The sequence below is a fragment of the Raphanus sativus genome, chromosome 4 (assembly GCF_000801105.2).
Source record: "Raphanus sativus cultivar WK10039 chromosome 4, ASM80110v3, whole genome shotgun sequence".
NCBI lineage: Eukaryota > Viridiplantae > Streptophyta > Magnoliopsida > Brassicales > Brassicaceae > Raphanus > Raphanus sativus.
The window spans coordinates 28624180-28694522 of record NC_079514.1 but is presented as its reverse complement, the minus strand read 5'-3'; the positions used below and the strand labels follow the sequence as shown (position 1 = coordinate 28694522).

Sequence of the window (70343 nt, the reverse complement as noted above, 5' to 3'; positions counted from 1 at the left end):
ACATATCTTTGATCGAACAAATTTTCGGAAAGGGATCAAAACAGTTCCATGAATATTCTTAATTATAAATGCCAGTAATAGTATATAGAAATAAGTTTTCGTGATTTAAATCGGATTTTCCAAATACAAATCCTAACTTATGTTCGAATCTCCGATAATAAAGTGATGATCCCCAACTTTCTCTCCAAGTTTCAACTAAAACCTAAGCACCTCTCTTTAAATCGGATATTCTATAAATACCCATCACCCTATTCTCATTCAAACCCACTCCTTCGAACAAACCAAGAAACAAAAGAATGGCAAATAAAATGCAGATTCAACCATCCAGAGGTCTTAATGAGACGGATGTGGCCACCGTGGAGGACTTGAAACCATGGAAAAACACGTGGTTCGTACATGTGAAAGTTCTACATTCTTGGAAACAAATCATCCAGTCTATGGAGACCATGGAATTTGTCTTTGCTGATGACAGTGTAAGCATTCGTTTTTCTATTAGAATATGGTTTATGTTTTATTTAACATTTTGTTCATGTATTCTAATGTTTCCATTTCATATGTCACGTTTAAGGGACACGAAATGTAGGTATATGGTTTATTTTTTATTTTACATTTTGTTCATGTATACTAATATTTCCATTTCATATTCCATGTTTAAGGTACATAAAATTCACAATATGGTTTATGTTTAATCTAACATTTTGTTCATTTATAATAATATTTCCAATTCATATGCCATGTTTAAGGGACACAAAATTCATGCAACATGTAGAAGGACATTGATTGAAAGTAAGAAGAGGCTTCTTACAGTTGGTTCCTGGCGTTACATCCGGAATTTTCAAATTGCTCCTGCCGGTGGAGCATATCGAACCACCAATCATTCTTGGAAGAAGAGTTTCAATCAGAATACCGCCGTTACTCGATCTAATCACGTTAATGACGAGTTGTACCTGTCTTTGATCGACTTTCAAACCGTATTGTCTGGAACACTCGATGATAATTTCCTAATTGGTAAACCTTTGTAATTTTTTCTGATACGTGTTTGATGCTTCTTATTATTTGTTTCCAAGTGTTGACATAGACGTTTTAATTACTTGCAGATGTACTCGGTCAAGTTATTGATTGTGGTGATGTTGAGACCATGCAGTGTACTGGGGGAAAGCAACGAAAGAAGCTTGAGTTCACTTTAAGTGATCTCAAGTAAGTCATTCTCATTAAGTCTTTTTAGGAACATATTTCATGAAAACAGGAACGTTATATTACTAACCTCTTTTCACGACTGTTTATAGTGATACCCGTTTAACATGCTGCAAAACTCTAATGCGTTTGATGCTTCCGTAATGATGCTAAACCCTCCAATACCTGAAGCCGAAGCATTTAAAGTTTTGTAAGTCCATAAGGCTATACTCGATGGAATTAACTAATGCATCAAACTAAGTATTTCCTTTCTATTCTATGTAGGATCAACGATGATGCGATGACTCTAACATCATTCCAGAGTAATGACGACTCTCAAGATGACAACAACAACCGAGTTGGAATTTTGGGGAAGCGTGGTCAGCGTGATAAGTGGTTACTCTTTCCCACCAAGACCATCTATGAAATGATAACCTCAACTCAAGTAAGCATTTATATGAGTTAGATATATTCTTATATTGTGTTTTTTCCTTTGTTTAATATTTTGTGAAATCTATTATAACAACAGGTTGAAAAATGTTTAGTGAAGTGCGTAGTGTATGCCATTGACATGGATTGATCTTGGTATTATTTTGGTTGCAAATCTTGCAACAAGAGAGTGCTCAAAACCGGAACCACGTTTAAGAAATTGAATGGTAAAGAGATCGTTCAACATAATTGGTGGTGTGAGGAATGCAAAGACAGTGTCATCGATGTTTCACCAAGGTTTTATTTTAAATTTGTCTGACTTCCTCTAATATTTATTTTAAATCGATACAAGATCATTTCTGAAAACTTTTTCTTATTTTTTGTTGTAACAAATTCTGGCTGCACTTGATGGTCAGTGATGATTCAGGCATCTCGAATATAATGATCTTGGATCGTGTTGCTAACAACATTGTGTCCGAAACTCCAGAAAAACTCCTCAATGGAAGCTGGGAAGAGGTAACAAAATGAACAAATATTAACGTTTAGAACTTAGTGTAATTGAATTATACTTTTTGATATGAAATATTTATTCAGCTTCAAGATCCAACATTAGTACCAGACTGTATTAATGATTTGGTTGGCAAAGAGTTCATGTTTGGAGTCTATATTGACAAAGAAAATGTTGCTTATGGAAGTGAATTTTATAAGGTGGGAAAAATCTATAAAGATAGACTCACTTCTGTTCCTGATCCAATCACACCAAGTCTATCGAGCAAGCAGTTGACATTAACCAGTGGTGAAGAGGTACCATTTAATATATTCCATAGTAGTTGACGTATATATAATACATTTGAAATTTCTAAAGTATGATTCACCTTAAAATGGTATATGTAAAACCAATCGATACTCATTCGAGTACATTTTCGAAGATAAAATGGTATATGTATACTGTTCAAGTAAAACCAATCGATACCCATCACCCAGGCTTTCAATTACCCTTTCAGAAAAAAAAATTGCCATTCAAAATGAAGAGGAGACAAATTCTTATTGGTGTGGCTTTTGCTTTTACTATCAACAAAAGTCAGGGACAAACATTGTCTGAAGTTGGTATTTTTCTACCAAGACCTGTGTTTTCACACGGACAACTTTATGTGGCTGTTTCCAGAGTGACTTCAAAGAAAGGCTTGAAGATTCTGATTGTCGACAGCGAAGGCAAGTCTCAACGCCAGACAAAGAATGTTGTCTACAGAGAGGTTTTCGATAATCTTTGATTTATGTTTTCATCTATAATTTTTTTAAAGTTTTGCATATTTTTTGCTTTTATTTTCAGACACGGGTTTTATGTTTTACGTTTAGTAAACGTTAAAGAAAAATAACATAGCTATAAATCGAGCCTATCAGATTTTCATTTAAAGTATACATTTGTCCCTATTAATTGTAACAAGAATTTATATATAATAACACCAATGCAATCCAGAAAATCTCATTTAAATCCTCAGAACCGATAAACTTAAAAAAAATACAAATCTTAAAACACCATTAAAACAATTGAAAAAAAAAAAATATCACAAAGGAACCAAACCCGAGCTTTGAAAGCGCGGATCATAATCTAGTTAATGGTTAAAGTCAAAACTAAACCCACTTAATTCAACCAATCACATGTTCTCTTCTCTCTTTCCTTTCTCTCTCCTCACTCCCCTCTATCTCTCCTCCCTCCCCGACAAATCCCATCCCACCGACGATGACAAAATTTGGCTGTTGTCCACCATCAACGGCAAATTATTTCTTTCATATCGGATTGAAATATTTAACTCAAACCTAGCATGGTACGGTTCTGGAATGGATGTCTCTTTGTGGGTTACTTGAAGGAAGCATGGGTGAATGATAGATAATGATGATGGACTTTTTTAAAGTGCTATGAATTGCACGTAAGCTATTTCTCTATTCTCAAACGCAGGATAGCCCTGGGTAGTGTCTGAGATGGATCACAGAAGATGGAATCTCCCTTAGTGTGATATATAACACGTTCACCTAAGTGAACAAAGGAGACATCAGACAAGTCTCTAACAATATGGTTTTGCACCAAAAGAAGTTTTATAAAAATCTCTATTGAATGTCCATAAACGTGAATATGTGCTTCTAATGCCTAAAATCCCTAATCTAAACCAGATTGGATTAGGACGTCCTATATGAAATCGGTCTGCAACTCCTAATTCTATTAAAACTTGGTTTTCATAACTTTAATTATAAATAATGGAAATAAACAAAAGCTAACTTTTTCTTGTGTTTTCCTTCTTTCTCCTGCTGGCCCACAACTTAAAATGAGTAATGAGAAGCTTCGTGATGGGGTTTGGGTCATGCACAAGTAGTTAGTCCAGCTCTCCATCTAAAGATTTGATTAGCTTTTCTACTCCTGTTTTGACTTGTTTGATCAGCTTCTCTGCTATGGCTGAGCCCATCTTGTTCAAGTTGTTTTAGAGCCGTACCAATAGTTCTTCTCTTGATCAAGAACCTCAAAGATCATTTGGATAAGACTTTAAAACTGCCCATTAAGCTGCACCATGATTAGTGGTATAGTGATATGTTACGTTTTCAGTCTCGTGTGATTGTCAATCTAAGTGTTTAACTTGTTACTTGTATGTTAAGTTAAATGACATAAGCAACTTTAACGAGTTCCCGGTCCTCGGCGCGGTACGTCTCGTGGGAGATCGCTTGCTCCCAAAATCCACTAGATCAATAAAGAGTACAAGAACCAATCACTTATAGAACTGTGATGATTTAGAGATACACCAAGAAGACACAATTAGTCTCAAGGCCTTTAATCTAGAACAAATGAGCTCAACAATGTTCTCTTAGCTTATACTAATGTCTCTGCTCTCTTGTGTAGCTTGACTCTTTCTCTGGCTTGATCTCTGGTGGCTGCTGAAGAAGAACCGTGGTTTGCAGTAGACCTAACGCACATGTTATGTATGTCTTTAACCTAATGGGCTTCGTCGACTAAGCCCACAGATTATCTGCGCGTAACTTGTGCAAGCCGGCCCAACGTTGAACAAGTCGGATGGGCTTTGACCCAAACCTCACAAAACTCCACCTGTTTGGTTCAAGCCCATAACTCTTGCTTCTTTGACGACACTTCCTGGTCTATGTATCTTCTTCCTGTGAAGAACCTGAGAAAATCACACCTTCTTTCTTGTCTTCCTTTTTCCTCATCTCTGATGAGTCACCGCATTGCCTCCGGTGAATGTAACTGTCGAACACCATCCATGTTCACTCTTCTGAACCCTTAGGTAACTCTGACCTTCTTCCTTGACTTCTTTCTCTTGAATTCATTTTGGCTCTGTAGAGGTAACTGATCAATTTGTCCACTGATCTTGATGCATGTTCTCCTGGCGAGCTCCCCTTTACTGATCTGGAGCTCCACCTCAACCAATGATGGTTGCTGGTGCTAAACTTTCGGTCTTTCTGTTATGTGCTTGAGGTGACCCTGTCCACCCAAGTTAACTCGGACCTTTACCTTGATGACGGTGGTCGCGAGACCAAGCCGACGTCCATGTCTCCTTCTGAGCCTGTTCAACTGAAACCTCCGACTCAGACACTTCACGACGATTCCTCTAAGGTATAACTCACACAAGCTTCTCCTAGCTGTGGTAGCGACTTTATGCTTCTTGACCAAGTGTTGATGACTATTGTCTCATATCCTTTAGCCTCAGGATTACAATCAGTCGTAACAACTTGTTCAACTAGATTCTGCTTGCACATTTTACTCTGCGCCTTTGACAAGAATCTCCAAGCTAAGTCTAACCTTGAATCGCCTTTTCCCTTTGAATAAGCCTTCTTAACAATGACTAACTTGTCTTTCTGTTTGCTTCTTTGGTGAAAGATGCTCCACCTTGAACACGTGAGTGTTACCACGAGTTCACCCATTCCGCCAGGTAGTCCTTTTTCAAACACTCTGAGTAACTCATCCTCTGCCTTGACACATGGTAACCCTCTGTCCTGTGACGTGTCTTGTGAGGTATTCTTGTATACTCTGGAGTTACCTGGCATTGCCGTTCCTGTCTCAGTGAAGGTTCACAAGCTCACAGCATAGCTGGAACTTCTGACCAGGTACGGTCTTAGTCAGAAAATCTGCTGGATTAACTGACGTGTGGATCTTATTTAGGACTGTAGTTCCATCTGCTATCAGGTCCCTGATGAAGTGGAACTTATTATCAATGTGCTTTGTCCTTTCGTGATGAACTGGGTTCCTTGCTAGAGATATAGCACTCTGTGAATCACAATGCAAGTGAAAACTGCCTTGCTTGAACCCCAACTCTGCACATAGACCCTTTAGCCACAAACCTTCCTTCGCTGCCTCATGTATCACCATGTACTCTGCTTCTGTGGTAGAGAGAGCAACCACAGACTGCAGACAAGATTTCCATGAAACCGTGTTTCCTCCAACCTTGAAGATATACCCTGTAACTGATCTTCTCCTGTCCTTGTCAGTAGAGTAGTCTGAATCTGAGTAACCTTCAATAATAAACCTTGTATGCTTCTTGAATGTTAGGTTGACCTTAGATGCTCCCTTTAGGTACTTTAACACCCACTTAACTGCCTCCTAATGTTCTCTACTGGGTTTACTTATGAACCTGCTGATAAACCCCACTGCGAAGCCTAGGTCTGGCCTTGAGCCGACCATAGCATACATTAAGCTCCCTACAGCACTCGCATATGGAACGTTTTCCATGTATGGTGCTTCAAGTTTCCATTCTTTCTCAGTCAAACTTCTCAGGTTGAAGTGTGCAGCTGTCGGCGTCAACACTGAACGAGTTTCCAGCATCCCAAACGTTCTCAATACCTTCTCAATGTAGGTAACCTGCGACAGCTCCAGTGTACCTTTTTCTCTGTCCCTTCGAATATCCATGCCTAGGATTCTCGAAGCTGGTCCCATGTCCTTCATTTCGAATTCCCCATTCAGCCTATCTTTGAGTTCCCTGATCACCTTCTTGTTCCCTGATGCAATAAGCATATCATCAACATAAAGCAATAAGTAGATAGCTTTATCAGTTTGTGCATCCCTGACATATACGCATGGATCCTTGGTGCTCCTGTCAAACAACTGATCTTTCATGAAGCTATCAAACCGCTGATTCCACCTTCTTGGAGATTGCTTTAATCCATAAAGTGATTTTCTCAATAGACACACCTTGTTTTCATCTCCTGGCTGTATAAACCCCTCTGGCTGATCCATTAAGATCCTTTCCTCGAGACTTCCATGTAGGAAAGCAGTCTTAACATCCATCTGTTCCAATTCGAAATCCAAGTTAACAACCACTGATAGCATAAACCTGATGGAGACGTGTTTCACCACTGGAGAGAAGATCTCATTGTAGTCAACTCCCTCAGTCTGTGAATACCCTTTTGCTACCACTCTTCCCTTGTACCTCTCATCCTCAACCCCTGGTATACCTGGTTTGATCTTGAAGATCCACTTGCACCCGACCACTTTCTGCTTGTCTGGTCGTTCAATCAAATCCCAGGTCCTGTTCTTCCTATGAGAATCCATCTCATCCTGTGCAGCATGTTTCCATCACTTTCTGTTTCTGCTCCTCATTGCCTCCGCATATGATCTTGGTTCATCAACTTCCAAGTCCTCAACAGTATTCAAAGCGTAGGCCACAAAATTACCATCCTCATACCTTGATGGAGGTCTCACGTTCCTCCTCCTCTCTCTGTCCCGAGCAAGAACATAATCATCTAATGATTGAGGAGTGTAGTCCGCTACATGTTCAACAACTTCCCCGGTTGAACATGTCTCGCTTTCTGAGCTTTCTGATGATGAAGACTCTTCCTTATAATCCTCCTGATCTGACGTGATGTCTCTTTCCAACTCAGTAGCACTTATGGTTGGACCCTGAATCAGATCATCGCTGAATGACACTCTTTTCTTAAGCTTCTTTCTTGTCTGAACTTTCTCCTCTTCTGCAACTGACTCAACCTGTTCAACATATCCTTGTAGATTTCATTCTCATTGAACACCACATCTCTGCTTGTTCTGCACCTTCCTTCCTCAGATATCCAGACCCTGTATCCCTTTGTACCAAATGGGTACCCCACGAATACACCCTTCACAGCCCTGGGTTCGGTCTTTCCCTCAGTGACATGAACAAACGCTGAACACCCAAACCGCCTTAGATGCTTCAAATCCGGTTTTGCACCTGTCCAAACCTGTTCAGGTAACTTGGAGTTAATTGTTTGATTCGGGGACCGGTTGATCAGGTAGACAGCCGTTGATGCAGCTTTAGCCCAGAAACTTTGATCCAACCCTGTCTCAGCAAGCATACACCTGACCTTGTCCATTATAGTTCGATTCATCCTCTCTGACACTCCATTCTGCTGAGGAGTGTAGGTACACGTCCTATGCCTTTTGATGCCTGCATCCTTGCAGAAACCATCGAACTCTCTGTTGCAAAATTCCAGCCCATTATCTGTCCTCAAACACTTGATCTTCTTTTCTGTTTGAGTTTCCACAGCAGCCTTCCATTCCTTGAATGGAAGCGAATGCATCACTCTTGTTCTTTAGAAAGTATAGCCATACCTTCTTAGAGTAATCATCAATGAAGGTTATGAAGTACTTACAACCTCCCAAACTGTCTGGTGTTGATGGTGAACCCCACATGTCTGAATGCACATAGTCTAGGATTCCTTTTGTAACATGCTTTGCGTCTGGGAAGCTTTGTTTATGGGAATTCCCCAGCACACACTCCTCGCAAAACTTCAACTCATCAACCTCTTTCTCAGGCACGTATCCCTCCTTGGCTAGAAGCTTCATACTCTTCAGATTCATGTGACCAAGTCTTGAGTGCCACCGACTTGTCCAATCACATTTTTCGTTGGACGAGTTTGCCTCGCCTTTCAACACTGACCCTTGCAGATAGTACAGCCCTTGATGATATTTTCCAGAAATAACCTTTTTATCATCCTTGTAGAAGTGAACCATTAAATCCTCCCCTTCATACCTGCAACCTGAAGTCTCCAGCATTCCATATGAGATCAAATTCCGGCTCATTCCTGGCATGTATCTTACACTCGTGAGAATCACAACTGAGCCGTCTGGATTCTTTATCCTTATCTTCCCAATTCCCTGGATATTGCTGTGAGTATTGTTAGCCATCAGAACCTTGCCTCCTTCGAACTCTTCCAGATCGAACAGAAACTCCTTTGTTGGAGTTATGTGAAAAGAACAACCAGAATCCATGACCCACTCTTCCTGCAGCTCATGAGTGCTCACGGTCAACACCAGAGGCTGTTTCGGTTCCTCTGCAATGTTGGCTGAGTTCTCTGGTTTGTTGTACTTCCGATCAGGACACTCTCTTTTCCAGTGCCCTTCCTTTCCACAAATAAAGCAGCCCTTGTTTCCCTTAGGTCGAGACTTTGACCTACCAAATCTGCTCTTCGATCTCCCCTTTCCATTCCTTCCACTGCCACTGCCACTGCCACGGTTTGACCTGCTGTCTGATCTGCCCCTGTCAACATAAAATCCTTCCCCTGAAGACTTAGAACCTCTGCCGCTCTCAATCAGCTCACGTTCCTTTGACCTTGCAGCTCCAGTAACCTCACTGAGACTCAGAGTGTCTCTCCCATACTTCAGAGTCTCTTTCAACTGATCATACCGGTGCGATAGTGAACTCAGTAGCAAGATGGCTTGTACCTCCTCAGACACCTCTACTTGTAGATTGTTGAGGTCTGCCACCAGTTTCAGAAAGTCATCAACATTCTCGTCGATGCTCTTGGAATCAGACATCTTGAATGTATAGAACCTTAGCTGAAGGTAGATTCTATTCGGCAAAGATGTCTCCATGTACAGCTTGTTCAACGTGGACCACATTGATGCAGCTGTCTCGCAGTGTGTAATCTTACGTAGGACTTTGTTACCCACGTTCAACACTATCAAGTCATTTGCCTTCTCAGACTTCTCGAACTTGACTGGATCAATATCTGGAACTGTCTCTGCAATTCCTGCTATCCCCTTCTGCGGATCTTTCATAGCTTTCTCCAGCTCCTCCTGTGCGGTTGGTGGATCCTTTAGCAGGTTCTCATCATCCAGAATACTCTTCAAACCCAGTACCCCGAAGTGTGCCAACATCCTGACCTTCCACAACGAAAAATCCCCAGTACCATCAAACCTGTCCACCTCAATCCGTGCCTTGGACAAGCTGACCATCCTCTTCGCTTAGATTAATCACACGCCTTAACCCGAGAGCTCTGATACCACTTGTTCCGTTTTCAGTCTCGTGTGATTGTCAATCTAAGTGTTTAACTTGTTACTTGTATGTTAAGCTAAATGACACAAGCAACTTTAACGAGTTCCCGGTCCTCGGCGCGGTACGTCTCGTGGGAGATCTCTTGCTCCCAAAATCCACTAGATCAATAAAGAGTACAAGAACCAATCACTTATAGAACTGTGATGGTTTAGAGATACACCAAGAAGACACAATTAGTCTCAAGGCCTTTAAGCTAGAACAAATGAGCTCAATAATGTTCTCTTAGCTTATACTAATGTCTCTATCTCTCTTGTGTAGCTTGACTCTTTCTCTGGCTTGATCTCTGGTGGCTACTGAAGAAGAACCGTGGTTTGCAGTAGAACTAACGCACATGTTATGTATGCCTTTAACCTAATGGGCTTCGTCGACTAAGCCCACAGATTATCCGCGCGTAACTTGTGCAAGCCGGCCCAACGTTGAACAAGTCGGATGGGCTTTGACCCAAACCTCACATAATATACCATGATTTTTACCACCTTTTGACCATGATATAAGTTCCATTTAAAGTCTATATTATACTAGGAGTTTCCATGTGCCATGCACAGAAATAATAATTTCAAATATAATATTTTATAAAATTTAGTTTACATTTTGACATAATTATTTTTATACTTTGAATTTATCGATATGAAAAAGATAAAACCATAAATGTATATTTTTATTTGTTTCTTTTGATATAGAATCTCATTAATTTGTCTTAGTTTTTAATATATATATATATCTCACATTCTTCAGTGTCTTAAAGAGAATTGTTCCTCATTCAAATCTAATTGGGTGTTGTTTTAACAATTCTGCCTCATCTTTCTCAGTTATAATTAGTTTTACACATACACATATGAAAGGGGACATTAAAAGAGCGAAAGGGGACATCAAAAGAGTCAGAAAATAGATCATTTCTTGTGGCAAAACATCAGATACCAAGTAAGAAATATACAAAAAGTGAAAATCGAGTAGAAAATATTATAATTAGTAAAAACTTAGAAAGTGTTGTAAATATGATTAGTCATCAGAATACACGTGTTTTGATTTTAGTCAATTGTGTGTATCCTTGTCATGATACACTTGTCATGCATGTATCACATATTTGATACTATAAACAGGAATGTATGTGTGTGTACGAATAACACAATTAAGAATCAACAAAGCTCTTGTTCTACTCTCTCTCTCCCTCACGTCACCTCTCTTTCCCTTTTTATTTTACTTTCTCAAATATATATTTACTTAAATTACAACACGTTATCAGCACGACGAGCTCTCTTATACCGACCGTTCTTAAACCAAGCAAACGAGATGATGTTTAAATTTATGTCTTTAAATATATTCAATTTATTTAAATTTTTATTTATTATTTCGGAGTGAGAGGCTAGGCCTTCTCCGTTTATTTTCCGGGATGATAGGCGTTGCCTTTCCCGACTGATTGTTAAGATAGGCTAGACCTTCACGATCAGAGAAACACGTGGTAGGTTTTACCTCCGTGAATAAAAGGTCAAAAATGGAAGGCTAAGCCTCCTCGGACCTTGATTAAAAGAAAAGGTTAATATGGCCGACTATGTCGCCTCGAACCTTTGAAAATGATCAAATATGGAAGTCTAAAACTCCTGGATCATATGGTGGGTTGGGCCCCAATTTTATTTATGCTATTTAAATTTCTGCAATTTAAATTTACGCAATTTATTTTTTTTGCTTTTATTTTACGTCTTTAAATTATGCATTTATTCTCGTCTATATTTATATTATTTTATGAATACAGTAATCATGTCGAATTTGACAAAGCTCGAAATTAATGCCCTGGATATTACGGGAAATAATTATATGACCTGGGCAGTAGGTGCAAAAATGCATCTAAGAGGTAGCGGGCTTTTGGAAACCATCGATAATACTAAAACGGTGTCAGATGAGAAAAAGGCTAAAGCCATGATATTTTTACGACACCACATACATGATGGTTTAAAAGATGAATATATTACGAAAAAGGATCCTGGGGACCTCTGGCAATCTCTTAAAGAGAGGTTTGATCACCAGAAGTATGTGATCTTACCAAAACCCAAACACGAGTGGATCCATCTCCGGTTCCAGGACTACAAAAGTGTAAGTGAGTTTAATTCCGCTATGTTCGGAATTACTTCAAGGATGATGTTATGCGGAGAGAAAATAAGCGATTATGATATGATCGAGAAAACTCTCTCCACGTTCCATCCTGAAAATGTAGTCCTGCAGCAACAGTACCGGGTAAATGGATTTAAGCGTTACTCGGAGTTGATGCAAATCCTCCTTGTAGCAGAGCAAAATAATCAACTCGTGTTATTAAACCATCAGGCTCGTCCCACTGGATCTGCTCCATTCCCCGAAGTGAATGTTGCATCATCCAGTTATGATAATTGGAGAGGACGAGGACGTGGACGTGGTCGAGGTCGAAATCATGGTTGTGGGAGAGGACGAGGAAGAAGATTCCGTCCGTATGATGAAAGAAATAAAAAGGATTCCCAAGAGAATGAAAGGGGCCGGGATGATAAAAGGCAAACAGAAAAGGTTTGCTACAGATGTGGCATGAAAGGTCATTGGGTATGTACTTGTCGTACGCCAAGACACTTAGCCGATCTGTATAAAGAATCCCAAAAGGGAAAAGAGAAAAGTGGGGGTGAAATGAATTTCATCTCTGATGAACCCGGGCCATCCTTTCATGGTTTAAATGATGATACTCATCTCGACGTATCAGATTTTCTGGTTGAGCCAGAAAACATCGATGTGTGATATAAGATCGATGTGATATAAGTTTACTGTATTATAGTATCATTATCTTTTGTTGTAAGATAGATGTTATGTTTCATGTTTTTCATGTTTAATAATATATGTTTTATAAATATTTTAAATTCAGAAAGAATGCCAGACTTTGAGACTTTGGATGGAGATATGTGCTTGGCGGATAGTGCGTCAACGCACACAATAATTAAAGATAGAAAATATTTCTCCAGTCTCAAAATGAAAGATTACGCTGGAAGCGTAAGTACAATATCTGGTAATGCAAAGATTATTATGGGCTCTGGTAGAACGAAATTTTCAATGCCAGGGGGAATAATATTTGAAATAAGTGATGCATTGTATTCCCCCAAGTCTCATAGAAACTTGTTAAGTTTTAAGGATATCCGAAAGAATGGATATCATATTGAGACTATGAGTAAAGATGGCATTGAGTTTCTTTGCATTAAGTCCGAGAGGAAACATATATTGGAAGAGTTAAGAATGTTATACTCTGGACTATATTGTACAAAAATAAACATGACTGAGTCCTATGCCGTGATAAACATGAAGTTTACTGATACATTTAAAATCTGGCATGAGAGGCTAGGACACCCTGGTTCAGTCATGATGAGAAAGATAGTGTAAAACTCGAATGGCCATCCGTTAAAACACGGAAAAGTTTTGCAAACGGGCGAGTTTACATGTAATGCATGTTCTCAAGGAAAGCTTATAACTCGGCCATCACCAGCAAAAGTAGGCAATGAATCACCAATGTTTTTAGAAAGAATACATGGTGATATATGTGGGCCGATTCACCCACCGTGCGGGCCATTTAAGTATTTCATGGTATTGATTGACGCATCTACTAGATGGTCAAGTGTGTGTCTTTTGACAACACAAAATACGGCTTTCGCAAAGTTCATTGCCCAGATAATAAAGCTGAGAACGCAGTTCTCAGAGTATGCCATTAAGAAAGTAAGGCTTGATAATGCTGGTGAGTTTACATCGCAAGCCTTCGATGATTATTGTATGTCAATGGGGATTGATGTGGAACATCCAGTTCCCCATGTGCATACACAAAATGGCATGGCCAAGTCGTTGATAAAACGGTTGCAGTTGATTGCAAGACCGTTAGTCTTGAGAACAAAGCTCCCAATTTCTGTATGGGGTCATGCTATTTTGCATGCGGCTGCACTGATTCGGTTGAGACCGAGTGCATATCATAAGTACTCCCCATCACAATTAGCATCTGGGCAAGAGCCAGATGTATCCCATCTCCGTGTCTTTGGGTGTGCGGTCTATATTCTGATAGCTCCGCCACAAAGAACAAAAATGGGCCCACAAAGGAGATTGGGAATATATGTGGGTTATACGTCACCAAGTATAATAAGATATCTGGAACCAGTAACTGGTGATATGTTCACGGCAAGATTTACCGATTGCCATTTTAATGAGGATGAATTTCCAGCATTAGGGGGAGGAATTAGAGAAATTCCTAAAGAGATTACTTGGTGTACACAGTCGTTGTTACACCTTGATCCCCCTACGAATCAAAAAGAGCTGGAAGTTCAGAAAATTGTGCATTTGCATAAATTGGCAAACCAGTTACCAGATGCGTTCACAGATACGAGAAGGGTGACAAAATCATATATACCCGCTGAAAATGTTCCATCAAGAGTTGTTGTTTCTGGGGAACAAACTGATGGAAACAAAATAAATGAACCTGGGGTTCAGTTAAAGAGGGGGAGACCAGCGGGTTCGAAAGATAAAAATCCCCGAAAGAAAAAGAAATTGGTTGAGGAAATTGGAAAGGTTCCAGAAGAACCTGATATTGAAAAATGTGTGAAAGAAGACATAAGTGAAAAGGTTCAAGAAGAACCAAATAAATATATAAGGATCCAGATGACGAGGAGGGAACAGAAAAGTATGAGATTTCCATCAACTACGCCCTTGATCAAAAGTTATTGATCAGAAATAAAATAAAAGATGTTGATGGAATGTTCTCCTTTTCTGTGTCCAAAGAAATCGATCACGAAAGTGATGATCCTGATCCAAGGTCCATTTTAGAATGTCAGAAAAGACATGATTGGGAGGAGTGGAAGAAGGCCATTCAAATTGAATTACTCTCCCTGAATAAAAGAGATGTCTTTGGACCTATTGTCATAACGCCTGAGAATATAAATCCTGTTGGGTATAAGTGGGTATTCGTGAGAAAAAGAAATGAAAAGAATGAAGTAACACGATATAAAGCCCGATTAGTAGCCCAAGGTTTTTCTCAGAGACCGGGAGTTGATTTTGAGGAAACGTATTCCCCGGTAATGGATGCAATTACGTTTAGATTTTTGATGAGCCTTACGGCGTCAAAAAATCTTGAAATGCATCTCATGGACGTTGTGACAGCTTATTTGTATGGATCGTTGGATAATGATATATATATGAGACTCCCTGAAGGATTAAAAATGCCAGGGGCATTGAAAGAAAAATCCAGGGAGGTATGTTCGGTCAAGTTACAGCGATCACTCTATGGATTAAAGCAATCCGGACGCATGTGGTACAATCGCTTAAGTGACTATCTCTTGAGTAAAGGATATGTGAACAATGCGATATGTCCCTGCGTTTTTGTTAAGAAATCGTCATCTGGCTTTGTGATCATTGCTGTATATGTAGATGACCTGAACATGATTGGAACTCAAAAGGAGGTTGATGATGCTCGAACTCATATGAAAGAGGAGTTCGAAATGAAAGATCTCGGCAAGACAAAGTTTTGTCTTAGGCTCCAGATAGAGCACCTCCGAGAAGGAATATTTGTGCATCAATCAAACTATACGAAAAGGTTATTAAAACGCTTTCGTATGGACCAAGCGACTCCTTTGAGTACTCCAATGGTTGGTAGATCTCTCAATGTTGAGAGTGATCCTTTTAGACCCTGCGAAGATAGCGAGAAGATATTAGGTCCTGAAGTACCTTATATGAGTGCTCTCGGTGGGCTATTATACCTGGGAAATTGTACCAGGCCTGATATTGCTTTTGCAACTAATCTCTTAGCAAGATATAGCTCTGCTCCTACTCACAGGCATTGGAACGGAATAAAACATTTGTTCCGTTATCTACAAGGTACAGTTGATTTAGGGTTAATGTATTTTAGAAAACCCGAGTTTGGTATGGTTGGTTTTGCAGATGCAGGATACTTATCAGATCCTCATAAAGCTCGATCGCAAACCGGCTATGTTTTTACAATTGGTGGAACCGCGATCTCTTGGCGGTCTCAGAAACAAACTCTGGTTGCAACTTCTTCAAATCATGCAGAGACTATTGCGCTTCACGAAGCATGTCGAGAATGTGTGTGGCTAAGGTCAATGAGTCACCACATACAAGATTCAAGTGGAATAGTTAACAAGAAAGAGCCGACGAAAGTTTTTGAAGATAACTCGGCTTGCGTCGCTCAACTCAAAGAAGGCTATATTAAGAGCGACAGAACGAAGCACATCCCTCCAAGATTTTTCTCGTACATTCGGGAGCTCGAGAAAAATAAAAAAGTGGACATCGAATATGTACGGTCATGCGACAATCCGGCTGACTTGTTCACCAAATCTCTTCCGACTACAACATTTCGAAAACACGTCTATGGTATCGGGATGCGGCGTTTGCGTGACTTATGAAGAAAAAGCTATGTCCATTACTTTCAGGGGGAAATTACGTCAGTGTACTATTTTTCCCTTGTCATGGTTTTTATCCCATTGGGTTTTTCCATGACTAGGTTTTTAACGAGGTACTACGTAATACAAGATGACCAATCAAGGGGGAGTGTTGTAAATATGATTAGTCATCAGAATACACGTGTTTTGATTTTAGTCAATTGTGTGTATCCTTGTCATGATACACTTGTCATGCATGTATCACATATTTGATACTATAAATAGGAATGTATGTGTGTGTACGAATAACACAATTAAGAATCAACAAAGCTCTTGTTCTCCTCTCTCTCTCCCTCACGTCACCTCTCTTTCCCTTTTTATTTTACTTTCTCAAATATATATTTACTTAAATTACAACAGAAAGTACCAATTTCAGAGACAAAATAAGTTTGAATTCCATAAGTAATCTTAGTTGGCCAAAAAGAATATATGATTCACTCCATCTCCTCTCCTCTTATGCAATCTAAAACATTTTAAAAGAGATATATGCCGCTTCAGATAAAACAACAACAACTGATTGATTTATTTTCCTATAATAAACAAAACAAGGGTTGTGTCTTAGTGTTTTATTTGTGAATCGTTACTTCTCAAAAGTCACAACCTTTTATTTTATTTTTTTATATTTAACCATAAATGGCGTTCCAGTTTGAGAATATCAGGTCACTACAAAAAAAGTTGACATTCATAGCACAATACGATAGCTCGTTTTACTGAACTGCTATCGTAGATGAGTTTAAAATTTCTAAATTTTAACAACAGTAAATAACGCAATGATAGAGTAAATGCTATGATATCAATAAACGGGAACTAATTTCGCCAATGTTTTAATGAAAATTAGACAAGCGCCGAATATATTATATTTTCCCTCTTGTAAAAACACTTTTGGATATTTAAGTTAGAAAAAAATATTATGCTATAGAGACTTAGTAAAAAAATCTCACACTCTCTCGAACACAGAAACCCTATTAAAAAAGAGTCACACCAATACTCTTATCTTCTGCAGATTAGTCGAATACTAACCCTAGCCACCGCAACCGCAGATTCGACGCCACCGAGATCTTCTCCTCGAACAGATAGGAACCATAGTGAAGGAAATGGAGTCAAGGTGAACTCGATGCTTAGAGTTTTTGGTGATTTTCTTGTATTGCCTTTTGTCTAGTAAAATCTTACTCCCTCCGTTTCATATTAAGTGTCGTTTTAGAGAATTTTTTTCGTTGAAAAATAAGTGTCGTTTTAGAGTTTCGATGCAAAATTTATTAACTTTATTCTCCATTTTATTTTTCTATTTTGGTTGAATTGTATCGGTAATGATGTTTTTATATTGAAAATATGCAAAATTAAATGCTTTCTTAATCCGTGTGTACAAGTCTAAAACGACATTTATAATGAAACAGAGAGAGTATTAAAGTAAATGTATGCAGGGACATGAAAACGAAGTGATTTTACTTACTCCAATGAAGCTTCTCCGTCTGCGCCAAGTTGCAGCCTTTCTCAGAGTCTACCACTGTATGCCACTTCTCATGATTCATATGGCCTTAACACCGGAAGTGAAGGAGGCATCTGCTCCTACATTGAAGAATTTGATAGAAAAACATCATAGAGTTATCTCCCCTCTATACTTTGATGACTCATTTAGATACTTTGATGACTCATTTAGAAAAACATCAGGTTCTCCAAACTTGACTCTGATACTTTGATGACTCATTTAGATGTTGACTCTCTTAACTCTCTTTTGTACAGAAGATTGATGGTTTTCTTGCGGTTCTTGGTATATCTGGAGGAAGCATATCTCCAGAATCACAGAAGCTTCCATTCTCAGTAACCAGTACTGGTGATGATTGCTTATTGCTATATCTTCACTTATTTTGATTTTCCAGAAGGGCATCTAGTTAGTCTTGTCATCTGAACAACTGTAGTTGTAATCTTTAACAAATTTAAACTGTTTTTTAGTGTTCCGGAATAAAGAGTTTTGAAAAGCTTTTAATGTTCACTCATGATATGAACTGCTCTTGTGTAGGTTCTTAGCAATCCTGAGAAAACACCTCTTCACACATTCCTCTGTAATTATGACTTAACTGATATGCCAGCGGGAGCAAAGTTAATATATAACATAAAAGATTATACCTTTTCTTGTAGCCTTTTAAAGCAAACAATCTGTTCTTTTTGTTGAAGAAAAAAAAACCCATTAGGAATTGTGATAAGACGCTTGCGTAAGTCCTTCTAAAGATTATATGTGCTCTCTGAGTTTTAACCTTGACTTCCATGCAGGAAGATGCTTTGGGTTCAAGGAGGAACTCACATGAGCGGGTGTTGTCACTCGGACAGATTGAGAACGAACGCAGCAAGTATGTAATATGACTTGTGTGAGCTTTGGCTTGTTAGCATCAGGCTCGCTGCAGTTAGAAAATAGAGTTTTGTTTTATATGATGATCAAATTGTTGTGTTTTTGTAGCTTAAGAGTTCTATCGTTCTGCTCCTTGATGCATTTTACTATCTAATTGAGATTCAATGTTACTTCTTGGATCTTTGCTTCTTATACTGTTTAGATTATGTTTAGTGTTTGAGAACCTCATTACTTAGGTTTTATGTTTTGTCTATATTTGCAGGTTTTACCCAGAGATGGCCTATGCACTAGCATTTCATCTTCTTGAGCATGTTGAGGTAAGATTCTGACCAAACCTTTTGTGTGTTCTTCTTAAAAGTTCTTTTCAGAATTTTGATGAATTCTTGTTTTAGAAATTGAGAAGAGATAGAGTTCTATGGTCGGAAGAAGAAGATGAGACGTTGTTCGGAGATCGTAAGAGGAAGAAGAAGAATTTAGTTCTAGTTTAGTTTTTTTTCTGGTTTTACTTACATTTTCTTAATTTTGGATCAGTTTTGTAGACTGGAATTTATTTGTAAACTAACTTTTTATGAATAAAATTATTGTATTTTAATTATAATTATTTTAGGTTTAATTTTCAATTATTTTATAATTTCCACGCTATAAATAAAAATATAATTACAATATGAGATTGCTATTATTGAAGTATCTATCATAACACGAAATGTGAATCATAATCAATTTGCGACAAGAAAAAAATTGTGCTATAGTTATGTTAATAATAACATTTAATTATTGCTATCGTATCCGCACATTACATAGCATCAAAAAATGCTATGGTAGTTGGGGTACCTATGATGGCTGCCGATGACATAACAATAGCAATTTCGCTATCAAAGGTCTACTATAGCATTTATCGTAAGCTAAGAATGTACATATTTCTTGTAGTGGGTTGACTGATGATGATTATGTGGCGAGCTTCAGTACCAAACTCCGTACTATGGCACATGAAGCATTTGTACTTGGTAAGAAGTACTAGGAGAAGAAGCTGGTCCAGAAGTTGTTGCGCTGTCGTCCAACAAAGTTTGTAGCTCACAAGATGGTCTTGAAGATGACTACAAACACTAATGAATTCAAGCTTGACAAACTTGTGGGCATGTTAAAGGTAGAAGAGATGGAGACTGCCAGTAGCTCAGCCACTACATCAGCGAGCGTTTCAAGGAGTGTGGCACTTATGGTTGACAAAGATAGTGATATACTTCAGAAGATTGAAGACACCATGGGTTTGTTGGCCAGGAATTTTGGTAAGATGATGAATCACTCTGGTAGCTAGGAGGATGCATCAGCCATCGAAGCAGCATGTCCGTTAGGGAGGTGATTGTGACAGTGGCAGGAGAAGGGAAGATCTCCAGTGCTTTGAGTGTGAGGGCTTCGGTCATATGAGAAGTGAAGCCCTGTAGCCCGATGCAGTGGTTTGTATGTCTTGAATGCAAGGGACATGGACACATCAGGAGTGAATGTCCAAATGCAAAGAAAAGAGGAGGTAGATCATCATGATCGTCTGAAGAGTCAGAATCGGATGATAATGAGAAGCAGATGAAGAATCTTGTTGCATTCGGTGCACACAAGGCTGAATGAAGTGATTCCTATGATTCAGATGTTGTTACTGATGTGGAGGAGTATCACGTGCTGTATGACAAGTGGTTGAAGCTCAAGAATGAAATTTTGAGGTTGCTTCATGATTTGGCGCAGAGTCGGGAGCAGAGTGTGGCTCAGAAGGCTCGTCATGAGCAGAGCAAGTTAGTTGAAGAACTTGCTGCTGTAAAAGGGGTGAACAGTTCTCTGGTTCACGAAGTTAGCAAGCTTAGGGAAGTTTCTACAAGTGAATAAGAGAGAGCAATGATGTTGCAACGTGATTTGGCTGAGAATCACAAGCAAATCAGGATGCTCAATGGTGGATCCAAGAACTTGGATCAGATATCCTCGATGGGACAACCCGCCAAGAAGAATTGGGGTTTGAGATATCGAGGAGCCGAAGGTACTCGCGAGGTACATCGGAAGGAGCAGTCATACTTCGTACATGAGGGCACATCAAAAATTGGTGACAAAGAAGTCCGTCAGGAATTACGTCAAGACATACGACACAATGTTTAGCAGGAAGTTCTACAGCGAGGAGCTGTGAGTAACAAGCCGATGGTAGTACATCAATGCAAAACCATCAAGGTCATACATGAGGCTCTGAAGGGTGGTTGTGCATGTGGTACAAAGAAGAAGTTTGATCAGTGTATCAGCAACTGTGTCAGGTGGAAGAAGAAAAAATGCAAGGTATGATGTTGGTTTAGTGGAAAAGTTGGACACAACAAGGTGGGTTGTTTGGCTCGTGAGAAGAGCGGAACCAAAGCCTAGAAGATGAACAATGCGTTCATTGAACCCAAAAGGGTTGAAAAGGTGTATATAGCCAAACATGACTTACTTGATGAAGTAAAGGAGCATCAAGTTTGGAGCCAGAACAAGGAGTTGTTCATAGTGCAAAGGGGAAGGAGATCGAAGTGCATCAAGAAGTGATGCAAGGTGATTGTCCAGAGAGTGATGCGGGAATCTTTCAGAGACTATAACGATGAGTGCTGCATGCACTCGGTGGTGAGGAGGGGTTCAAAGGATATGTTGGTCAAGATTATGACACATGGGTGAGCCAAGTCCTCAAAAGAACTTAGTCGAGGGGTATATCGACGGATGCGTTAGAGCATGATGCAGTATTGTAATATATTCCACTGTGGCAGGGGCTGTATCATGATTATGGAAGAAGAAGCAGACGGGTGTGTTTGTGATGTAAGTCTTGACATCTTAGCATTTGTGTTTTAGTTTAGCATGCAATCAAGCAGGGGGAGAAAAAATGGTGCATATCTCGTGGGTGAGAAGAGCATGGTGTGATAGACATCATAATGTAGATGGTGCTTGTCTCGTTGGGGAAAAGGTATATTTAGCATGAAAATTTCTAGGTGAAGAAACGTGATTGTTGAACCAGAAAGAAGTTGTCTTTTAGTGGCACACAAAGCTAAAAGGGAGAGATTGAATATGCAAGTTGAAGCTTGTAAATGTCAATAATCTGCCTTGACGAAGTTGGTGGTGCAGTCATTGATGTAGGATTGCATCAGTCGTTAATACAGAAGACATTCAGAGTGGGAGTACTATGTGGATGTAAGAAGCCGAGCTGGAGAAGGATAAACAGGTGGTTTATGCCTTGACATAATCGCTGACGCAGGTGGCGTCAGACACTGTTCCAGAAAGCATGTGGAGTGGTGGAGATCATGTGGATGCAAAATGCTGAGCTATAGTGGGTTAAACTTGAGGAGCAAATTTATACCGTTGAGATAATGCAAGTAAATCTCTATAATATTATTTGAGAAGTCAGTTTCCTACGTGTCGTGCTCACGTTAACTCTCACAGTGGTTGATTACAATGATAGCCTTAATGAATCAAATATATTTAATTATCATTATTAAACATTAACTTTATTTTATTTTTCCTTTTCTATTTAGGTTTCTTTTTCCTTTTTTCTTCAAATAGCCTATATATAAAGAAAATTTATAAATTTATAAATTTAAAACGAAAATATCTTTTATATACAGTGTAATTCATAATAAGGAAATTTCACAAAATAATCTTGATTCTAAAGTAAAAAAAAAACTAATCCTCCCTTTTTAAAAATAAGCTTAACAATATAATATATATTTTTAAAATTATTAAGAATTTTATTTAAATCAATATATTTCTCATATTATTACTAAATAATTTAAATAGCATAAACTAAGATATCTTTAATGAATAAAATTTAATTTTAATCTTTTTATGTTCCCTTTTATATTTTTCAATTACGTACATGTATGATAAAGAAAATATTTATAAACTTAAACCGAAAATACTTTTATATATAATTTGATTTCATAAAAAGGAAATTTTAGAAAAATAATCTTGATATTAAAATAAATAATTAATATTCCTTTTTAGAATGTATGGATTACATTTTAATGCAATTTTGTACCTATCATCACTTTATTTTTATAATTTATTTGTGATAATTTACATATTCCAAACTACCAAGTACTATAAAATTAACATAGTCATGGGCTATTTACAAATAGCCAATTCATAAATATACATATATACACGTCTAAGATGAAAACCAAACTAATGCAATGAATACAATAAATATGATTTGGTTGAATTAGATTAGAAATAGTTATATTTGAATTTAACGGAAATATGTAACACAATATAACCACAAATGAGTAACTAGACCAATCAAAATTATTTTATACAAAGTCAAAAATTAAATAAAAATAATATATTCTCATTTATTCTCAACATTTTACTAAATAGATATAGATATGAAATTCTCAAAATATACTACAAATATACAGTATAACCTCTATAAATTAATAGTCTCTATAAATTAATAAATTTATCGGTTCCAACTTGGGACGGTGTAAAATATGATACAAATGGATAAAATAATAAGATAATAATATTTTTATAACTCTCATGTAAATATATAGTCTCATTGAAATCATAAATTAATAATATATCAATATATATTTTTATATAAGTACAAATTAACATTATATTGTTGGTTTTATATTTACAATGAAAATACATCTATTTTCTTAATATTTCAATATATTTTGATAATATTTAGTAAAATTATATCAAAAATCACATAACAATTCTATGAAACATAAAAATATACACCAAATAAGATAATAAAACCATATGAAAGTCAAATTTCTAAAATTTAAATAATGGATATATGGTAAAATCAAATATTTTCTTATTTTATAACAAAAATAGAAAAATAGGAAAAAAGAAAAGTTTCTAAATTAATATTTCTATAAATTAATAAAATTTTAAAGTTCCAATATTATTAATTTATAGAGGTTCCACTGTATTAACCAATTATTACAATTAAGATGTAACTTTGAACCGATCAACACTTTAGTTTAATTTTACTATTTGATTTCAAAAGAACATATATTAAATTATATATAACCCTACTAAAAATATATATACAAATTTAAGGCAAGAATCAAACTATATGAAAATTAAAAAAATAATCAAAATTTTAATCGGTATAACTAATATCTTAGTTGAATCATAAAAAAGTAAATGTCATCTAATATATCCAAATAATAACCAAACAGTCGAAATATTATATATCCAAAATTATAATCTAATTAAAATAACACAATGTTTTTTAAAACAAACCATGCATATTGATTACAATATAAATAACAGAATAGTTTTTGAAACATAAAAAATATTAATAAACTATCATAATGTAAATAAAAATTTATAATGTATTTACTTTATAAATATTTATACCCGTGCATGAGCACGGAAAAATCACCTAGTAAACTTATAGACCAATTTTATGCTTTGGAGAAAGAAATAAGTATATTTCCAAGAAAAAGAAAGTGTAGTTATTAATATGGAAGTTGTCCATATGCATGATTTTCTTGAAGATCCTTGGAGTAGGATTTTGGGAACGTGTAAGTCATTATAAAAGAGCAAGCGGTCGATGAGGAATCGGCGAGACCCCATATGCTGTTATTGTAGAGGAATAGTGAAAATTCCTTTCGGTGTTCTTCTTGGATTGTTCCGAATCAGAGGCTGACGTAGCAAATGACAGAGAGGCAGAAATTGGGTAGATTAGGAGTCAATCAATAGCAGTCGTTAAGATGTTAACAAGCTGTGTAAAACTGAATAAACAAATCTTTTAAAAATTGTTTAAAGGTGATTTCTAATAAAAAAATTTGTTAATTCTATTGTTTCTTGAATTATCTTATGATGTACTTAATTGTGTGCATGTTGCATTTACACAATCAGTTGTGGTTTCCATATTTGTTATCATCTTGTTCCGAATTTGCTTATAAATACTTTAACACTCCACTAGATAGGGCTGGGCAAAAGATTTAAAGTATACTTTAAATACACTTATAAGATACCTTTAAGTTTGAAAATTATATTTTAAAGTATACTTTAAATACACTTATAAGATACCTTTAAGTTTGAAAATGTCATCTAATATATCCAAAACAGTCGAAATATTATCTTTCTTATAGATTTTGAAAATTTAAAGTATATAATGAATTTTAAAATTTTAAAAATAATTTGAATGGGTTATCCGAACCCGAACCGAACCCGCAAAGATCCGAACCGAACCCGAACCGACATTTATAAATACCCGAATGGAGCTGAAATTTTTGACCCCGAAAACCCGAAACCCGAATGGACTGAACCGAAACCCGAATGGATATCCGAACGCCCACCCCTACCACTAGATATACGGAACAAATGAAAGTGACTATCTTGTATAGAAATCGATCATTTATTTAAGTCCACGAAAAATTACAAGAAGAACCGCAAAAGATTAGGGACAGAAACTTGCCAAGGCGAAAAAAGCAGAAAGGGTAACTAATTGGAATGAAAATAGCAAAAGCCTCTAACTGAGCTAGTGGCTCTCAAGATTCAAGCATGAACATGGTGAATATGATAGAGATAGTATTGGTTGTTGAAGACACAAGTCCAACAAGTACTGTTAACATTTCCAAAGCTTGGTTCCTTTGGCATCGTCAACGGTATGCTTGATCTACACTCAAATGTTTTTGAAAAAACAATTAAGATTTATAAGTAATAACTATTTGAATCATATAGTACTATTATATATCATTGAGAATTGTCCTCGGACCAACTAACCTCTGTGGAAGGAAAGGTCGGTCGAAGAAAGGCATCAGTCGAGCTTTCGGAACCATTTCCTTTCTTAGCATACGAATATCTTCCTCTTCTATCATCTGTTTCACGGTTCAGTTTAATATTAAGAATTCTTTTCAAACCGTATTAAACCGAGTTTAAATAAAATCGTTCATTTAGTTGAAGAAATTTCGTTATATATCTATATACGGTTAACGGTGTGTATTAATCTTAAGGACTGATATCAAACAAAAAAAAAGACCCATATCATATGAGCAAAGTTGGCTTGGATTTATAAACCGTTATTCCGTTTATACACTTATACCAAAGCAGCTAAATCATTTCCAATTCTAGACTGGCCAGGTTCATATAGAGTCATGTATTGTGTTCGTAGGAGACAGTCCAAGTGGGACAAAACCTGCAGTCAGAGTACGGTTGAAAGGTTGTTCTCTAGCCTGATGCTAATTGTCAGCTTACCTTTTGCAACTTATCTTCTTGTTTCTTTTGCAGTTTCGTGATATAGTAATTAGTTGCAACCTGCGAATATAATGAATGAGCTCCATGGAAATAGAATAGTAAAATTAATAAACTGAGGAAGATTGTGCAAACCGAATAGTTGAACATGGCACGTTTCACTGCTCTCTCACCAGAGTGAAGCTTGAACTCAAGAGGCTTTTTGTTCTCTTTTGCTGGTGCCTTTGCAACATTCTGATTGATTGGAAAAGTACAATTACATGCATGTTACTAGTCGCAGAAGTAAAATATTTTCATGAGACCGTACTCTAGCATGTGTAATTGGTGAATTTGAGCAAGAACAGATTTAAAAGATGTGTTTCTATAAAAAATATTAGTATTTCCTTTATTTGCAAGGTTCTTAGTTTTTTTAGTAAGAACCTTAACAAAGAAATTATAAAAGAATAATATATGTAAAGAGTTCGCCCTAGAGACCCGTTCTCTCTGGCACGAAGACCAAGACGGCCGCAACTACAGGATGAGTTTCCCCTCCGACGTCTTCTCCGGTGACAGCTCATGAGCTTTCCCTCCTGCGTCTTTTCCGGTGACAGCTCCGTCCTCTGAAGTTTCCGTCTCCTCCTCTTCCGTGCCGTTCCTGAGTTTGCTCCGATGGTCATATCTCCACCTTCTCTCCCAACAACGATGACTCAACGCTTGCAGCTCCAACCAGGGTCTCCTCCACGGCGAACCTCCCTTCTCAGAGACCTCAACCCCCGTCCACCTCCTGAGCCTCCGGATCCACCAGATCGAGTCCCTCCGCACCCTTGTCGCTCAGTGTTCCTCCGTTCATGTCCAAACTATCTGTCCATTGGAACTCCGGTGGTCTTTTCTGGGTTGAAGGATTCTTCAACTGTTTTGTTCTCGGGGGAATCCCAAACAATGAAGCTAGTTGCTTTCCCTGCACACTGTATCACCTTTGCTGGCCCGCTTCCATTACGGTTCAGATCCATAAGTCAAACCCCAAGATCTGTACCTCTCAACGTTCCTTCCTCGGTGCTTCTCCGGCTAGAAGATCCATGCCATCAACCATCCTCACAACTGTTTGTAAATCCGGCGTCCGATGTAGGTGGGAATCCACTCCGGCGTCAAGCTCTGAACCATCTGGTTGTAAATCTGGTGTCCGATGTAGGTGGGAGTCCACTCCGGCGTCCAGTTCAGAGCCATCAAAAGCTTGTAAGGTCATGTTGTCGGCGCACAACTCTCACCTCCGCACTACCATGTCTCCTTTCTATGAATGGGGAAAATTTCTCGGATCCTTTTCCGAGCTTTAGCTTCAGTTTACTCACCGGTTTGTTACCTTGTGGAGCGGTCCGTACGGGGCCTGAAGGTGCAATCGAGACTACTTCGGTTTTTCTCGTTGGTGAGGACTGTCTCTCAACGTCACTTGTGACTATCTCTCAGCTGTCCGACTTTGTCGTGAAAGCTTTATCGACGCATTCAAGCTTGGTTTTGAATTCGCTGTCAACTTCATATGAAGTATTACCATGTTTGGTTCTATTTACTCGTGTAGTTCGTGAGTTGTTTTCAAGAGGATGTTTCATTCCTCTAAGCTTTGTAGTTCTTTGATTTGAATTTAATGAAAGTTTGTGTTTCAAAAAAAAAAAAAAACAAATATATGAAGAAGAACTTTGTATAACATTTCAAATAATTTGAGACGGCTTAATGCATGTAACACAGAATGCATGCATTGATAAATCATAAATGTATAACAGTTATATATATATATATGGGACATAGAATGCATGCATTGATACGTAGATGAGAGTTGTAACTTGCATATTTTCTTGAGTATAATATTTTCGTGTAACATATACCTTTTCTTTTACGTGTTATATTGTAGATAGCTATAATCTTATTTGATCAAAAAGAAAAGCTATTATCTTATTTCAATTAAAAAAACATTTTCACAATTTATCATAGAATCTCTGTATGAGTATACCTTAGCAGCGGCTGCCTTGGTTTTGTCATGCGCTCTGTCTTTGAATTCCACTTTGGTCTACGATAAATTTTCATTGAACAATCGCAAATTGAGTCATTGTACGAGGATTTACATGATTGATCACTAAGGTATTTAAGTACATTCCAAGGACCAAGATATACATATAATTGTACTCTTTGTTTTTGAGAACTTTGCGAGTAACACATATATAATATAAATACATACAGTAGAACACAACGTGTGAATATGTGATACTACTACTCTCTTTTAACCAACTTAAGGTTTAATGTACGTAGAGTAACTCAATGTGAAATAGTAGTTAACTAACTTATTATATATATATTAGAAAATGAAACCATGGCAGACTATTTCTTAAATTGTGAAGCTTTTCAAGAAGTGACATTTCAAAAGACTGTAGATTAATTAGTGGGATCATCCCCTATATATAAATTCCGATTTCGTTAGTAATATTTCTATTAGAACATTCAAAGTTTAACTTGGTTATACTCATGATGGCAGAAATTGATGTGAATCACATTTGGATAGAAATTGTTCTTATTTATATTGAAAAACAAATAAATCAAACACAACAAAACTATTGGTCAAATTATTGTTTTTGCTAAAAAAAAACTTGGAAGGCGTAAGCTTATAGTCCAACAATTGGTTTTTAGGCTAAAAATATACATGCAAGTTAGGGTTTTCTAGAAGGATTTTCCTTTTTTCTAAAATTAGCCATGAGTTAGAAGGAAGAAATTTGATAGAATGTAGAGTTTAATGGATAAACTATACACACTCATTAACATTTGCCTCACAAGAAAACAAACAACTATATAAAGAGAAAGAAATCTTCATCTCACCATTCTTTTACCGTTGGAACCCAGGGAGAGTACAGAAGAAGTTGGACTTGTTTTCCCAAACTTTTTAAAACAAGGAGCAAAAAACTTTGTCAAACTATTAAGTACATGTCACTCGTGCCCAGATTTCTATACACGCGCAAACATACATACATGCAATGTATATACGTGCACGAAAGTAACATCTAAAAGTAACTAATAATTGAAGTTGATGAAAAAAGTAACTAATTATTGAATAACCTTGGGTGATGATTTTGAGTGTGATGATTTTCCAGTACACATGTTTAGTAGAAGAATTATAAAATATACTAGATAGTGTTCCAAAAAAAAAAGTAGATAGTGGTTGTAAAAAACAATGTAAGGAATAACCCAACCAAAAAGCCAAACTGCTCCTTTACGAACTCCCGTTTTTTGGCACAACTTATAATGAGCTCTAAATTAGAAATAAGTGAAAAATAAAAATATTACTTGATGAGTGAAAGAGAGAAGAGATTAAGTGAATTTATAGAGAGCGAAGGACGAAGCAAACACAGATAAAAGTTTGGACAGTAGTAGCTTTCCTAAGTGGCGTCTGTTGCTGCATCGGCAACAAGCTTTTATTAGGGTTTTCTTCATAGTTTTTTTTTTAATTCAATATAATAATGAATACACATGTCTCCATAAAGTTCTACAGTGAACTCGACATATGTAAGTATTTGTATTTTTTTTTGGCTGTCTGTTAAAAGTTAATTACATCATACAGAGAAGCTTCATATAATAACTAGGAATTCAAGCTAGGCCAGATGAAAGAATTCAATGTTAAAAACACAAGCAGTCGGGAGAATGTGTCGTACTTGATCTATATTGTAGATAAATTCAAAGGGAAGTTAAAAACGTACTCTCGAAACATGAAATGTATTTTATCTACAGATACATATAAAGATTTCTCGATACAGATTGATAAGCAATTCAGAGTGTTACGTTGGTAATGTTGTCCAACAAATAAATGAATTGGTAGAGCTCTCATGCACCAAACTTTCTGATTAAACTTCGCACTCATGCATATTTCTACATTTCCGGCGTCCTTCATGTTCCTTCACATCTCATCTTCTGGATTTCTACTACTTCCATTATACAATTGACATTCGTTAATCATTCTTAATATCTTGATGTCAGAAGAGGTTGGAAGGTTGATCTTTTCCGAGAACAAGTAAGAAAGCCAGAAGATGAGATGGATCGCATTTTTTTAAATACAAAATTTACTTTCAACTAAAAATGATATATATTAACAATTTGACATTTTCTATAAAAAAATTTCCTCGTCTGGACGTCCTTAAATTCAGCAAAATACAAATTACAAGTACATATACATTTAGGATTATATGCTTACAGGCAGTTGCGTGTTCCCATTTATGTTTACATGTAATGATATTATCTTCCTCATTAAACGTAACCATATTTTTAGTGCTATAATAAAAGTACATTATTTCAAATCATCAACAATCGTCTTGAGTTTGAATTTGTTTTTTGTTCTATTTCCAACAATTTGACACACACACACAGGTATATATATATATATCAAGTTTTCTAAAAAATTATTTTATAAAATTTCAAGTTGAGGCAGACAAGAATTTTTTTTTCTAGAATAGCGAAGACTAGCTATAATGTTCTAAGATCTGAAAATGTTTCCGGTTCTAGAAATGAAAAGTAATGGTTGGAAGTTAAATGCAAACGTAACTATTAAGTTATTAACGTTTACATTTTAAAATAATCATATCCCATATGCATCATAAGTCATAACAAGTAACTTAGTGAATGCTACTCTGTTTTATAAGAAGTTATACGAACTAAGTGAATGTGGTATTATTACTACGAAAAAGTATAAGGAAATGAAATAATGGATCCTTTACGAGTAGACATATAGCTTTGTACACTCTGGAGTCACGTTCTCTTTAAAGGATTCGTAAGTGGCCCTCTTTAACAAAAAATGTTTGAAAAGATTTAACCAAGAGGTTGTTAGCCTAACAAACCCTCAATCTTGAATGTTTCTTGGTGAGTCATCTATTTCAAGGAAAATGGTCGACAAAACTGTTTATTAATTTGTCTTATTGTTTTTATTGTTACATGAGATGATATACAAACATACGTGATAATAATGCAAATGAAAAGTTAATTCGAATGTCATACTGTTAAGTTAGGTCCATGATTGGATAAAGGAACCTAACTCATGCAATCCTTTAATCTCAAGTTTTGCGTTTTTGTTTTGTCGTGGGCATGGCAAAACACCAAAATGCATGATTACGGTTTAGTGACAATGACCACGTAACATCTATGAAAGACAAGTGTGAGATTGACGTATTGTAATATTATGAAGCGTACTCTATCTTATAGCAATGCTATTTTATGCTTGATCTTATCTACGTTCAATATTACATTATATGTCTGTGTGATACTCATAAATGAATAAAATGATATTCATCTAGTGTCTATCGTTTTTGTTAGTCGATAATGTTAGTTGCCGCTTGATGCATATCGATTGTAAATGTTTGAAGATGAGGTGCTACGCAGTCTGAATGATCTGGATATATATCTTTCTTTTATATATATATATATATATATATCTTTCAAACTTGTAGGAAAATAATTAAAAACCTTTGTTATATGGATTTGGCTCTTGGAAGCCTCCTCGATATCTTTGACAACAAACAAATTCTGATTATATGAATATATATATGCTTCGCGAATTTATAGAAGAGTAATAAAGTACTACATATAAATATATATATCTAAACTATTAAAACTGAAATATAATTTAGAAATAACCATTATTTTTTCTAAATAATTACTAAAAATGCCACTGAGATTTAATCTACAATCATTAATTATTATTAGGCTTTCATGAACGTCGTCATACGTCATGTTATAAGAGGGAATTAAAAGCCCACTAAAATTTACTTATCCAATAATTTTATATATGTATCTCAAACTAATAAAATATGTTTCATCTATATTTCGTTAGCTTTTTGTTTAAACTTAAAATAGTTAACTTGCTAATTGGACCTTGGATATGTTTTATTATACAGGTTAAACCTTTTTCCAACAAACACGTGAAGGTGAAGGTATATTTTGTAGTTAATATATATGTTTTTTATTTACCTACGATCATAAAAATATGTTTACCCTCTTTAAATATGTTATAAATATATATATATATATATATATATATACCGAAGCAAACTGGTTTTTAAAAAAATATTATAAGGGCTTTTTGCAAAAGTGACTCAAAACTTGAAGTCAAACAGAAAACTAACCTTTTCTTTTGACTCATTTTTTTTGAGTTTTTAACCCCACACCTCCATTTAATCTACGAAAATGCCATTAACTTTTTATTTTTTTTGTTTTTCGAAAATGGCTTCTTTACTGTCTCAACCTCATATTCTTCAAATATTTACAATATTGCCACTGCCATGAATAGTGGGAACAACCTTGTACGAACTGTTTGGAGCTTTTAATGCCCTTTAATGCACGTAAATCTCTTTACACTCTCTCTGTTTCAATTGTTATGAACTAAAAACAACATTTCTTTCACTTTCTCTCCATATTCATCCAAAAAACTCAAGCTTTTGATTCAAAATATGGGCGATGGTTGACAGAGCCATATTTCTTTCGTTTTGACTTACGGTTGCTTTCGTTTGAGGTTCTTGGTGGTTGGAGAAGACCCTGTGTGCAAACGAAGTCATCTCACCTAGTTTAAGGTACGAATTTGATTTTTTTTCAAAATCTGTTCTCGTAGAAGACTTACAAGTAAGTCATCTGTATGTAGAAGACTTACTGATGAGTCTTCTGGTCAAACGGACGACTTAAACTAAGTCGTCCAGCTTTGTTTGTTGAAAAAAACACTCCAGACGACTTATATATAAGTCGTCTACGAGAAACATGCTAGTTTTGCATTTGACCGAATCGTGTCAGATCTTTGACTATTTCTGGACGACTTATAATTCAGTCGTCTCTGGAAAAGTTAAAATTTCAATATTTTATTAAACTAGACGACTTACGTGTAAGTCGTCTTAGGTTAGTTTTGTAATTGAAAAATAAAACTTCATAATTTAACTTTTACCAGACGACATAATATAAAGTCGTCCCGTCAGAAGACTTAATTTAAAGTCGTCCGGGGAAAGCAAAGTCGTCCAGAATTTTTCCCAATTTTCTGGTCAAACCTTGCTTCTCCCGGACGACCTTAAATTAAGTCGTCTAGCTGGACGACTTTTAGTTAAGTCGTCTGGAGAAAGTTAAATTTCAAGTTTTATTTTTCAATTACAAAACTAACCGAGGACGACTTACATGTAAGTCGTCTAGTTTGAATAAAATATTGAAATTTTTACTTTCCAGAGACGACTGAATTATAAGTCGTCCAGTAATAGTCAAAGATCTGACACGATTCGGTCAAATGCAAAACTAGCCCGTTTCTCGTAGACGACTTATATATAAGTCGTCTGAATTTTTTTTTAACAAACAAAGCCGGACGACTTAGAATTAAGTCGTCCCTTTTAATTTTCAATTGCAAAAGTGACCTCTTTAGACGACTTACCTTTAAATCTTCTGGACGACTTAATTCTAAGTCGTCTGCGATAATGTTTATTGAACTTCTTCATTTTCTCTATGTTTACTAATGTGTTTTATTTTGAATATTTGCAGATGATTTTTAAGTTACATGCAGTGTATGGAGAATGGTTGTTGAGAGATTTCCATTGGAATTTTGTGGTTGATGATCTCAAAGGAGCAAGATTGTTTTTATTGAATGAAGATTCAACACATGCTGAACTTGTTGCAATGGCTCAAGAAGATTATAACCTGGACATGAGATCAGTGACTGTGGAGATTAGCTACTCATTACCAGCAGAAATGATGATGACTCCAGGCAGTCCTCCCATTCATGTTACAAGTGATAGACAAGTTCGAAACTTGCTCGAGATACTCAAAACGCATAGAGTATGTCTTTGTGTATCAAGCCGCAGCAAGGTGGAAACGATTTCAGAGAAAAGAGAAGAAGCTGGTGAATGGGAAGAAGATGTTGGTGATAATGATGAAGCTGGTGAATGGGAAGAAGATGTTGGTGATAATGATGAAGCTGATGAATGTTTTGAAGATGTTGGTGATAATGAGTCTGTTGAAGATGAAAATCAAGATGGAGAGGAGGAAAATGGGGAGGAGGATGCTGATAACACTATTGTTGGTGAAACGGATCAGAATGGTGGAGATTACAGTCTTTATGGAAAGGTTCAAGATGAGGACGAGGAAGATGATGATAATATTTGTTTTGAAGAAATTAAAAAGACATATGTTAAGACAAATGCTATTGAAGGAGGAAAATCGGATTGTACCAGCATCTATGTCAACCAGAGTTTTGTTAGCAAGGATGCACTGCTTTCAGAGCTGCGGTTGACAGCAGTGAGGGGTAGGTTTTCTTTCAGAATATACAAATCATCAAAAACTCTCCTTGTGGCAACATGTCGGGTTAGCGGTTGTGGATGGAAGATCAGAGCGAGTGTGAAACATGGGCCAAACACGTTTTGGGTAACAAAGTATGTGGAAAAACATTTATGCTCAATTGGAGACCGAATCGCTCAGCGGAGACACTGTACTCCAAAGTATGTTGGTAGTCTTTTAATTGATCGTGTTGGAATCATTGATGGGATAACTCCACAGCATATCACTGATGCAATGAGGAACATGTTTGGCATGAAGCTTGATTACACCACTTCATACAGAGCACTGTTATATGCACAAAAATTGGTGAGAGGATCAGCAGAAGAAGGGTATTCGCGTCTGCCTTCATATCTCGAGCAAATCTCCATTGCAAATCCTGATTCTATCACGGCTATAGAACTTGATTCTATGAAAAGATTTAAGTATCTATTTCTCTCTTTTGGAGCTTCTATCAAAGGTTTTAAGTATCAGAGAAGGGTCATTGTGGTGGATGGAACTCACCTAAGTGGAAATTATGGAGGTGTTATGTTAGTTGCAGCCGCACAAGATGGCAATTTTCAGATATTCCCATTGGCTTTTGGGATCGTGGATGCTGAAGATGAACCTTCTTGGGAATGGTTTTTCACAAAATTGGCTAGTTGTATATCTCATGACAAGCCTCTGGTGATAGTCTCCGGCCGGCACGCGGCCATTAAAAGTGCGTGTGAGAAGGTGTTTCCTTGGGCAACCCGAGGAATATGTTATTATCACCTTCAAGATAACATTGTCAAAAAGTTTAAAGGGAAACATCTCATGTACTTGGTGAAAGGGGCTGCTTATGCGCACACGGTTTACGATTTTGACCGGTACATGGCTGAGATACGGAGTGCAAACCTGGAACTTGCAACGTATTTGGAGAAGGCCGACGCCAGGCTATGGTCAAGGGTTTATTGTAAGGGGAACATGTTCAACATAAAAACAAGCAACATCGCTGAATCTATTAATTCCGCACTGAATCGAGCAAGAGGATTTCCGATTCCATTCCTGCTGGAGTTCATAAGGCAGAAGTTAGGAAAATGGTATTGGAAAAGGAGACAAGATGCTTTGAGTCTCTCAACTGAACATAGCCGGGGTGTTGAATAATTGCTTGATGTTCGATCAGAGATAACGGATACGATGACGGTCGAACCAATTGATGGATGGCGTTTCTTTGTCAAAGGTGGCAAAATGGACTGTGTGGTTGATTTGGAACATGTAAAGTGTGATTGTGGTGTCTATGGAGTGGAGAAAATACCTTGCTCTCATGCTATAGCTGCTGGAACACATGCTGGTTTGCATATCTCCACACTTGTATGTCCACTTTACTCAAAGAATCATCTGTATGCAGGATACTCAGAGAATATATATCCTATCGTGTCACAACATATTGAGGAACGAGAATGCTTTCCTCCAAACGTAAAGCGTGGTCCGGGGAGACAGAAGAAATCAAGATGGCAATCTTGGTTGGAGCTATCTAGGATGAGAGGACACAAACCCAGGAAGAAACACAGGGCACGGAGATGCTCAAACTGCAAGGAAACTGGCCATACGAAACCACAATGTACACAACCAATTGACTAGTTGTCCAGACGACCTAAATTTAAGTCGTCCAGTCTTGATTACCCGTCCAGACGACTAATTCTTAAGTCGTCCAGTGTTTCGTCTACCAGATAACCTTCAAGAAGACTAAATCTTAAGTCGTCCAGAAGACCTTCTACTATCCCTTCAAGTGTATTTTTTTTAGACGACCTTTTACTAAGTCTTCCAGTGTATTTTATTTTTAGACTACCTTCTACTATCCCTTCAAGTGTATTTTTTTTAGACGACCTTTTACTAAGTCGTCCAGTGTATTTTATTTTTAGACTACCTTCTACTATCCCTTCAAGTGTATTTTTTTATACGACCTTTTAATAAGTCGTCCAGTGTATTTTATTTTTAGACTACCTTCTACTATTTTTAGACTACCTTATTTGTAAGTCGTCCAAACCTACCAGACGACTTATTTGTAAGTCGTCAAGCTGGAAAACCTTCCAGACGACTTATTTGTAAGTCGTCCAGCTGGATCCAGACGACTTATTTGTAAGTCGTCAAGCTGGAAAACCTTCCAGACGACTTATTTGTAAGTCGTCCAGCTGGTTCCAGACGACTTATTTGTAAGTCGTCCAGCTGGAAAACCTTCCAGACGACTTATTTGTAAGTCGTCCAGCTGGATCCAGACGACTTATATATTTACACAAGTTAGAAAATCTATACAACGACAAGTTCAAATAAATCATACACAAGTTAGAAAATCTATACAATGACAAGTTCAAATACAAATACACAAATCATACACAAGTTAGAAAATCATACACAAGTTAGAAAATCATACACAAGTTAGAAAATCTATACAAAGACAAGTTCAAATACACAAATCATACACAAGTTCAAATACAAATACACAAATCTATACAAAGACAAGTTCAAAGCCATACACAAATCTAATCATACATGCCCACGAACTTATCACCATCCTCATTCTCTTTCAAATGCTGATCAACAAGCTCCGTCCATATAACCACCGCCATATTATCCCTCATACTCTTCACATTGGACCTAGCAAAGTCTTTAGGGCTAAAGGGGACCCCAAGAGCATGACATTCAATGTACTTTAGAGCGTACATGCCACAATCACCATTGTTGGCCGTGGGTACATCTTTCAGCCGTCTCTCATATGTGTATCGCTCCAACCCGTATTTGGCCCTTACTTCGTCGGTGTTTGCGTTGACAACAAGCAGATAAGGGACCATCTCGAGAAAAGGCTCCATTATCTCATCCCATGCTTCTGGTATGGTACATGAAGGTATGCTGTCCCAGATGACTATGTGCCTGTTAGGGATCGATATCCAAATAGCAACCCAATGTTTGTTGTTCAAGTTCACTGGCGCATAGATATCATCAATGTCCTCCCCCCACTTCTTGTTTGATTGTCAAAATGAAGGCATTGATCCGTCATAAAAACTCGACGCCCCACCAGGTAGCATTCTTCCTAAACCCTTGTGATCAGGTTGCGATGCTTTGAAGAACAGATACTGGTCTCTCCAAGACTGGTCAAAGTTGTGATCCAGGAAGCACATTCGCTCGCTCCGGAAAGCTTGTGGGTTCTCCTGATACCTCTGCCTCAGCACATTAATCCAAGCATCCATATGCTTCATATAAAATAATACAAGTTAGAACCTTCCAGACGACTTTTATTTAAGTCGTCCAAACCTACCAGACGACTTATTTGTAAGTCGTCCAGCTGGAAAACCTTCCAGACGACTTATTGGTAAGTTGTCCAGCTAGAAAACCTTCCAGACGACTTATATATTTACAAATCTATACAAAGACAAGTTACCAGACGACTTAAAGATAAGCAGAAGACTTACTACGTCTTCCAGCCATCCTTTGGGTGTCCGGAGGATGTGATACCACCAAGTTGGTGCTGTACGTGGTTTGTCCTCATGCTTAGTGAAATAATAACTGCAAACAAAAAAGCAATCAGTTTTGGTAGACTAAATCAAGCTATTATGGGTAAAGCAATCACTTACGGATCAGTTTTCAACCAATCAGCAAGCTCCTTCATCTAAGGTCTGTTTAGTGTGGGAAATGGATTATACTTTGCCACTATAAGGAGTTTCTTTCTCTCAGCCGTATAAGGAGATATCTGCGTGGGAGCAGGTTTCTTCGTTCGTTCACTCCTTGCACGCACAGAAGCAGTGGGAGCTGTTTTGTCCAATAGAACCAGGCTCGGTTCTGAAACTGGAACGCTTGGATTGGTGGAAGCGAAGCTCGGTTGTTGATCGTTGGAAGCGAAGCTCGGTTGGTCAGTGGAAGTGAGAGGAACAATCTCTTTGGAGGTGACACCATCTGCTTTATCCTCCGGCAAGATCTTATATACCGAGGTCGCCTCATCTGCTGTATCCTCCGGCAACAATCTCTGCAATAAAAGTTGCACACAAGTTAACCCTGGACGACTTAAATAAAAGTTGTCTGGACGACTAGTTGATACTAACCTCTTTAGGCAGAGGAGAAGGCTGTTTCTTTTGAGGAGAAGGCTATTTCTTTTGAGGAGTAGGCTTTGCCTTTTGAGGAGTAGGCTTTGCCTTTTGAGGAGTACGCTGTCTGGTTTGAGGAGTAGGATGATTGGTTTGAAGTGTAGGCTGATCCTTTTGAGGAGTAGGCTGGGTTTGAGGAGTAGGCTTTGCCTTTTGAGGTGTAGGGGTAGGCTGTTTGTTACTAACTCCGGTTTCTTTGCTTGAGGGGTAGGCTGTTTGTTACTAACCCCGGTTTCTTTGGCTTGAGGGGTATGCTGTTTGTTACTAACCCCGGTTTCTTTGGCTTGAGGGGTAGGGGTAGCCTGATTGGTGACACCAACCTTCTTCTCCACAGCTTCCAATCTATCGGACATCTTCCTAATCTCCCTGATGCACTTCTTAAACCCATCTTTCATCATGTCAACTACGTTAGAGGTGTAGGAGTTGAACATATTTTCCAACTCCTCTCTGGTCACCCAACTAGCCTCTTCTCTAGCCTCTTCTCAAGCCTCTTCTCTAGCCTCTTCTCTAGCCTCTTTAGGAGTCTCTTTACGAGCTTTCTTCCGAGGTCTCTGATTGTCTTCCTCCTCCTCCTCCACCTCCACCACAACCATCTCTTTGGCTCTTTTCGATGGAGTCACAACCTTACGTTTTGTACCAGTGACTTCCCAGCAATCCATGGTCCACTTCCACGGTCTCCGATCATACATGACTTTAATGATGTTCTCCGCGGGCACGTCCTCAACCTCAGAGTCCCATTTTGGCCACATTTCACTAATGTTCTTCTCAACAAAGTTGATCACGCGGGTCTGCAGTAAATAGAAGAAGAATCAAGTTAGATATTTGAAACAAAATACTAAATAGACGACTTAATTATAAGTCATCTACTAAGTCGTCCAGCTGGACGACCTTCCAGACGACTTATTATAAGTCGTCTACTAAGTCGTCCAGCTGGAAGACCTTCTAGACGACTTATTATAAGTCGTCTACTAAGTCGTCCAGCTGGAAGACCTTCCAGACGACTTATAATAAGTCGTCTACTAAGTCGTCCAGCTGGAAGACATTCCAGACGACTTATTATAAGTCGTCTACTAAGTCGTCCAGCTGGAAGACATTCCAGACGACTTATTATAAGTCGTCTACTAAGTCGTCCAGCTGGAAGACCTTCCAGACGACTTATAATAAATCGTCTACTAAGTCGTCCAGCTGGAAGACCTTCCAGACGACTTAATTAAGTGAAGATGGAAAGGTACCTGACTCAAGATAGCAGCTTTCATGAATCTGCGGCCTCTGCTGCCATCGTAAGCCAGAATCGGTGGAAGCGGTGGAAGCGAACTGTTTAATCTGGGACTACCAATACTAGCACCCATTCCCGGCAGAGCTGTGTACGCCCAGACCTGAAGAACTTGTATAAACCCATCCATGGTGTAACAGCCAGTAATCTCTTTGTTCCACAAAGAGTCTATCAGCACCTTAAACGAGACTCTCCCCCATGGATAATTCTCAAACCATTCTAAATCCATCACTAGCCTTGCCAGAGTAGCTCGTGTAGCGGTTGAAAACTTTCTCCCTTCAATGAATCCAGTGAAGATGGAAAGGTACGCGAGCCGCTTGCGATCTTCCGTGGACCAATCCCCGCATCTCTTAAGTGCATCTATTATCTGATCAGTAGTTGGCCCAGCTTCCAGATGAACTCCCATCATCCCCCAGAAAGAAACCATCTCTGGGGTAACATCACATTTTGGTGTGTCAAGGTCCTCGATGTACTCGCAGTTTAGACCAGTGATCATTTCAAACTCTAACAGTGAAAACCTCAAAGGTTCTGGACCAACGGGACACCACATCTCGTACTTCTTCTTAATGTCCAGCTTTAAACAGAGCATGTGGTGAACCAGCCTTGAAGCCCAACCAAATCCCTGCTCCTTGAACTTGATGAAAACTCCCAATCTCGTCTCCTTGAGCTCTTCAAATTCTTTCTCAGTGAGAGCTCCCTTAAGAGCAGCATGCAACCTGTTGTTATCCGAATGATACGAAATGCTATGCTGGGGTTCTGGCTCTTCCCCTAATGTGTATAACCTACGGGGGAGTTCTGGAATATCCATCCATTTTATCTGCAAAATAATCAAAGACAACAATAGAAGTCAGAACACAAGCTAAATCAATCACGCCTTATTTGTTACTCCAGACGACTTAATAGACGACTTTAATATAAGTCGTCTGGAAAGTCGTCCAACTGGACGACTTATATTTAAGTCGTCTGAAAAGTCTTCCAAATGGACGACTTATATTTAAGTCGTCTACTAAGTCGTCCAGTTGGAAGACTTTCCAGACGACTTACTTACAAGTCTTCCAGTAGAAAAATTTCAAGCGGACCTGATTAGTCGCAGAAGGAGTTGGAGTACTCGTCATTGTGGTTATAGATCTGAAAAAATAAACGTGAAACGGTGAGAATGAGTAAATTGATAGAGACAACGTTTTATGTTCATCTTTTCCTCGAGATTGATGACTTACCGGCGTTAGGGTTTACAGAGAAACGGCGCTACGGTTTACAGAGAAGAAGCGGCGGCGCTAGGGTTTAGAAGAAGCGGCGGTGCTAGCTAGTGTTTAGAGGAAGCGGCGGTGAGAACGTTGGTGAGCACGGTGGCGAGGGCGACGGTTTGTTCGGAAATAGTGGAAGCGGGGGCGCTAGGGTTTAGAGGAATCGGCGGCGCTAGGGTTAGATAGCCGACGTTGAGAACGATGGTTTGTTCGGAAATAGTGGGAATTCGAATCGACTTTGATATCGCCGTGAGAGAGAACTGTTAGGGTTTCTGAATTTCGCGGAAAACGAAAAAAAAAAATCACCTTATATATTGGGTAAATAATCCGGTTAGCTTTAAAAGTACATTGGTAAACTTTAAGGTTTGGTCCGGTTTAGACGACTTATTCTGGCTGATAATGTACATCAGACGACCTAATATTTAGTCGTCTGTGCACAGAAGACTAAATATTAAGTCATCCCAGACCCTAAAATGAGCCCCTAAACTAAAATAACTAAATTAACTTACTAACCACGTTATAAAATCAAATTATACTTCAATAGTGTTTACTATACACAGAAATGAACACGCTTAGGTAATTTTAAAAATTTTCAAAAACGGTTTTAATGCTTTCCAAAATCTAACCCTAAGAACACATACAATACTACAACATATGTTGATGAAACATAAACTAAAGAATATCATGACTCACTACTTTCACTCATCTGGGCTGAAAACAATTGAAATTTGTTATATATTAATTTATATCTCTTAAGACATATGTTAATTACATAATTCCAATTTTTCACTTATCAAAATATTTTTTACAAAATTTTTAAATTATGTTTAAGAATAACTGTCCAGACGACTTTAAGTTAAGTCGTCTGGACGACTTATTTTCAAGTCGTCTAAACAGACGATTTGCGAGGGGTAGAAACGTAAAAAAAAAATCTGTTTTTTGTTTGTTCACAAGGAGATAGTTGTAATTTCAATAGCCTTTTAGGTTATTTTTGCATTTGACCCAAGTTGAGGATTCTTTTGGGTTTGACTCCAAGTTTTGAGTCACACTTGGCAATTCTCCCATATTATAATCCTGACTCTAAACTATCCAATAATATTAATATACATAATGAGCTTAATTTAAAAAAATAGTACTGTGGAATACCCAACTATATTTGAAATATAAGAATACAAAAAATGAAGGTTGGTAATTTGAAGTTAAAATATTATTATTCATATTTTAAAATTATTTTTATTATTATAGACTATAAACTATTTAAAAATATTAATATATAACATGACTTAAGTTTAAAAATTACTACCGTGAAATATATATAAGAATACAAAAAATGCAAGTTAGTAGTTTTGAATTAAAATATTATACTTATTCATTTGTAAAAATATCAGCTTAACATTTTTTTAAAAAATTGTTGGTTTCAGAAAAATAATAATATTCACTCTAATTGGTTATATATACAAACAAATACAATATATATTATTCATGCGGACTATATGGATCAAATATAAAACAATTTATGTAATATATGTAGGGGTGGACGTTCGGATATCCATTCATGTTTGATTTGAGTTTATTAAAGTTTCGGATATTTGGAATTAAAGATTTTAGCTTCATTTGGGTATTTAGAAATTTTGGTTCAGATTCGTTTCAGATATTTGTGCGGGTTCGGTCCTGGTACGGACAATCCGTTTAAATTACTTAAATTTTTAAAGTCATATATAATTTAAAATTTTCAAAGTTTTAAAATAAAAATAAAATATAACATATAAATTTGAATAATCTATACCATAATACCTAAACTTAACATAATAATTGGTTTAGCTTGAATAATTAGATGGAGAGTTAATAGATATATTATACATTTTAATATTTTGGATATTAAATCTAAAAATAGCTATCATATTCAAGTATATAAATCTGATTCAGATATATCCCGATATCTGAAATATTTCGGTTCAGATCGGGTTCAGTTTTGGTTCTTTAGCTACCACAATTTTTAAGCTGATTGGATATTTAATTAGTTTCATCCGAATTCGGTAATAATTTTTTAGATCAGACTCGGTTCGCTTCTTCGGATTTGGATTTTTTGCCTATCCCTAAATATATCACTTTGATTTGTTTATCAAAATATAATATTGTATCTACAAGACAACCATATAAAATATAAAATATGTTAAACAATAATAAATATTGATATACCAACTAAAAATAACATCCGTGCAGACGCACGGATATATATATATATATATATATATATATATATATATATATATAGTATATGTATCTGATTAACTGTTTTTTTCTTAATAATCGTGGGGATCCAGCGACCGAAGTCAACCGATTAATCCCACAAGATCCACGGAATTCCACGTATTTTTGCGATTTAACGTTAGTCCAGGTGGCCAGCAAGAATCGAACTGCGAATTTGCCGTATTGGTTATATCTCTCAAGTTCCACTAAACCAATCCTACTGGTTTATTTGCACGATCAATAATACAATCAAATTAGTAATGGGATATATAAACTAATTGGAGGTGAGATATCTTAACTAATTGGAGGTTAGGTATCCTTTGTCACGTTTGGCAATCAAAGAGCCATCCATATATATTTTTAACTAACCAAACAAAGAAAACTGGATAAACGTTTTATAATTTCCCGACAATATTTTATTTCGAGCAGTCTTGAATGTGAAACAGCGAAAAGAAAAGCTTAAACAAAAGAGATAACTTTGAACTTTTACTCTTATTCAACCTACAGCCAATGTTACAACTTTAGTTCCTTTTTATCCCTGTTCAAAAATTCGCTAGGCGCTAGTCGGGCGGCGACCTCGAGCCTAGCGAGTTACCAAAAAATCGGGAATTACTCGGAGTATACGCGGAGATTAGTTTTAATTATTATTTTATTTTATTATAATATTTAAATTAAATATAAAATATAAATATATTAGGCTTTATTATTTTTTGTATGTTATTTTTGAAATTTATATTTATTTGTTTTATAAAACTTAATTGTTAAGAATACAATTGAAACACAAATTTTTCTAGACTAGCTTTTGAATTTTTATTATATGTATGCATGTATATATATAAACAGATGCGGATTGAACATTGATATCGCCGTTTCCTAGTGTCTCTTTCTCCAAGTAACCCGAGTTCGACGCCCCCACCATACATTTTATATATTTCGCATATTTAATAGAGATAGATAAAAGTCCCACATCGCTTAGAATCAAAAATAGAGGCCAAATCTTGCTCTATATATAGAGCGTACATGTGATTGCATTGTTAAAGTAGTTGGGCTCTATACTTTCTGTTAAGCCCAATAAATAGGTTTAAAATTTAGACTCTAAATGGGCCGATTTGTTGGTCAATGGGCCGATTAATCGGTGTTTGGGCCGATTAATGGGGTTAATGGGCCGAGTAATTGGTCACCGATTTTAGTGGCCGATTTTGGCAAAATCGCGGCGGGTAGCATCCGAATCGCGATTATCCGGCCGCCTAGGCGGCTAGACGGCCACGTTTTTGAACAGGGTTTTTATACTAAAAAGATTTAACCTAGTTCCCTTTGTCAGCACATGACACCACACTCAGCCAAGCATCCAAAGTTTTTGTACGTCTTGATTTCGTGAGCTGTCAAACCCATACACAGAGCTTGCTTTTGCTTTGCATTGAACACTGGCGTTTTGACCGTTGAAGACATAGCATTGGGCTTCAGACTTGTTTCTTTACTCTGGGCCTTGCACTCCTGTATTTTGAGGCTCATATTGCTAACATTCCCCTTCGAATTCAGCGTAGGAAGAACTGAAACTGTAGCAGATACATTATTTCTTTATCACGTATGTTATTGATTCTTTTAATACTCTGCACATAATTATGATCAGTTAATAAAACATGTTGTATGGTTTGTTAGCTTACAAATGGTTTTATAGCACATACATGTTCCTACCTAGCTCTATGATCATGTATTGTTCCAATATGTTATTTGGTACTCTTTAAATAAAGCTTGTTTATGCATGTATTTTGATTATTTTAAAATATATTGTTAAGTTACAGTGGACCCTTCTCTATAATTATTTTGTCTCTCATTATTTTAGAGGCCTTTATTGAGTATGAGTAAAGTATATCAATATCGCTATGCATTTTCCTTAGTCGCTAACTTAAATGAGAGCTCTTTTTAATTTATGTTTCTTAATTTTTTACACTTGTGATTTTGTATGTAGCCTAAGTGCAGTTTGCTAATCACAATTGTTATTTGATAACTATGTTCGTACAAGTTAACGTTAAATAATGGGTACATCCTAAACTATTAATATTATATTGCTATTATTAATAATGCTTATGTCTTTGTACTAAATTATACAAAATATTTTGTAAATTTGTTCCCAATATGTTTGTATCCACATTTTCACTCACAGGCAACACGACTTGGATAAATCCCTTGAAAAAATTTATATGCTATTTTCGATAATATTATAATTTTAGTGTTTTCTCACACTTCATTTGTCCTGAAGCATATCCTAAGCGTAATAATAGTTGATCACATTTCTATTCACAATTACCACAACTTGAATAACACCCCTATCAATATGTTAGTTGATATTTTTTTACATAAATGTTAACCTTTTATTTAACGAGTATTGACATATGTTTAGATGCTTCAATCAATCACATTTTATAATCAATGTATTGTTTTGGATTTTAAAAGTAAATGAAAATATTCAAATATTGAGAATTGGTTGCAAAGATGAAAAAAAAAAAAGAAGAGGAGATCAACAAAGATTTAAGACGGAAAAAACCAAAGTTGATGACGGTTAAGAATTTATACATTAGTTATGAGGAAGAACCAAAGTTGATGACGGTTAAGAATATTTATACATTAGTTATGAGGAAGAACAGATAATAGAAGTATTTTTATAGAAAATTTGATTTCTATGTAAGTTTAATTTCTCCATAAAATAGAGTAGATTTAAAAAAATCAAATTGTATTATGATGAAGAATAAAGAATTGTGTGTTCTTACGGATAAACTGTGGAGGAAAGAAGATGTATGGAAAAAGAAAATGTGATAAAAGAAAAGAAAATGAAGGTAGGAAGAAAGAAAGTCTAAGATGAGGAAGAGATCACGTGGGAAAGATAATTTCTCGAGAAAGAAAGTGTTAGACGAGGGGATTAGTGGTGGAGAGAAGAATATGGGTAATTTCGACAATTTGAAACACAAATGTTACATTCTTTTGTCTTTCTATTAAATCATGTGTAGATTACTAATTTGACTCTATTTAGGAATATTAACCAAATTCTCTCTTTTAAATTGTCCTATAAATGAAACTAGATTTTGATCCGCGCGTCCACGCGGATGTTCATTTTCGGTTTAAAATGTTAATTATATAGTTTGTTTGTGGTAGTGTGTGGAATTAGAAGATGTACTGAATTTTCGGTTAAACTTACATTCCCGAAAAAAATTGTGTTTAGTTTCTTTTGTTAATTGTAAATGATGTATTTAAATAGTTGATTGTATACAGTGTCTGCTTACTATATTTTCTTTTCCATGTTAAACTATGTATTTTGTGACTGAAATTGAGAAAACTAAACAAACTCAACATATATACGTAATTAGAAAGTTCTATACAATGAAAACAATTTTTATAGATATAAAATACAAATAAATAAATAGCTATGACTAAGGATGCCATTTTAAAAATTGTAAATTATGTATACATGTTCATAGAAAATACAATGATTTATAAAATTTTATATGAAAATTTCAACATAAAAACAGGTATATAATATAGTTAATTTTTTTTTCATAATTTTATTAATATTAAAATAGAGATGGGGCTTGGTTTGTATCAAGTTAATTGGTAAATATCCGTAAGACTAATATTTGAAGGCCATATTGTGAAAGCTTGGTTTGTATCAAGTTAAATGTAGGGAATTGTTATGTTAAATAATTAAGATATTAAAATATTTAAGGAATTTGCCCAAAAAAGATATTTAAGGAATAGTTAGTTGATATTTTAACAGTATTTAATTGATATTATCCGATTTATTGGGAAAAATTTATTGTGTAAAATCTAAATGAATTTCGACTTTATGTTTCAAATTTAAAGTTTTTATATAAATATAGTTACACTTTTAATAGGATAGATAAGAATAAAATAAATAGGCAAACCGAATGGTTTTTGAATTTAAAGTGAATTTGGCAATAGACTAAACAAACCAACCGGTTTAGAAAAATTAATTAAAGTTACAAAATTATTGACATATATCTTATTTCAATTTCGTTTCATAGGATTTCATGTGTATAATAAGAATGAATTTAATTGTTTTATTGGATTAAACAATCAAAATAACATGTTTAAGTTTTATAAATAGGTCGAATTACAAAGGACCAAGCAATAAAGACCATACCGTATGTATTTTATCATACTATATATACATAGTTAGACATTGGTAGAAGTGAAAGGAGAACTGTTATGTTCTGTTTTGTGATAGTTAGGCCTCGATCTAAAATCTGGATTCGCGATCCGATTCGGTATCCGCTCTGATCCAATCCCAAAAAACAGATATCTGGAGAGCCCAGATCTGGATCCGGGTAGTGTTTCAACGGATCCGGATTCGAGTAGTGAAATTTTAGGTCCGGTACTCGGATCTGGATCTAGACCTATTATATATTTAAAATATTTATATATTTATGTATGTATACCATATATAGTTTTTATATAAAATAAATAAAATTTAATTTTATTAAATTTCAATAATTTTTCAACTTTTTATTTTTTAAAAAAGAATTTTAAATAGACTAAATAAATGGTTCATTAGCTAATTTTAAATTTAATTTTTTTCTTAAGAAAAATATTCGGATACGGGTATCCGCGGATATTCAGATTTTAGTCCGGATATCCGAACCCCGGATACCCAAAAGGCTCTAATCCAAATCCGGATATCAATTTTACAGATCCGGATCCGGATATCCTAATATATCCCGGATACCCGGTCCGTCTCACCCTTAGTGATAGTGAATCATGGAATAAAATTTGCTAAAAATCTGTGTAGTTTATAATCAGATATTATTATTATGAAGAGTAGACAAATTTTATTTGTGTCTAACTCCATATTACAATACAAAACTTCTATAATTTTTATAGAGCAGTTAATATATTAAACTCAATTTCATGAGTGTGTGACTCTAATTTGATTGTTAGATATAGTTAGATAAAAAGTAATTAGGTTCATTTGTAAGTACAAAATAAACAAAAAGAAAATACCCATTAGAATGTTGCAAAAATCGTCATGGGCTCTGCTTAAATGAGTTGATTATGGGCTCTGCATGAAATAAAGTGATTAATCTAGATAATTTCTTGATCTAAAATCAGTAGCAGTCTGTGGTAAATAATGAGAAGAAGTAGGGATTAGTTCTTGATTTTAATAGGATAGATAAACAACCATTAAATTATGACAAGCAGATTTTACAATATTTTGCTGTTTTAAAAGAAATATATTAACATCCATATTCGTTTAAATATATGAATGACACTAAATAGTTTACTATTAAAGCATATAAAAGAAAAAATCTTTCAAACCATAATTAAATAAAAAACTGAATCATCATAAATCCTAATCCTTAATCTTAACCACATAAAGATTAAGAAGAGAAAATTGGGTGCACATACATGCACTGTTTTACTTTTTGTATTTTCATATTTTTCTATAACAATTTCCATAAATTAGTTAGATAATTACTAAAAAATATTTAATACATTTATTAATTGTTTACTTCATTTCATGTCTCACTGTAATTTTTTTAGATCCACCCATAGTCTTAACAGGACCTCTTAAATAATCAACCATCAAACATAAAAAAATATATTTTATGTATAGTTTATTTTTTTTTTAAAATCATATGATAGGATTTTTTTAATTTATTTTCACAAAAATGCTAAAAAATAATCAAAAGAAATTTCATTAAAAAGTAAATATATATTTATACTTGTAGAGTTAACTAATATAGATTCATGGTTTAGAATTAAGGAGTGGAGTTTTTAGAGTGCGACTAAAAATAAAAACAAAATTTTTAATAATAATTGAAAAATAGTTTCAAAAAAAGAAATGAAAAAAATTGAAAAGAAAATTATAAAAGTTCAAATTTGAAAACATATAATTCAAAAATATAAAAATTAATTAAATTTTAAACTTTATTATTTTAACTATCTTCCTTTTTATTATTTTTATCATTTATATATCTGTAAAGAAAATTTTAAAATATTTTTTTTTTCTTTAATGAAACTTTTTTTTGTTATTTCTTTTTCTGAAGACTTTTTTCTTGAAAAAAACTATACTAGAGAATTGCACCTTATTATTTACATTAATTTTATAAAATTTTGTTTATATCTTAAATAAATTTAATTAATTATATTATGAATATGTTCTTTAGTTTTTAATTATAAATAATTTATTTTTTATAATTATCTCCTAGTAGTTGTTATTTTGGAATAAAAATAAATATTTAATATTATATGAGAATATTTCTTCTTGCCTGTAACTTTTTCTCCAATATCCACTGTGGTGCGAGTGTTTCTCTTAAGAGTAAAAAAATCCCAAGAGTCAGAGAAAAAACCCTAAATCCACCAGAAGGACGGCAAACCGAAACAAACATTGTTCACTGTTCCAAAGTTTTCACTGACGAATCGAATTGTAATCTCCTTTTCCCTTTAGGATTCAATCTCTCTCTCTCTCTCTCTCTTAGGTAAATTTTTCTTCTTCCAATGTTATAAATTGGCTTCAATTTCGCTCCAATTGCATCGTTTTGCCATTTTCGAATCAAAAGTTTCTTACTTGAAGGGACCCCGATCAATAATGCCGCCGAGGAGAAAAGCAAAGAAGGGTGTCAAGCGCACTGAAGAAGACAAGAAGGAAGAAGACAAAGAGATTCAAATAGAAGAGAAGAAGAAAGAGGACTTTGTGGACGAAGAAGGTATCATCTTTTTCCCTCAAATCGTGTTTTATTTCATGACATCGGTGATATGTCAAATTCGAAGTATTATTCTTTGTGTTGTAGCTGAAAGACAAGCTGTTGCAATAAGGGCGATTCGTGATGTGGAGATTGAACACACTTTAACTGCACTCAGCTTGCTCTGCTCCTATTTTACCGAGGAACAGATTCAGACTCCTGTCTTGGGCTTCTTTAAAGACAATCTTCCTGATTTGTCCATTGCGAGGAACGAAGAAAGTGGGGAGATTGAGTTAAAGTGGAATGATTCAGATGGCGTTGACGTCAATGATTCTATACTGAAGCGCTTGTCCATGGGTTTCCCTGATTTATACAACTCTTCTAGGCCTTCTCTTGGTGGCTACAGTAACGGTATGATTGATGATGGATTAGTGATTGATCTTATGTTTTTTTGTAATAAACATTTGACTTTTTCTTTGGTTTGGTACCAGTGGAAGGAAGCATGTTAGGAACTGGTAACACACACCTCAAGAATCTTGTAAGTCTATTATATATACCTTGTTCTTCCTCCATTTTCTTGTGGTTTCTGGAATCTTTCCATATGCCTGTAGAACTACGGATTGAAGCACGGTTTTGAAAGAGTGGGTTCAACTTTTGTAGAAAAACTCTAGTGGATTTGCCATTTGCAGGCTTTAATAAATGTTATGTTACACTAAATTGTAATATGGGTTTTGATTTCAACCTTTTATTTTCTTCTGCCATCCAAAAATTATGCAAACTTACTTCAAGAGAATCGGTAGAAAACTATGGTTTGTTAATTTGTCCCCTTGTTGTTTGTTCTTTCAGGGGACATCTGCGAATCAAATGCTTGCAAGCCATGATGCTCTTAGGACTCCCGTGGTAAGTATTTTGAAAAGGTTCTGTAGAATTCATTCACCTCTTTGGAAAGGAACCAGTTTATGGTTTCGAAACTTATCATTCATAGTCTCTGTTCTAGAATGAGTAACGTTTGTTTCAGTAATTTGGATTTTCCGCAGACGAGCAGAGACTTTATAATGATACCTTGTTAAATTGTTTCGCAGGTAAATGGGCAGAGGCTCTCTTTTGGAATGACACCAAAGACTCGGAGGCAACCAAAACATGGAGAGATAATGCTTTCTGTACATGGCTCTCCTTTGGGTGTCTATAAAGAAGATGACAACATGGGAGCTATTAATGGTATGCTACTAGATAACACTTCTTTCCCACTTCTTACTCCAAAAAATTAGTTCTTATGTGGAATTATTTGGTTCTGCAGAAGAAGACAGTTGAAGATTTGCTTCAAAAGGTTCAGAAACTTGCTGATTCTCATTTAGTCTAAGCTAAGCTAATGTTTGCTGTGCATGTCTATTCAGATTTCATAAATTATGTTAGTATATATATGAAAATTCTGCCTTGTAATTTACCATTTGTTTCCTCTCTTTTATCTAACTATTTTATAATCTTTGATCCTTCTAATAGAAGTAAGGCATAAATAACACACAATGTCTGGTGTGGATTAAAAAGATAAACAACATCGCTTTACTTAATAAACCTTTTCTTCAGTATTAATAAATCCGCAATTTATTATCAAAATTGAAACTATTCAATCAACGACACAGCCGAGGCAAACGACACAGAACCAACAAAACGGAAAACAAAGAAAAATCTAAGGGTTTGGTTGAACATGTGTTGGGATGTGTCCACTGTGTCAAAACTCAAAACCGAAAACAAAGAAAAACTAAAACACTCCAAAATCTCGAAAAACCCTAATTTTGGACCAAACCGGTTCGTAAAACCGAACTTTTAGATTCTAATTGTAAAAATAACAAACCATGGGCCGCTCGAAGACCAAATGAAACAAAACCTCAAGAAAACCCTATGAGAGTGAGAGAGAGCTGAGCAAAAAAAAAAATGGCGAACACAATCTCGAGTGTGGAAGATTTCGAGAAGGTACATGGAATCCTGTTGGCGGCTTCTGGTTTGCCGCAGAAACTGTACGCAAGCCTCTTCCACAAACTTGCCTCCGATACTTTAGATGGCGGCGCTCACTTCCAGATCGAACCCTGCGACGATGGTCGGAGACGGAGCCTTGTTCTCACTTCTGAATCTATGCCTAAAGATTCTGACGTCTTCCTTGTCGACCACGCCTGGACTTTTCGTCTCCCCGATGCCTATAAACAGGTCCGTGGCTACTTCGCACTGATGATAATTCACACTTCAAAATATAAAGTGTTTCAGGGAGTTTAATTCAAAATGAGAAATTTCTATCTATTTCTACAAAAAAATTCGTTATTGTAAGCTTAATATTTAGCTCTTTCCCTTGGTTTTTTCTACACTATAGGATTCTGACAGATTATTTCACTGTTTTTTTTTATTTGACTACTTCAGCTTCAGGAAATTCCCGGTTTGGCTGAGAGGATGGGTTCTTTGATGTGTGTTGACACTGATTTAGAAGGAGAAGCTGGAGAAGAAGAAGAAGATACAGAGCATTACGAGCAACTCTCCGTTGTTCAGGCACTAGAGAGTGAAATTCGTTCTGCAGCGGATAAAGGATATGACTCTTTAAGATGGTTGGAGTTGGAGGGTCTTGGGATTGATGATGACACATTCTTGTCCCTTGATATCCCTAGCAAGTTTCAGGTACAGCCTTTTGATCTTTCCTCTTCTTCTCCTACTTTCATTCTAGAGTTTAGTCGAAAACAATAAGAATGAGTGTGTCAAAAGTACAAATATTCTAAAGCGTCTTTGTTTTGCTACTGCCATTTTTGGTAGGACTTGCTGGCGCTAAGTCTTTTCGGGAACAAGCTTGAGAGTGCAGATGTGGTTATACAAGAGGTTTCAAAGTTTAAGAATCTGAACGCCTTGTGGCTGAATGACAATCCTCTTCTTCAGAAAAGGTAGCCCTGAATTAAGAATAACATATGTATGGTGGGCTACGATAACAGTTCTCTCATGTCTTTTATTTGTTTCAGTGAACGTCGGTTGGCTGACGAAATATTGCAAAGCTGTCCCAGTCTGGAAATCTACAACTCGTGTTTTACCTCTAACTATGGGCTGTGGGCACTTGGTTTCTGTGGAGATATCGTTGGGAAGGATAATCCTGATTATGTTCACCAGGATCAACCTTTGTGCGATGTAACCTCACTTGACCTTTCAAACCGGTCAATACACAATCTAGTCAATAAGGTTATTTTTTTGTACCCTCACTTAGGTGGAGACTAGAGTGTATTGATTGGAAAGACAACAACGAGTATTGATGAACGATAAACATATCTGTTTGAATTTTTGTGTCCTATAGACTCTCTTTGTTAGGTGTCTGATTTGTATACCTTTGTTTTCTTTATTTTTCAGGCATTCTCTGTGCAAGAGTTGCCTTTACTCTCTCAACTAAATATCCGTGGAAATCCATTGGACCAGAATTCTGTTGGAGAACTGTTTGAAGTCTTGAAGCTCTTCCCTTCGCTGTCTTCCTTAGAGGTAATTGTTTGAGGTTGTCTTCTCATATTTGGATACAAGTTGAGGTTACCATACAATGTATTTATGTTGCTGACATGCTCTCACGTGATACGTCTTGTTTGTAGGTTGACATACCTGGACCTCTTGGAAACAGTGCTGTAGAGATTCTTGAATCTCTCCCAAAACTTTCTTTGTTAAATGGCGTTGACACGGCTAAAATATTTGAAAATGGAAAGCATGTTGTTGACTCGATGATTGAACCACGGCTTCCTGAGCCGAAACCCGAGGATAATCTCATTGACCGTGTTCTTGGTGCAATGTGGTTGTATGTGATGAATTATCGTCTTGCGGATGAGGAAAAGATTGATGAAACTTCCTTGTGGTATGCAAAGGAATCTAATGCAAAACACATTTAGTGATATTGATATAATGTTGGGACGATTCTACCCAATAACCAAAAGCTATAGGAGCTTTTGGAGTACACATCAATGCTTCTTAATACTTTTTGTATGTTGGTTACTCCTTTTGCAGGTATGTGATGGATGAACTTGGTTCAGCTTTGGGGCATAGCGATGAACCCAATTTCAGAGTGGCTCCTTTTCTTTACATGCCTTCCGGGAATTTAGACTCTGCTGTGAGGTATAAATTTTCTGATTTTTCTTCTGCTCATTCTTGTTAGCTTTTTTCATTTCTTTCCTTGGTGCTGCAAACACTTCTTATGTTTGCAGTTTAAAAATGTAAGTGATTGATGGAGACTAGAGTGTATTGATTTGAAAGACAACAACAAGTATTTGATGAACAGTAAACATATCTGTTGGAGTTTTTGTGTCCTATAGACTCTCTTTGTTAGGTGTCTTATTTTTATACCTTTGCTTTCTTCATTTTTCAGGCATTCTCTGTGCAGGAGTTGCCTTTACTGTCTCATCTAAATATCCGTGGAAACCCGCTGGACCAGAACTCTGTTGGAGAACTGTTTGAAGTCTTGAAGCTCTTCCCTTCGCTGTCTTCCTTAGAGGTAATTGTCTGAGGTTGCCTTTCCATACTTGAATACAAGTTGAGTTTACCATATAACGTATTTATGCTGACATGCTCTCACGTGATACGTACTTGTTTGTAGGTTGACATACCTGGACCTCTTGGAAACAGTGCTGTAGAGATTCTTGAATTGACACGGCTAAAATATTTGAAAATGGAAAGCATGTTGTTGACTCGATGATTCAACCACGGCTTCCTGAGACGAAACCGGAGGATAGTCTCATTGACCGTGTTCTTGGTGCAATGTGGTTGTATGTGATGAATTATCGTCTTGCGGATGAGGAAAAGATTGATGAAACTTCCTTGTGGTATGCAATGTTTTCCTCTTCCACCGGAATTGTGGTGGCTTTGTTTGACACAAGAAATCCTCATGACTATTTTTTTTGTGCTGCTTCTATCTGCTGTTTAAGAGATTTCTAACAGTTATCATTTAAATAGATAGTTTTGAAAAAAGAAATCAGAAAAGGAATCTAATGCAAAACATATGTAGCGATATTGCTATAATGTTGGGACGATTCTACCAAATCACCAAAACCTGTAGGAGCTTTTGGAGTACACATCAATGCCTCTTACTACTTTTTGTATGTTGGTTACTCCTTTTGCAGGTATGTGATGGATGAACTGGGTTCAGCTTTGGGGCATAGCGATGAGCCCAGTTTCAAAGTGGCTCCTTTTCTTTACATGCCTTCCGGGAATCTAGAATCTGCTGTGAGGTATTAATTTTCAGATTTTTCTTCTGCTCATTCTTGTTAGCTTTTTTTTTCTCATTTCTTTCCCTGGTGCTGTAAACACTTCTTATGTTTGCAGTTTAAAACTGTATGTGATTGATGAGGTCTCATACATTATGCTTGCAAAATATTTCCACAATGTTACGTTGTTATTTTCTGTATATCTGACATATACCCCATGTTTATTTTGGTTCAATGTTCCAGCTATTCAATAATGTGGCCTATCAAAGGTTGTCATAAAGGTGACGAGTGCACTCGTGATTTTCTATCTGGTATTGGGGAGGACAAACATCGGTCTGCCAGGCTCACAGCTTGGTTTCACACTCCTGAGAACTATTTCATTCATGTACAATCCCATGTGTCCCCCTTTGGCTTTCTGTCATTGTCTCCTTGGAAGATTTCTGTTCATCAAAAGAGTATTTATTCCCTGTTATTGATTTTGTAGGAGTTTGAGAAATACCAACAAAATCAGCATGCGAAAGCTTTCAAGCCTCTACCTATGACACCTTCAATTTCCCAAAGCATTCGCCATAATGATGGGTCTCCTTTACTGGTACATACGGATCTACCTCAAGTTGAAGAATTTCTGACACGTCCAGAGTTTGTGCTCAGTACGTTCTCATTTCCTTGCTCTCATAAGGATTAGATATGCTATTCAATGCCACTTTGCACTTACCACCATAAGTCCCAGCTTTTTAATTATTCTTCCGTCAAATATATTTGTTGTTTTCTGACTTGTGTCAACTGCCTGTTTTGCAGCAAATGAACCAAAAGATGCAGACATTATATGGACGAGTATGCAGGTGGACGATGAGCTGAAGAAAGCGGTGGGACTAACAGATGACCAATACATTAATCAGTTTCCCTTTGAGGCTTGTATTGTTATGAAGCATCATCTTGCGGAGACTATTCAAAAGGTAAATTCCGTTAGGAAAACTTGATTATATTTGATTACATCTGTTTGTTTTGTGGTCACAATATATAACTAAGACGTGCATATCAAGCTAAAAGATTAGCTGATATAACTTTTGATGTTCTGCTATACAGGCTTATGGATCTCCAGAATGGCTACAACCTACTTACAATCTTGAAACAGAGCTGACCCAGTTCATTGGGGACTATTGTGTACGCAAACGTGATGGTTTGGACAATTTGTGGATCTTGAAACCATGGAATATGGCAAGGACAATCGACACAAGTATAACCGATAATTTATCAGCAATCATCCGGATGATGGAAACTGGTCCAAAGATCTGCCAGAAGTACATAGAGCACCCTGCTTTGTTCAAGGGGAAGAAGTTTGATATGCGATACGTTGTCCTGCTGCGGAGCATTGACCCGTTGGAGATTTACCTGACAGATATCTTTTGGGTAATGCTTATTCATAGCAGCCAGCCACTAATATTTAAATTAAGGAACATATATGACTAATATCCTACTTGTATGATTTCAAGTTAGGTTGTCGAACAATCCATATTCATTGGAGAAGCACAGTTTCTTTGAATATGAAACCCACTTCACTGTCATGGTAACATCCATTCCACTTAAAAGTTTAGTTCTGATAAAGATTGCAACATCCTATATAACAACAACTCATGTTTCCCTTTTTTCTTATGTGTTTCAGAACTATGGACGGAAGTTGAATCACAAGCCCACAGCAGAGTTTGTGAGAGAGTTTGAACAAGAACATAACGGTACACACTGTATTTGTATTTCCTTCCTCCATCATGTATATATCTTTTGTGCTTTTTGTTTCTATCAATAACACAATTCTACTCTTAATAGTTAAATGGATGGATATTCATGAGAAGGTGAAGCAATTGATACGTCAAGTGTTTGAGGCGGCAGCTCTTGTGCATCCGGAAATGAAATCTGACAAATCTAGGGCCATGTACGGAGTAGACGTGATGCTCGACAGCTCCTTCCAGCCAAAAATCTTGGAGGTATGTCTCACCTGTCTTTTCCTTTTATACGAGTAAACAAGAAAAGCTTTTTGGAAAAGCAACTTGCCTTATCCATGGTACTCTATGCCACACAGGTTACATACTGTCCTGACTGCATGAGGGCTTGCACCTACGACATGGAAACCATAAATGGAAAAGGAATCGTGAAAGCTAGGGAATTTTTTAACTATGTATTTGGGTGTCTCTTCTTAGGCGAGACTTCTCACGTGACTCCCTTGTGAGCTCAGCACAGCTTACGGAGATTGGTGGTTTAGTTTGAAACTATAGAGAACTGTTTTGATTTGGAACCATGTCTTTTCTTTCTGTAGTGTTTTCTAAATGCACCATGGGAATCATGTCTTAAACCGTTTTCCTTTCCTGTGTGTTCGGTGATTGAAAAGTGTATTGAGACTTCAGTGTTGAGATTGCAATCTTAGTATGCAGGGGTTTCTTTTTGCAACTAGTTCAGTTATTTCTTTATTTGGCAACCTAATTCATGTCATTATGATATAATAAGGTTGCATAGTTTCGTTACATATAAAGAGTTTACAACCATTAGTTTAGCCCTTCCAAGAAAAAATAATATCTATCTTATTAAAGTTGAAGTATCCATTGAAAGTGTTTGGAAACAAGGATATGAGAATTAATGAGATATGTGTTTGGAAACAAGGATAAGGGAATTAATGAAATATGTTTGGAAACATGGATAGTAGAGATATGTATTTTTTTTATTTACACATTTAGTCATTGTATTTCCAATAAATTAATAACAAATCTATCTTATTAAAGTTGAAGTACCCATTGAAAGTGTTTGGAAACAAGGATATGAGAATTAATGAGATATGTGTTTGGAAACAAGGATAAGGGAATTAATGAAATATGTTTGGAAACATGGATAGTAGAGATATGTATTTTTTTTTATTTACACATTTAGTCATTGTATTTCCAATAAATTAATAACAAATAAGAATTGTTTAGCAACATGAATAACATATTTAATACTTCTTTTTAGGTAAACATTTAGCCACTGTTTTACAATAAATTAAACAACATTCTTACTATATTTTCTTTTATTTACAATTCTGTCACTATATTTACAATTCTTTTTATTTACAATTTTTTATGGTGAAAATAAAAACACAAACTGAAATATAAATAGTATATTATATAAAACAATTTTTAAACACACAATATTATTACCTTCTTTAGCTTAGTCAAATATAAAAATTTCAAGAGTTCAATTTTCAAAAAAATATATCATAAAATTAATAATAATTCATAAAAAACTAATGCAAAAAATTAAAAATTTAAAACATGGATAAAAGTATGTCAAGAAGAAAAAAGTAATTGCTTATATTATTAAAAAAATTGGAAATCCATTATATCAGTTTAAAAATATACAAAATGGACTAATCTAATTACCTAAAAACATTGTTTTTCTAAAATAATCATAAAATAAAATTTAATGGTATATATACATATTTAAAATCAAAATAATAATTTAAAATTGATTTATATCAAAAATTAATCTAAAATATGCATATATTCAAAAATTTATCTTTACTAAAATATTTTCCAATAACCATTATTAAAAAATATTTTCAATATATATAAGAAAAATACAACAAAAAGATTAATTTCATATACCAACTTAAATTATGGTTTTATATTTCACATTAAAATTTAAGAATATAATATATGTGATTATTTATAAGATGATACATATAAAATACTATTAATTATATGACTATTTATATGATGGACCAATACAATTAGTTACATGATGACATATATATATAAAATACATAATAGTGACTAGGGCTGGGTGTTCAGGTATCCATTCCGGTTAGTTTCAGTTCTGTTTGGGTTTCGGGTTTCCGGGATCAAAGATTTCAGTCTCATTCATATATTTCTAAATTTCAAATCGAATTATGACTAGGCTGAGCGTTCAGGTATCCATTCGGGTTCGTTTCGGATCTGTTTGAGTTTTGGGTTTCAATGGTCAAAAATTTCAGCTCCATACAAATATTTCTAAATTCCAGTTCAAATTATATTCGGATCTTTGCGGGTTTAGTTCGGGTTCGGATAACCCATTTAAATTATTTTTTAAAATTCATTATATATTTAAAATTTCTTAAATCTATAAATAAAATATTATATTGTATATAAATCTGAATAACATATGTGAGAATACCTAAACTTAACATATAAATTGGTTTGGTTTAAATTTTGGATCAAAAATCAATAATTATTTTAAATATTTTTGGTGTTTTGAGTGTACTTCTACTATGTTAGATATTTGTATTTGACTATTTATATATAATATTTTATATATATATATATATATATATATATATATATATTTCAAGTATTTAAACCAACCTAAAAGTATCATATATATTCTGAATTTTTATATACATTAAAAATAAAAATAATTAATATATAAGTATATAAATCTTTTTCAGATACATTTTGATATCCAATTCGAATTGGTTATGGTTTCGGTTGTCTAAATATCAAAATTTGGAATAATTTGGATATTTAATCAACTTTGATTCGGGTTTGGTATTACTCTTTCGGATCGTGATCGGTTCGGTTCTTCAGATTTTAATTTTTTATCCAGCTTTGATATTGACATAAAAAATAAATAGCAATATATTTTTAAAATATATACCCGCACGGGCGTGCGGGTCAAAATCTAGTATCTTATTAAAACAGAAATATTCTATTGGACCTAACATTTATTTTGTAAGTTTTTAAATTAAATACACATTTATACTTTATAGTTAAACATATATTAAGTCACTAATGTTCCTTTCTTTATACTACTATCCATGTTTCCAAACAATATACTTATTTCTTTATACTACTATCAATGTTTCCAAATAATATATTTTTATACTATTATCAATGTTTCCAAATAATACAATAATTAATCTTAGTTATTTTATATCTATCATTTTCTCTTTAAAATTTTGTAGAAACGTCATAATTTCATAAATTGCAAAATAGTGAACTTTAAAATTTCGATTATAAGATTGCAAATTATGAAACTATTACAATTTAAATCTAATTAGATTACATATCGGTCATCCATCAGTTCAATCGGTTAATCTCGGGTTTTAGTAATTTTTTAATATAAATATTTTAAAAACATAAATTGAATTGCCAGATCTCCGGATTAACCGGTATAATCACAATCGGGTTGAATTTAAAAATACTAATTTAAATGCAAAAATATTTTAAATACACACTCTTTAAAAATAACCAAAATATTTGTTAAATTATTAGTGAAATTTTTATCGTAAAATATCCCGCGCTTCAAAAGCGCGGGTCAAAATCTAGTTCTAAATTTAAAGTCGAATATCAGTAGTCTGAAAATTTTCTAGAAATTCTTTGGTTTGGAAAATAGAGCGCAAGTCTGAGACGTAATTTAAGAACGAAGAGAGACATTATTAACTTGTCCCAGCCTTTTGTCCAAAGAGGAGGCGACAACGAAGACATAAGGAGCATTTGTTGGTTTAGTGAGATGACAATGTATTGATTAAAGTTCTCCTTAGCTATTGTTGCAGAGCATAATCCTCTTGGTGTTGAGATCCTTTATTGAAAAACCAAAAGGCCTGAATTGGACCTACAACTAATTGTTATTAGTAAACCAACGAATAAACATAAAATTCTCAACGTAATTGGGAGAAACAAGAACATTCTGTAATGAAAGAGCACAAGTATAAGTTGGAAGTTACACCAAAAAAAAAAAGTATAAGTTGGAAGAGTAGTGGAACTAGTAAAACAAATGTGAATTGAAGAACTGTTACCAACTATGACAGACTTTACGGTGTAATGTTTAAGAGCAGATTTTAGTGTGCCTGATGTTGAATCTAAGTGTGTTGTAGCGCCAGAATCCATGCACCAATTCGCTGCTGCAGTTGGATCACCGATTGTCATTGTGTTGAAGGATTGAGCAAAATCAGTTGTCAGATGGAATTGAGTATCCACAATGTGTACTTGAGCAGGACATAACGGAGGAGAGCCAATGTGTTGGGGTGTGTCCATGGTGATTGGTAGGTTGTCCACGGTGTCATCTTTCCAATATTAGATGGCAAATAGGTTTTGAACATTATATATATATATATATATATATATATATATCAATAATTATTTATAAAACCTACATTGATTTTAGTTTCGTTTAGTTAGTTTTTGGTTCAGTTTTACACAAATAGTAAAATTTTAAAATCGACTAATATTTTGGTTCGATTTGTATAATTTATATGATTTGAAACTTTACTTTTTGAACATATTTTTTTTTTTGAAGAAAAGGCTTTCAATTTTTTGAACATATTGCTTTATATATATTTGCTTATTTCTAATATATGCTAATTTGTTATTTTTTCGGCAGTGCATTTTTTATGTTAAAACATTGTAAAATTACATGTACATAGGAATGAATTATGATCGTTGGAATATGAAAAACTGAAAAATATATCAAAATAATTAGAAAAATAATGGATTAACGGAATAAATTTTTAAATGGCCAAAACTCTTTTTCTTTTCTTTTCATTCACTTCATCCAAAAGAGAAGTGAGAAATTCAATTTGATTATTAAAATCACAGAATAAATGGAATAAATTCTGTTATTGGACTTTTGGTCTAACGCTTTTCTCTTTTTTTTTTCTCTTTTCTTAAAATAACATTTCCTAAAAATTTAAATGAGCATGTTCTGGAGACGAGAGAGAGAGAGAGAGAGAGAGAGAGAGAGAGAGAGAGAGAGAGAGAGAGAGAGAGAGAGAGAGAGAGAGAGAGAGAGAGAGAGAGAGAGAGAGAGAGAGAGAGAGAGAGAGAGAGAGAGAGAGAGAGAGAGAGAGAGAGAGAGAGAGAGAGAGAGAGAGAGAGAGAGAGAGAGAGAGAGAGAGAGAGAGAGAGAGAGAGAGAGAGAGAGAGAGAGAGAGAGAGAGAGAGAGAGAGAGAGAGAGAGAGAGAGAGAGAGAGAGAGAGAGAGAGAGAGAGAGAGAGAGAGAGAGAGAGAGAGAGAGAGAGAGCCCTAAATCCACCAAAGACTTCTCTCCTCGCTGTCGTTTCTGTCTTCTTTCCTTAACATTTCACCAACGAATCCAACTCTCATCTTTTGTTTTCTGATAAAGCTAAACCGTAGTTCGTTACAAACAGAGATTGATGTTCACCAAAACAACTATCTCTTCTCAAACGTCGAAGGTATCGAAAGAGAATCAACCTTCAAGCAAAATGAGATAAGCGTTTACAGAGTTTTCCGAGAAAGTGAGAGAAATTACACAAATTTTCTGAATGAATCTAAAAAATAGTTTGTTACAGAGCTTTTATCAAGTTGTTCAGCTCGTAACAAACTCTTGCACGCGAACAATCTTGAGCGTCCACGTGTCTTCATCTCTGTTCTTCTTATTTTCGAAATGTTTGACTTCTTTTCTTTACTTCTATTCCCTCCACGTGTACTGCTACGATCTTCCTATATCACATCCTTCCCCTCTAAGAAACCTTGACCTCAAGGTTTAAAGTTTGGAAACTTCTTCTGCAAATCAAACAACAATTCCCAGGTAGCTTCCTCCACTGCTTCATTCGACCATTTAACCAACACCATAGTAGCAGCTCGACCCTGACGCTGTACCATCTTACGCTCCACTATCAGTTCCGGTTCACGCACCAACACATCAGATCCAGCAGTTGGTAATTGTGTTGCAACCAGAACACTCCCTACATGCTCCTTCAACTGCGAGACATGAAAGACCGGATGAATTGATGTCGTTGTCGGTAGCTCCAACTTATAAGCAACTTGACCACATTTGTCGAGAATCTTATATGGACCTACTTAGGTGAAAGCTTCTGATTCCCACGAATGACCAACGATCTCTGTCGATACGGTTGCAGCTTCACGAACACGTAGTCACCGATTTCGAAACTTCTGTCAGTGCGATGAAGATCTGCATTTTGCTGCATACGATGCTGAGCTCGAGCCAGATGAAACTTAAGAATCAAGATCATATTCTCACGCTCTTGTAAGGTTCTCGCCACCACTGCAACTTTAGACTCTCCAGGCAGATATGGCAAATGAATCGGAGGTGGTTGACCATAAACCGCTTCAAACGGTGTGATTTGAGACTCAGAGTGGTAATTGGTGTTGTACCAATATTCTGCCAAAGGAATCCACTTAGACCACAGGTAAGGTCTGTCGCTACACATGCATCTCAAGTAAGTCTCTAAGTATCTGTTCACAACCTCTGTCTGTCCATCACTCTGAGGGTGATATGCTGATGAGTAGTTGAGTGAAACCCCTTGTAACACAAACAACTCCTTCCAAAAATCACTCAAGAAAACTGCATCACGATCACTAACAATCGTTCTTGGTAACCCATGTAGACGGAAGACAGTGTCTAAGAACGCCTGAGCAACAGATAACGCCGTGTAAGGATGCGAGAGGCACATAAAATGAGCTGCTTTGGAAAGTCTGTCCACCACAACAAAAATTACCGACTTGCCAAAAGATAGTGGAAGCCCGTCGATAAAATCCATTGAAATGTCAGTCCAGATACTCTCAGGAACAGGTAGTGGTTGAATAAGACCCGGTGATGCAGAGTGATCGTACTTGCAGGTTTGACACACACGACAGCTCCTGATATAGGCTTGAATATCTTTGGATAATCCCTTCCAATAAAACAATGCCTTCACCCTTTGCATTGTAGAATCACGACCAGAGTGACCTCCAATTCCTGAACCGTGTAACCACTCCAGAATTTTATTACGCACCTCTGTTATTGCTGGAACAGCAATCTTACTTTTCCTCCTCAGCACATTTTGAACCCATGAATAATGTTTCTTAGCTTTTGGGTCCTTTTGTAGCTGTTCAATAAGCAGCTTCATCGCAGCATCCTTATCATATCCTTCTTGAATCTCTTTCATCAAGTCGCAATCAAGCACATACATGGCCATGTGTAATACTTCTGCCCCGTCAACTCTAGATAATGCATCAGCTGCAACATTATCTTTTCCTTGTCTGTACTGTATCTCATAGTCAAATTCAAGCAACTTGGGAAGCCACTGTTGTTGAATAGGAGTATTCAACCTCTGTTCCAACAGGTACTTGAGACTTTTCTGGTCAGTTTTGATCACAAAATGGCGGTTAAGGAGGTAGTGGCGCCATTTTTGAACTGCAAAAACCACTGCCAAAAGTTCTTTCTCATATATCGACAAATGTAATTGCTTCCCCTTGAGATGCCGACTAATGTAGGCTAGTGGATGGCCTTCTTGCATAAGAACAGCGCCAATCCCACTCCCACTTGCATCTGTTTCTACAACAAAAGGCTTATCAAATTGTGGAAGAGCCAATACTGGTGCTCTACACAATGCTTCTTTCAACGCTTCAAACGCTCTCTGCGCTTCTTCATACCAACAAAATGCTTCCTTCTTCGTCAATGCAGTTAATGGCCTAGCAATGGTACCAAAATCCTTCACAAATCTCCTATAGTAACCAGCGAGACCAAGAAATCCCCTTAACTGCTTCAAGCTCAGAGGAATAGGCCATTCTGCTACTGCCTTAATCTTGTTAGGGTCTGTTGAAATCCCTTTTCCTTCAATATAGTGACCAAGATACTCCACCTTGTCAGTCGCGAAAGCACATTTACTCTTCTTAGCATACAGTTTGTTTTCGCGCATCACTTCAAAGACTTGCCTCAACTGATCCACATGTGACTCCATAGAATCGCTATACACAAGAATGTCATCAAAAAAGATCAATACAAACTTGCGTAAGAACTCCTTGAAAGTTGTATTCATAAGACTCTGGAATGTAGCTGGGGCATTTGTAAGACCAAAGGGCATTACAAGGTATTCATAGTGGCCACTATGAGTCTTGAAAGCTGTCTTATGAACATCATTTTCATCCATCCGAACTTGATGATAACCGGCCCTCAAATCAATCTTAGAATACACTTTGGACCCTCCGAGTTCATCCATCAAATCTTCAATGAGTGGTATTGGAAACCTGTCTTTTACAGTCAACTCATTAAGTCTTCTGTAATCTACACATAATCTCCACGTCCCATCCTTTTTTTTAACCAATACTACCGGTGAAGCATATGGACTGCTACTCGATTGTACTGTTCCACTTCGCAACAGATCTTGTACCATCTTATCTATCTCATTCTTCTGGTACAAGGCATATCTATAGGGTCTCTGATTCACCGGATTTGCTCCATCCAAGAGAGGAATTTTGTGGTTGTGGTTGGCACGAAATGGTGGTAGTTCAGTTGGTTCCGAAAAGATATCTGCAAACTCTGTTACGAGGTGTCGTATTGCAGGATGTATCTCGTTGGAATCCTTCACTTCTTCTATTGAACATAACTCCATTTCTGTCACCTCCTCTGTTTCATAAGCATAAATCATGGAAATTTGAGGTTCTGAATCACAGATCTTCATGAGCTTAGTGGCTTTAGCTTCACGAACTGATCCTGGTTGAATACCATTCAAGGTTACTCGTTTAGAACCCAACTTGAACTGCATAACCAGACGATCAAAATCCCACGTAATGGGTCCTAGAGTTCTCAGCCATTGAACTCCTAGTACCATGTCGCAATTTCCCAACGCAATAACCATGAAGTCAGCTTGAAAGGAATGGTTTTGAAAAGTCCATTGAAGCTTCTCAATTCTGCCTGTTACACGTAATTGCCCTCCATCTGTCACTGTCACTCTAGCTGTTCCCGGAGGCAACACCTTACAACCCAACTTGTTGGCAACTCTACTATCCATGAAGTTATGAGTAGATCCCGAATCGATCAACACAAAAAGTGGTCTTTTATTCTGAACTCCTTTAACCTTCATGGTTGTATAATCAGAAGTACCAGCTACTGCATTTACTGATATATGAGCAATATCACATGACTCGTCTTGTTGCTCTAATATAGCTCGTACTTCAGCATCTTCTCCTCCCTCCTCTTCATCATTCGCATCCAACAAATACAACTGAGCCTTCTTATGAGTTAAGTAGTGAGAAGGAGTGAACTTCTCATCACAAAAGTAGCAGAGTCCTTTAGCTCTTCTATCACTCATCTCTGCCGGTGTAAGAAACTTTCGTGGTTGTAATATAGGGTTCTTCTGAGTCTCCGTACCCCCACTGACCACTTGTTTCTGCTCAACTTCCTTCTTGTATGGAACTACAGTTTTATTGAATGACTGCTTGGCACCAGACCAGGTAGACTGCTTCTTAGGGTGTGCCATCTCATACAATCTGCCCAATACAAAGCATTGGCGAACAGTTTGAGGTTGAAACATTCTCACATGCATCTGCGTCTCATTCCTCAAGCCTGCAAGATAGGCACTAAGCAAGTATTGTTCCGATAATACTACTCTTGCTCTAATGACTTCAAACTTCTCATTGTATTCTATGATACCATCCGTTTCCTGCAACTGTTTCAACTCCGCCATTGGATCATCGAGAACCTCTTCAAACCTTTCAATGAGTAATCCTTTGTAACGCCCCCAGTCAGTTAACAGATTCGAACCAGCTTCAGATTGTACAACTGCTTGATGCCAAGTAGCCGCCGGATTGTCAAAGTGAATCGACGATAATCTGACTTTCAAATCATCAGGAGTATTATCAATCGCAAAAAATTCTTCCACCTTGAACAACCATTCGCGAACCTTATCACCACTGAATCTCGGGAAATCTACACGACCTAATCTCGTCATTCCATTATAGTGAGGGGTCATACCAGATCTCGTTGAACGAGTTTGATCGTAGCTCGAATTGTTGATTTCCTGATTCTGAGAAGTTCCAGGATCTGTAGGTCGTTGAGATTGACCGATGCTTTCGATCGCCTTCTCCGTCTTCTCCGTGATGAACTTGATCGCCTCAAACATCAGAGCGACGTTTTTGTCGATCTTGTTGTTCTGCTCCGCGATTGATTCCTCCATCTTCTCCAACTGCGATCCAATCGCCTCCGTAGTTTCCTTCACCACCGCATCTTTCACTGATTGTTGTGATCTTGTTTCCGCCATTGTTTCCGAGAATCGACGAGACGTCTGATATCTTTGATAAAGCTAAACCGTAGTTCGTTACAAACAGAGATTGATGTTCACCAAAACAACTATCTCTTCTCAAACGTCGAAGGTATCGAACGAGAATCAACCTTCAAGCAAAATGAGATAAGCGTTTACAGAGTTTTCCGAGAAAGTGAGAGAGATTACACAAATTTTCTGAATGAATCTAAAAAATAGTTTGTTACAGAGCTTTTATCAAGTTGTTCAGCTCGTAACAAACTCTTGCACGCGAACAATCTTGAGCGTCCACGTGTCTTCATCTCTGTTCTTCTTATTTTCGAAATGTTTGACTTCTTTTCTTTACTTCTATTCCCTCCACGTGTACTGCTACGATCTTCCTATATCATTTTCTTGGTGGCGATTCCTCTTCTCTTCTCTTCCCTTCTCTCTAGAGTTTCAGGTAATTTCTCTTCCGCCTCCGTCCGTCGGGTTCTCAGTTTTATTAATTTCAAAATTATTATCTCGAATTGTGTCCATTGCCAATTTTCTTTCTTCTCACCCCATCCTGTGATTTAACCTTTTAGGTTTACGATTCATAGAGCTTAATTAGTAGTTGTTTCACTGTTAGATTGGGTTTGTTGATTCATCCTAAAAGTTTTGTGTAATCTATCATTAATTTTGGTTAACATTATTACTCTCTTTGCTACATTATTTTGCTTACAAATCTTAACTTCGAGAGCCTCTTTGTGTCTGGTTGTGCAGGTTTTTAGTTGGATACTTCAGAACAGCAGATACTTTGGTTCTTGATAATTGTCAACAAAGATGGATGATTGGGGTAAGATCTATACATCAACCATTGTTTTTATTACTTTGGCTTTTGTAAAAGATTGGCACTGGCTCTATTTTTTTTGACTTATCTTCTCTAAGATTTTTTAATATTTAAGTTCTCATATGGAACTAACTATATATATATATATGTTAGGAGTTCTCATTTTTGTTTCTGGTTTCAGAGGCTGATGATTTTCAACCACTTCCTGCAAAAGTTGTTCTCAAAAGTAACTGGGATGACGAGGATGTAGATGAGAATGACATCAAGGACTCCTGGGAGGAGGATGATGAACCTGTTCCTCCTGTATGCTTTTCTTTTACATTTATTGGTTTCGTTTGCATAATTTGGTTGAGATTACAGCTGAACGATCTTATTAATTTATTTATTTTGTAGGCACCTGTAGTAAAGCCTGCTACTGAGAAGGCTCCCAAGAAAGCAGCAGCAGCAGCAAAGGGTGTGGAGAAGAAGGCTAAAACTGTTGAAGCTTCATCAAAGGAAGAACCTTTAGATCCTCTTGCTGAGAAACTTCGCATGCAGAGGTATACTATTGGAACATTTCACTCCCTATATTTGCTTCTTCTTTCGGTTCTTCATCAGTTTCTTATTATTCTTTCTGATCTTAGGCTAGTGGAGGAAGCTGATTACCAGGCAACTGCTGAACTCTTTGGAGCCAAGACTGAAGAAAAAAGTATCGATATTTTTATTCCCAAGTCTGAAAGCGATTTCTTGGAATATGCTGAAATGATTTCTCGTAAACTTGTACCTTATGAGGTATAGATTAGACTCTGTATTCCTTCCCTATTACTTTCTTGTCTAGGCTAAGTGTCACTTATTTCTATCTGATTAAATTACCGATCCGTTTACCAATCTGGAACAACCCGTCTGTCTTTTGGTCCAACACATAAAGATCATGGCGATCATTAAACACGCACAAGCGCCTGAAAATAGTAGCGATCAAAAACCAATAACCACTCGAACCAATCAAAAACCCAATCCCCACATGAGCGACCAAAATAAAACACCGGACAACCCGTAATTGGAATATAGGAGAGATCAGGCTCTGCCCTCGCAAGAGCTCAACATGACACTGTTCTTTTGAGCCACCACCATCGACATAACACTGTTCTTTTTACAACTCAAAAATGCTTTTCAAAACTATTTAAAAAAAAAATTTAAATTTTTAATATTCATTTTTTTAATTTTTTTAAAACCGTACTCCTAAAATTCCACCTCTTTAACTCTAAATTTCAACTCTAGATTAGTTAACCATATGAGATATAAGTGTATATTTACATCTTTAATAATATATTTTAATTATTTTAATTTTTAAAGGCTATATTTATGACAAAAACCATTTTTAAGATCTTCATAGTCACATATGGTATTCCTCTAAAACAAATACAAACCAAAAATCAAAAGAAAGCATAAAAAAAATATTGAGAAGCCCGATACCGATGCTTTCAAAGGCACGAGTCACAAGAAGGGTCGGCCCTGGGCCAATTTAAGTGAAACATTTGCAAATATGCTCCCAAAAGTTTTTAAAATTAGACAATTTTTTTGGTTATTTTTATATCATATTGTATTTGTTATTATGAAACTCTGGTTAGTTTAAATAGTTTAGTTAATCTTTTATCAGATTTTTTTTGAATAATTCGGATACTTTTAAATTTTAGTTAACGTTCGTTACTAATTTATAGATTTTTGATGATTTCAGCAATAGTTACATTACAAGAAAGTAAGTGCATACCAACGATAATTTACAATGAAAAACTGGATGTCATAAAATTACGCCTACTTTACAATTACATTACGATAAAAAAAAATCGTCGTAATGTAGTAATTTTCCAATGAATAAATTTCGTCATAACACTACGACTATTTAACAAAAACGTGTATTATGTGTGTATGTATGGTTGGTTAAAAAGGACAATTGATTGTAACAAAGTCGTTAAAACATTGTAAAGTATATGTCATTATAAATTCGTTGTAACATTCCTACCTACCAAATTCCAAAATTTTCCTAAAAATATGCATCTCTCCTCTCATTCAAAAGAACCCCAAAAATAACAAAATAATGATTTGAAAGGAAAAATGGCATTGGTGTTAAGATCTACGAATTACGAAGTTTGATGTATGCACATAAAGATTCTGAATAAATGGTGACAAATGCATTTCTCAACAGGATATATATATTTATTTACCAGGCCGGAAATACACTTTTCACACTAGAAGCTGATAGGATGTTCAATTTTTGTCGTAATTGCAAAAATACCAAGTTTACTCGTAGTGAAACAGTTTAGAAATATTTAGTAAATAGAGGATTTACCCCACATTATTACATTTGGTTTCAACATGGAAAGGTCATGGTAAGAATGGAGCTAGTAGTAGTAGTCTCTTTGAAGATGTTGGTAATAGTGAAGAACCCAGTAATTTGCATACTGAAAGTAGTTACTCTCAAGAAGATCAGCTAGTAGACTATGATAGGATGCATGATATGGTTATAGATGCATTTCTTGAAACAACCTCAAAAGTTACTGCAGAAGTAGAAAATGTAGAGGAACCTAACTTGGATGCAAAAAGGTTTTATGA

General features: G+C 36.1%; 6 protein-coding genes and 1 pseudogene across 8 annotated transcripts; 5 read left to right on the top strand and 2 right to left on the bottom strand.

Annotated features, from left to right (window-relative positions):
- The first annotated feature begins 734 nt into the window (after nucleotides 1-734).
- LOC108850590 (uncharacterized) lies at nucleotides 735-2873 on the top strand. The gene is made up of 7 exons (XM_018624092.1): nucleotides 735-1008; nucleotides 1098-1197; nucleotides 1459-1618; nucleotides 1790-1899; nucleotides 2019-2118; nucleotides 2197-2406; nucleotides 2688-2873. Exons 1-7 carry the CDS (start codon nucleotides 735-737, stop codon nucleotides 2871-2873), a joined length of 1140 nt encoding a protein of 379 aa, XP_018479594.1.
- Nucleotides 2874-11744: 8871 nt separating this feature from the next.
- Nucleotides 11745-12659, top strand: LOC130511265 (uncharacterized). Its single transcript, XM_057008178.1, has one exon. It carries the CDS (start codon nucleotides 11745-11747, stop codon nucleotides 12657-12659), a length of 915 nt encoding a protein of 304 aa, XP_056864158.1.
- Nucleotides 12660-25031: 12372 nt separating this feature from the next.
- On the bottom strand, nucleotides 25032-29174 carry LOC108853779 (microtubule-destabilizing protein 60). Its single transcript, XM_018627222.2, has 7 exons — nucleotides 28959-29174; nucleotides 28722-28781; nucleotides 27865-27921; nucleotides 26022-26120; nucleotides 25890-25949; nucleotides 25419-25513; nucleotides 25032-25311 (listed from the first exon to the last, which is right to left on the bottom strand). The coding sequence occupies exons 1-7, from the start codon at nucleotides 28998-29000 to the stop codon at nucleotides 25191-25193; spliced, it is 534 nt and encodes a 177-aa protein (XP_018482724.1). The 5' UTR covers nucleotides 29001-29174; the 3' UTR covers nucleotides 25032-25190.
- Nucleotides 29175-36644: 7470 nt separating this feature from the next.
- On the bottom strand, nucleotides 36645-40359 carry LOC130510908 (uncharacterized; annotated as a pseudogene).
- An 8997-nt stretch (nucleotides 40360-49356) lies between these two features.
- LOC108854813 (uncharacterized) lies at nucleotides 49357-51223 on the top strand. Of its 3 annotated transcripts, none has more exons than XM_057009573.1 (7): nucleotides 49357-49484; nucleotides 49632-49764; nucleotides 49849-50151; nucleotides 50232-50278; nucleotides 50587-50640; nucleotides 50823-50958; nucleotides 51038-51223. In XM_057009573.1, the coding sequence occupies exons 2-7, from the start codon at nucleotides 49647-49649 to the stop codon at nucleotides 51049-51051; spliced, it is 672 nt and encodes a 223-aa protein (XP_056865553.1). In that variant the 5' UTR covers nucleotides 49357-49484; nucleotides 49632-49646; the 3' UTR covers nucleotides 51052-51223. The 3 variants fall into 3 exon arrangements, with proteins under 3 accessions (XP_056865553.1, XP_056865551.1, XP_056865552.1); XM_057009571.1 differs by having other exon boundaries at nucleotides 49380-49536; XM_057009572.1 differs by having other exon boundaries at nucleotides 49382-49536; nucleotides 49618-49764.
- Nucleotides 51224-51603: 380 nt separating this feature from the next.
- Nucleotides 51604-57386, top strand: LOC108854812 (uncharacterized). The gene is made up of 15 exons (XM_057009830.1): nucleotides 51604-51942; nucleotides 52150-52401; nucleotides 52534-52658; nucleotides 52734-52947; nucleotides 53113-53238; nucleotides 53343-53599; nucleotides 53749-53856; nucleotides 55185-55326; nucleotides 55426-55591; nucleotides 55740-55897; nucleotides 56028-56353; nucleotides 56436-56508; nucleotides 56605-56674; nucleotides 56766-56923; nucleotides 57019-57386. The coding sequence occupies exons 1-15, from the start codon at nucleotides 51673-51675 to the stop codon at nucleotides 57163-57165; spliced, it is 2592 nt and encodes an 863-aa protein (XP_056865810.1). The 5' UTR covers nucleotides 51604-51672; the 3' UTR covers nucleotides 57166-57386.
- A 10361-nt stretch (nucleotides 57387-67747) lies between these two features.
- LOC130511264 (uncharacterized) lies at nucleotides 67748-68546 on the top strand. Its single transcript, XM_057008177.1, has 4 exons — nucleotides 67748-67804; nucleotides 67908-68057; nucleotides 68148-68293; nucleotides 68378-68546. The coding sequence occupies exons 1-4, from the start codon at nucleotides 67748-67750 to the stop codon at nucleotides 68529-68531; spliced, it is 507 nt and encodes a 168-aa protein (XP_056864157.1). The 3' UTR covers nucleotides 68532-68546.
- Nucleotides 68547-70343: the final 1797 nt, after the last annotated feature.

Excerpts from the sequence above, each read along its gene's own strand:
- LOC108850590 (XM_018624092.1), top strand. The coding sequence starts at position 735 with ATGTTTAAGGGACACAAAATTCATGCAACATGTAGAAGGACATTGATT. Across the intron at positions 1,009-1,097 it reads CGATGATAATTTCCTAATTG|ATGTACTCGGTCAAGTTATT; the intron begins GTAAACCTTTGT and ends AATTACTTGCAG. Across the intron at positions 2,407-2,687 it reads CATTAACCAGTGGTGAAGAG|GGACAAACATTGTCTGAAGT; the intron begins GTACCATTTAAT and ends AACAAAAGTCAG.
- LOC130511265 (XM_057008178.1), top strand. The coding sequence starts at position 11,745 with ATGCATCTAAGAGGTAGCGGGCTTTTGGAAACCATCGATAATACTAAA.
- LOC108854813 (XM_057009573.1), top strand. The coding sequence starts at position 49,647 with ATGCCGCCGAGGAGAAAAGCAAAGAAGGGTGTCAAGCGCACTGAAGAA. Across the intron at positions 50,279-50,586 it reads ACACACACCTCAAGAATCTT|GGGACATCTGCGAATCAAAT; the intron begins GTAAGTCTATTA and ends TTGTTCTTTCAG. Across the intron at positions 50,641-50,822 it reads ATGCTCTTAGGACTCCCGTG|GTAAATGGGCAGAGGCTCTC; the intron begins GTAAGTATTTTG and ends ATTGTTTCGCAG.
- LOC130511264 (XM_057008177.1), top strand. The coding sequence starts at position 67,748 with ATGGATGATTGGGGTAAGATCTATACATCAACCATTGTTTTTATTACT. Across the intron at positions 67,805-67,907 it reads TTTTTATTACTTTGGCTTTT|GAGTTCTCATTTTTGTTTCT; the intron begins GTAAAAGATTGG and ends TATATATGTTAG. Across the intron at positions 68,294-68,377 it reads GAGAAACTTCGCATGCAGAG|GCTAGTGGAGGAAGCTGATT; the intron begins GTATACTATTGG and ends TTCTGATCTTAG.
- LOC108853779 (XM_018627222.2), bottom strand. The coding sequence starts at position 29,000 with ATGTGTACTGGAAAATCATCACACTCAAAATCATCACCCAAG. Across the intron at positions 27,922-28,721 it reads GTTCCAACGGTAAAAGAATG|ACCAAAGTGGAATTCAAAGA; the intron begins GTGAGATGAAGA and ends AATTTATCGTAG. Across the intron at positions 25,950-26,021 it reads GTGCCATGTTCAACTATTCG|GTTGCAACTAATTACTATAT; the intron begins GTTTGCACAATC and ends TTATATTCGCAG.
- LOC108854812 (XM_057009830.1), top strand. The coding sequence starts at position 51,673 with ATGGCGAACACAATCTCGAGTGTGGAAGATTTCGAGAAGGTACATGGA. Across the intron at positions 52,659-52,733 it reads AATCCTCTTCTTCAGAAAAG|TGAACGTCGGTTGGCTGACG; the intron begins GTAGCCCTGAAT and ends TATTTGTTTCAG. Across the intron at positions 53,239-53,342 it reads CTTCGCTGTCTTCCTTAGAG|GTTGACATACCTGGACCTCT; the intron begins GTAATTGTTTGA and ends TCTTGTTTGTAG.